Source organism: Homalodisca vitripennis, chromosome 6 (assembly GCF_021130785.1).
Source record: "Homalodisca vitripennis isolate AUS2020 chromosome 6, UT_GWSS_2.1, whole genome shotgun sequence".
Taxonomy (NCBI): Eukaryota; Metazoa; Arthropoda; class Insecta; order Hemiptera; family Cicadellidae; genus Homalodisca; species Homalodisca vitripennis.
In genome coordinates, this window is record NC_060212.1 from 5,044,903 (window position 1) to 5,105,850 (window position 60,948).

At 35.6% G+C, this 60,948-nt stretch overlaps 1 protein-coding gene across 1 annotated transcript; it reads right to left on the reverse strand.

Moving 5' to 3' along the window:
- Window positions 1-44,782: 44,782 nt before the first annotated feature.
- On the reverse strand, window positions 44,783-55,646 carry LOC124364087. Its single transcript, XM_046819271.1, has 2 exons — window positions 54,179-55,646; window positions 44,783-45,438 (listed from the first exon to the last, which is right to left on the reverse strand). The coding sequence occupies exon 1, from the start codon at window positions 55,638-55,640 to the stop codon at window positions 54,204-54,206; it is 1,437 nt and encodes a 478-aa protein (XP_046675227.1). The 5' UTR covers window positions 55,641-55,646; the 3' UTR covers window positions 44,783-45,438; window positions 54,179-54,203.
- Between the last annotated feature and the right edge of the window lie 5,302 nt (window positions 55,647-60,948).

Genomic DNA, 60,948 nt, shown 5'->3' on the forward strand with positions numbered 1-60,948 from the left:
ACGGCTAATCATATGTTTTTCCTGTATTCGAGATGTAAAATCGATGTATCTCCAAAAATTGATGCGGGCTATTAGACCCATGCATACATTGTAGTATAGTAGTACTGTGTCTAAAATGTGTATAAAAACTTTTATCAAAATCGGCTAGTACGTTTTTGAGGTACAACCATAATTTTTTTCCCAGTATATGACATGTAAAATCGATATATCTCCGAAAATAAGCGCGGCTTGAGAATGAGTGTAGAATTAATATAATACAGTACCTATACAATGTATTGAATGTGTATAGCATGTTTTATCGACATCTGCACTAACTTTTTTAAGGTACGGTCATTTATAGATTCGTTTTTTTCTTTATTTGACCTGAGAAATTAAAAACATTTTGATCGTGAAAACCGGTATTTTTAATTTTAGAATGCCAGTTAATTAAATTTTATTGATTTTTTTCGTAATAGCTTTTTGTTTTCAAATAATAAAATTAATTTAGTTTTATTAATTAATCTGGTTCAGGAACTAGGTCTGCGAGTGTGAGAATAAAACCACCTAGATGGGATTTTCCCTAACAAATTGATTATAAAATTTAACATTTAGTTAAGTGGCAGGTATCCATAGGTTATACATACCGTACTTGAAGATGTCAACTCCGACTTTATAGATACATTTGTAGATGACAATAGACAACAGCACCGTCGAGAAAGAACACTTAGTTGCTATGCCTCAGTAAGTTTACACTGAAACGTTGCAAAGATAACCAAACCGAAGTGTATGTGCAAATCCTTCAAACAGTAAGAACGTATTACTCAAATAAACCCACCCACTACAATAATCTCAATTGCATCAATAACGTGATTAAAAGGCTGTACCGTGTGTGTGGGGCGGAGCCTGTTCGGAGGATGACTCACTCTAAAGCTTCAGTGTTGCCAACTATGCCGCCGGAAATTATGAAGTGAAAAAATATATATCGTGGAAGTGCATTTAATGATAACTATATGCCAATATTTTGCTCTTTACACTATGCGCATAATTTGTTAATGTTATTTGCAATAAATTTTACTTATCACAATTGAGTTTCTGAAATATATATTACGTTATTTGTTAAATATTGATTATTATTAAAGTAAATGATGAATTATAGCATTATAATAACAAATAAAAATATAGTGTTTGTTGGCATTATTTTGATTACGGAACGATTATATCCCAAACAGTTATTAGTGAATTAGGTGATTTGTTACCTCTGTTTAATGGACCCATAATATTCATAGGAGATGTGAATATCAATTTGTTAAAAGATTACCAAGAAGTAATAGGTTATAATAGTTTATTGATTAACAACGGTTTCCTATCCTTTGTAATATACCTACTAGAAGTAATGTAAACTCGCAAAATTGTATAGACCAAACTTTTATTAAAAATAGGGGTTTAGATGTATTCGGATCTGTCCATTTTAAAATTGGTTTAATAATAATAATAAACTTTATTGCGTTCACAATTTAAGCAAATTGTATACAATCGTCAATATACATTTAGTAAAATGAATTAAAGTTTATAAATAAATTTAAATGCAAGTCATTTCAGTCATTAAAAAGTTTTCAGCTATGCTGATTACATTTTAGAACAGAACTAAAATACTTGACCAAATTATTTTAATTAACTTCAAATTTAATCCCAGCGGCTTATCATAAACTCTCTAACAGAGTAGAACACCCTCGACACCAATAGGTTTCCCAATCGAGGTTTGCATATTTTAGGATCATTTAAATTAAAGAACCGTTGTCTATTAGGACTTGTAATACTAGGTAATAAAAGTAGAGAAAGTGTACAAAATATATAGAAAGCTGTAAATTAAAAATAGAGATATGATCATCCATATCTTTTTCCAGTATTTCACATGTAAACTCGTTGTATCTCCGTAAACAGACGCCGCCCATGAATGGGGCTTACATTGTAGTATAGTAGATTGTGTCTCAAATATGTATATAAAGTTCTTTAAAGATGGGCTCGTACGTTTTTGAGGTACGACCATTCCATATGTTTTTTCCAGTATTCGATATGTAAAATCAATGTATCTCCAAAAATAGACACGGCCTATTGATGAGGCTTACATTGTAGTATAGTAGACTGTGTCTCAAATGTGTATAAAAACTGTTGTCAAAATCGTCTAGTACGTTTTTGAGGTACAGCCATCTATAGATTTCGTTGTTCAGTATTTGGCATGTAAAATCGATAAATTTCCGAAAACAAGCGCAGCCTAAGAATGAAGGTACTAGTATAATACTGTATTCTATATATTGAATGTTTTATCGAAATCTGCACCTACGTTTTTGAAGTACGGTCATTTATAGATTTGTTTTTTCTTTATTTGGTCTAAAAATTGAATATACTTTGTTCATGAAAACCGGTACTCGTAGTTTTAGAATACCAGTTAAGTAAATTATATATATATATTTTTTTGTATTTGTTGAATTTAAATAAACTATTAAAGAGTCGTCATAGCTGCAAATTTAACATGATCAACTGTTAAAGAATCTGAAGGGTTATACACGATGAAAGAAAAAGTTTGCTCTGACTATGTATATTAAGATTTTATGTGTAATTCTGAACAACAATTGAGAAAAAACTCTACGTCACTTAGTAACTTAACAGCTGACCTACATTGGTTGTCAGCTACGTGTATGTACTCCGTAATTAATTTTAATCTACATGTTTCACAGTAATGTACGCACTACAAGACTTGGCGTAACTATTATACATGCATGTGCGAATTGACGACAGAACTCTTATTTGGCAGAACTACAATACGTGAGTTATAGGCTTCTATTATCTCGGCTGGGTCACCAGTGATTTAATAATTGCAATCACGATTCCCTAGAAGAGGGCCACGTCACGCTTTAATAAGTTGGCGCATGAGCACTAAGATTAATTGCTGCCATACCTGCACATCAAGATTTACCGCCAGTCAATCAGGCTGATACGCACCGGATTCAAGTGATAAGAACGCACCACTTGATTATGCTCTGCGCCTTCAACTTTTGCAATGCAATACACTTACTGATCTGTTTTGAAGAACGTATAATATTATTCCAGGCATTATTGTTCGCTACCATTTTTTTTCTTTAAATCCTGCACTTTATTTTTTTACCAATGCAAGTCCAGTGCGGTAAATACTAAAGTGCAGGACTCATAAAATACCACAATGGTATTGGTAGTTGAACAAACTGGAACGGGTAAGCCGTGCTTAGTGGTGGGAAATTATAAATACCGTGAGTCTCACACACTTACGAATGGGGATGTTGCATGGAGGTGTCTCGGGCGACTTTGCACCGCAACTGTGAGGACTGACTCTGAAAAATCGACAATTTTACTCCACAAAGACAACCACTCGGGCAAGCACCCCCAAACGTTCTCCGAAATGTTACTCCTCTGACATCTCCGCTACAAAAAAATACCTCAGTGGTCTGCGGATGTTCTTTCTCGTCGATGGCACTTTCACTTCTCGTTTCACAAGTTGTGAAAAAGTTAAAACAGAGGAACGCTCGATTCAGACGGATAATGAGTGTTTAAAGTCAAAAGACGAGTTCCTGAATAGGATTACTGAATTAACCAGCCGCCAGTCAGCTCTTATAGACAAAATTCAGGACCTTCAACTGGACCTGAATTGTCGTTTAATGTCCCCTCTTTTGAATGTAAAACAATGCGAAAAAGAAAAACAACGCGTTAAGTACTACGAGGACTCTAATTTTCACTTTTAGATGAAACTTGCTGCTTCCAAAAGTAAATATGAAGACCTACTCAAGCATCATGACGACAGTTTGATCGACAAATTTCTGGTAATAGCGGCCGACATTCGAATTATAAACAGGTACGATGTACTTAGGGAACAAAGAAATTCATGACACTCACTCGAAGGATGGTCAGAATAGGTTTGAGGAGCGTCTGAAACCTAAAAGGAAACGAAACCGTAAGAAAAAAGAAGCATCTAAAAACTCATCCGTCTCATTTAAGCAAAATATAATTCAAAGAGACATATTTGACCCGGCTGTTGACACTACAATGAACACCACCGACGGGGTTTGCGAAGTGACAATGTGTAGTCAACTTAAGAAACTTTACGTGTTTGGAGACAGTCACGCTAGAAACATCTCTGGTATATTGCAAAGAAAGTTGTCGCATAGTGTTTTTGTTTGTGCCAGTTCCGATGCTTCCTCTGACTACATACTGAAGAACGCTAAAAGTATGGCAGAATCATTGACAAAGAACGATACAGCAGTTCTAATTGTTGGCACTAATGATGTGTCAAACTGTACCCCCAGGCATGACCGACCAGCTGTTACTCTGCCAGGACATCTATTGAGATTTATAGGAGCCAACCAATACACCAACTGGGTCGTCGTCTCCTTACCACACCGTTTTGACCTCCCTCCGAGATGCTACACCAACAAACTGGTGAACCAGGTTAATCACCGACTTAAGAGCCTAACTAAGGAGAGGATCAAAGTTATCGACTCTCGTCGGCTGGAACGAAAGCATTTTACATGACATGGCCTTCATCTCTCAGTTAGAATGCCAACAGCCAACAACAAGCGTCGTGCTTCCAGACACTGGGAATTCGCCTGTGAGATCGGGAGTTACGGATATCATGCCTTCAGTTGACACTTTCGACCGCACTCCAGCCCCAGTTGAGCCAACCACTGGGACAGCGTCGCCGCCTCTGGATTCCTTGTCAGAGTTTCCTCCCCTGCAGCCCAGTAGGAGATCATTGTCTTTGACAGGGAGCCTTGGTGACGCTGACTCGGAGTATGGTTCTGCCAAGAGGACCAGACGGCCGTCGGACAACTGGACACAGAGACTGAAATTTACTTTTTAACGAGTATATACGCAGTTAGCTGGCGCTGAATCAACATTTATTTATTTGTCTGAATGTTGATTTTAAGTGCATCAAGCTAAGGAAAATATAATCTGAGGAGAAAAATTAAAATTTATTTTTAAACCTTTTATACCCTTCTAAACTAGCGTGGCTGTCATCAATTTTGTTCTTATGGAAAGTAAATCAATCTGTAAAAAAAACACAAAAAACAGGTTGTGTGCATATTCAATGCAAATTGCTCCCGAAAGCATGTTTATAAGCCAAAACAAATAGTCATTCTTTCGCACTAAACGTAGTCCATACATAAGCAACTTAATATGTTTTGCATAATAGAATCTTAAAACGGAAATAAAATATATAATCTGTCAATCAGGGTAATTGTATATTTAAATACTGCTTGAATCCATTTAAAACTGTTAACGTTAAATAATTACTCCATTTGCATTATGGAATAAACATTAGTCTAATGAAATGTCCATTATTCCTTGTCAACGTAATTGAATAAAATTTATTTTAGGTAAAGTCGTTTTAAATAAATTGGTTTATTACGTGTTAATGAATTGAAACTAATGCGATAATTTTGTTAATAATGGCAAATAAAATTATCTTCTGTCAATATTTGTATACCTGTACTGTAACTCTTTTTATAATGTACGTCTTTATCATGATTTAAAGTAGAAAAATACTTAGAAAACCTCAATATAAAAAAGAGCGTATCCTAATTAAAAGAACGATAAACTAGTATCACAATTTTGTAATTCATTGTTTTCGAATCTAATTCATGAAACCAACCAATCTGGCGTTTCCAATTCACACAATTTCAATGAGTTATTCCGAAATGTAATTAATGAAGTGTATATTACGTTTACTAAAACTGTTTTTATAAAGTCAGTAAAAATGTATCAACGTCATTGAAAAAATCTATTCTCAGCAGTAATAAAATCACATCATCATATTGTTTTATACTTAGCGACGCAAACCTATACAATGTATAAGTTTTGAAAAATATAAATGAAGCATAGCCGAATAAACTTGACATCTGATATGAAATCAATCGCAATGTCTAATGTTTAATAAAAGAGCAATTTAGGGAACAACTAACAATATTTTGCTTGTTATACTGTAACTGTAGTGGAATCCTCATTTATTAATTCCATCCTAATATTAAGCTTTAACAAATTATGTAATACTTGTAACAGTTATATTAAAATAATAACATAATTTATATTTAAACTCTTAATTTAGTATTGTAACTCATTATATTGCCATGGAGGTTATCAGATATTTATTACCACATCAGTGTTCATACAAAATCGTAATATTGCATTTAGACTTAAAGAACATACATATGCAATTATTTTATTCCACTTAAGACTAGAAAATTTACAAAGTTGGTAGTAAACGTTGTTAGGAACACAACTTAAACCGTAGTTCATTTACAACGTTAAAATTCTCAGATTGGAGAGCTGAATCGTGTAGTCATACCTCTGTGTGACTGGTGTTGTTCTGAGACAAATAATATATAACTAACATTATTTGTTTGATATTGTTTGTTAGAACCGTCTTAGACCTTAAAATGACTGTTATAATAGTCTACGAGCTGAGTGCCAATTTGGGTTGTATAAGCACATGACAATGTTTTTCTTACAATTGACAAAAAATGCTTTTTGAAGAAAGAAACTGAACGTCAGCCACACTAGTTTTGTTGGAGGTCCAAATGGTAAAAAACATGAAACAATAATTTTTTCTCAGTTTATATTGTTCTAGGTTGGTAGGCCTACTCCTAAAGCCCAACCACCAGGCACACAAATAACCGGTACGTCTATTACTTATGTGTCTGGCTGTCGGACAACTAGACACAGAGACTGAAATTCACTTTTTAACGAGTATATACGCAGTTAGCTGGCGCTGAATCAACATTTATTTACATGTCTGAATGTTGAGTTTAAGGGTATCAAGCTAAGAAAAAATTAATCTGAGGGGAAAAAATTCTTCACGCTTTTTTCACACTTTATAAAGATAAAGTAGATATTAAGTGTATAGAGCTAAAAAAATTAAGATCTGGGGAAAAAGTTTAAATTTCATATTTTACACCCTTTTAATACCCTTCTAAACTAGCACTGCTGACATAAATTTGTTTAGGGAAAGCGTATTAATCTATTTAAAAAAACGAAAAACAGGGTATGTGCTTATTGAATGCAAATTACTAACTGCTGCATGTCAATAAGTCATAAGATATTTTAATTCTTTTGCACTAAACATAGTCGATCCATAAGCAACTTAATATATTTTGCATAACAGAATCTTAAAACGGAAATAAAATATATAATCTGTCAATCGGCGTAATTATATATTTAAATACGGTTTGGATCCATTTAAAACTGTTAACGTTAAATAATTGCTACATTTGCATTAGCGAATAAACAACGTTAGTGAAATGAAATGATCATTATTCCTTGTCAACATAATTGAATAACATTTATTTAAGGTAAATTAGTTTTAAATAAATTGGTTTATTACGTGTTAATGAATTAAAATTAATGCGATCATTTTGTTAATAATGGCAAATAAAATTCTCTTCTGTCAATATTTGTATACCTGTACTGTAACTCTATTTATAATGCACGTCTATCATGATTTAAACTAGAAAAATACTTAGAAAATCTCAATATAAAAAAGGGCGTATCAAAATTAAAAGTACAAGAAATTTGTTTCTATATTTTGGAAAAAAACTACCTTCTGCGATATATATTTATGATATTTTTTGGGTTTTTATTCAATTGATTTACAATGGATTAAAAATATTATTTGTCATAGCTTTTGTTTCCTCAACATATAATTGTAATATTGTTAAAAATTACTTTAAATAGTATGTTTTATATTTATACATTTCTTTGTGAATTTTTTAGATTATTAAATTTATTAACAACTGTAACAAAGTGAGAAAATAAGACATTCTACAATATCTCAAGTCAGTTTAAATGTTGTATTCAATAGTATAGATAGTTATAATCGATAAAATTTTGTTGGTGGGCGCTTATTATACTGATGCCCGAAGTTATGGTTAGCGATGCCACATTCGCCACAAGTCCTCGATTTGTGTGTCGCGCCGGCCATATGTCTAGTTCACACACATCGTATCGTGGACTGGCGGCGGCGTGGCGCCCTAGTTGTACATTGTGAATAACAGTCACAGCCTGATCTAGCGAATGGGCATCAACTGTCTTAAAGCGAAGAAAACAAGACATCTTCTACAATATCTCTGTCAGTTCAAATGTTGTATTCAATAGTATAGATATTTATAATCGATTAAATTGTGTTGTTGGGCGCTTATTATACTGATGAACAAAGTTATGGTTACGTTAACTCTGCTTGTTTATTAAACGTATGTTTATTTTTAATACTATGAGTTGGTCTGTCCAACGTTTGATTTTATGTGTATGCATTATTTTAAACAATTTTATTACCACATTAGAAAGGACATTCGCATTAGCTAATAATCTATTGCTATTGTCTTTGTAAACAAAAAAATAAAAGATTTTAGAATATTAAAATGACAAATAATGAATTTTAGAACATTCAAAGTGGAACTAATTTTTTTCAAGAGAGCAGGAAATTATGGTTATGTGAATTTACAATATTTGCATTTTTTCAAGTTGCATTATCCTGTAACACAGCAATGGCTGGAGACATCCGGGATGAAACCATTTATAATTTTATTTTTTACTGATAGGTACTACCTCGAGGGATATTTATCATATATCGCATCCAGCACTGATAGCTGGAGACACCTATGTCACGGTTATATGAAATTTTATTCATAGAAGGTGTAAATTAAGAAAAACATTTTTGTATGAGTCTAATTCCCCAATTTCAACATATCTTTATTCCACGCATCCAAAGATGGTGTAAAGGATGTCAGCAGGAGGTTTTCTTACAATCATCACAAGCCCAAGTGATGCCCGTAGAACAATGAAATATTTACTCCGTGCTAGAAAAGTAGTTCCATATTTTAAGTTCTATAACTTTGTTATTTGCCATTTCCACCCATAGAAAGCTATTATTGTTTTGTTCAGGAGGACGAATAGGAATAGGTTATTAACAGAAAACCCGTATTTGCAGGGCCAGCAGTTAACTTAACTATTATAGATAACTATAAAATGTATTGAAAATAAAAGAATTTACATACAAACAATTTAATTGAAATCAGATAAATGATTAAATAAACAGATGATGTCTAAAGCGGGAGAGGGGTAAGGTAAAATATGCCATCCTTTATTTAAAATACCTAGGCAAACACCAGGAAAATTCGTAAACATCTCAGGTAAATTATTACATATACACCCACAAATAATACTGCCTAAAATTACAAATATAAAAATTTTGGTTTGATTAAGACGAAATAAAATTGGCCATAGATTCCATAAAAAGAATGAGTACCCGGACTTAGTTCCTTGCGGTAACCTAACCTAGTTCATCAACTTAAACTACACAAAATATATATTATTTTAATAACAAAAATAGGCACACCCTAAGAATGAGGTTTATATTGTAGTATAGTAGACAAAACAATAAGTGCGTATAGAAAGTTATATCAATGTCGGCTTGTACGTTTTTGAGGTAAAGCCATCCATATATTAGATTTTACAACACGTATACTGTAAAACCGGTGTGGCTCCTAAAATAGAAGGAACCTAAGAATGTGGGTTTTATCAAAATCGGCTAGTACGTTTTTGCGGTATGGCCATTCATATCTTTTTCCAGTATTTGATATGTAAAATACATGTATCTAAAAAATCAGACACGGCCTATGAATGAGGCTTACATTGTAGTATAGTAGACTGTGTCTTAAATGTGTACAAAAGCTTTTATCAAAATCGTATCGTACGTTTTTTAGGTACAGCCATCGGGTAGGGTACGATAAGCAGACCCGGTTTTTATATCGAAATTAGCAAACGATATTACTTAATCACAACCACCGATATAATCAATCGGTACTGATTTATTATTTTCAACAAATAACTTAAATAATCTATATCAACAGCTGTAAACACTTTCAAATAATACAGGTAATGTTTCATTTTTACATATAAGTAACATTTGATTATTAAAAATGGCAGTCAATTTTAGAAAACTACACAACATTGCTTTGAAAGATGATAACACGTTTTATGTGATTCAACATGTTGGACGGGTAGGGTACGATAAGCGGACCCCGTTTTTTATATTGAAGAATGTAATCATCAATACCTAATATTCGCATCCCAAATCCTAGACTATCAATTGCTATAAAGTATCTATAGTTCTCAATAACAATCATATGTTTTAAATTAAAATATGAATCTAATATTTACAGTGATCTAACAAATTATTATAACTAAAATTAGGAAAACTGAAGACGACCATATTTGTTCCTCCTACAGTTATAGTTGTTTCTTTCCCACGAATTTCACATAATGGGTTTTTCCGCACGAGTCCAACATGTTGAAGTCATGAAAAACATGTCTTATCATCTTCCAAAGCAATGTCGCGTAGTTTTCTAAAATTGACTGTCATTTTTAATAATCAAATGTTAATTATATGGTATTGAAATATTACATTAAGAGTATTATTTGAAACTGTTTATAGCTATTGATAGAGATTATTAATTAATCGTTAAAAATAATTAATTAGTATCGATTGATTATATCGATGGTTATGATTAAGTAATATTGTTTGCCAATTTTGATATAAAAAACCAGGTCCCAGGTCTCACAGAACAACTGTAACTGTGAGAGGAGGATATATGGTCTTCAGTTTTCCTAATTTTCTTATAATAATTTTTTTCATCACTGTAAATATAAAATCCATATTTTAATTTTTAACATATGATTGTTATTGAGGACTATAGAAACTTTTATGGTACTTTGAGATTATACCGACCACACCAGTATGAAGAACACAAAAATATAAATTCATAGAAACAAACATGATAAAACGAAAAAACAACTCTGTAATTACAAAATTACAAGCATTTCCAAGTATTGTGATCGGTATTGTTGTCGCTGTAATCTTATCTTTCTCGAAAATCCCGATTACGGCAGGCCGCGCGGCATCACATGATTTGCAAGGTACATAATTGCCTTTCCATTACAATTCAATTTATATTTATGATCAGCCCCTCTAGAATTTGATATTTTACTGATAGGTACTATCTCGAGGGATGTTTTTCTTTCGTTGACAAAAGGTGCTGCCGAAGCCCGCGCTGATGGCCGGAGGCACTCGCATTCTGGGTGGCGGAATGTGATCAAGAATAAAAACAAGTTTTGAGTGTTTTTTCAATAAAGAGTTTAGTTTTAGTTTGGTAATGTTTGTTTTTGTTGAATTTTTGTGTTTGGAGAAATGTAGAGGTAAAACACGGAAGTACAACAAAGCGACGCGACTCTGCAATCACGTTATCTACTAGACCGCTCGACTTTGACCTCTGTCTGAGGATGGGGAGTGGTTTGTGATAAGACAATTCCTGTTTTATATTGACGAAATATTGTTTTACGCTAATCTAGTAATCAGTAGAGGGTCATTCCATGTCAATTCAACCAGGTCATTTCACCAAACACCTCAGATTTTTATGAAACTTGGTACATTTGTTCTATATATAGAAATTAATAACACCACCAAATTTTAAATTTTTATCTCACATACTTTTTTAGTTATGGCACTTTAAAGTTTGGTCGTTTCTCAGTTTCCGAGCATTGGATAGTGCCCAGTAAAACGTGTATTAGGATAGAAAAAAAAATTCTCATTCACTTATTTGGCACCCAATCTTGGTGAAATTTTTAAGGTAGGTTTATATAAGTATAAGGAAGTTAAAAAAATATATAACATAACCCTAAGCTAAGCATAAAATATTATATAAAAAATATTTTTTGAACTTTTTACAATTTAAAAAACGGGAACATGGCTCAGCGTAAAATTAAATATCTCAAAAAGGGAATGAGATAATCAAGAATTTTTTTCCCCCCTAAATTATCTATATGAAATGGGCTTTAATTTAATAAAATAAAAGTTTTGTGTATTTTCTTCCTTCTATTTATTGATACCATTGAAAGTGACATTATATTACTTACGAGCAATGTGAAGTTCGCCTGGTTTCAATAAATGGGTATAGCTTGTTAAACAAGGATAAATTACATTTTTATGTTTGGAAATCATAATTAACCCTTTCACTGTACTTATTTTAAGGCTTTGAAAGTTAATGAACCATTAGCTTTTCAATTAATTTTATGCACTCTGGTGAGAATTGATATGTTCTTCCAGTCGAGGTGTGTGGAGGCTCAACCACTGCAAGGATGTGTGGAATCGGCACATCACATATATCATCTCGTTTTGGCCAGTAAAATGAGGGATGGTCCTGCTGGATGAAGAAATTTTACTGTAGCGTCTCCATCTTCCTTGGCAACATTTGTTATTATCCCAAAGAACCAAAGATTGTCGTATTTACAAGCAATGTAGCGTGAGGGGTACAAATCTTCTTCTCTTACATTTAAGGCCAACCCTCTCCTTAAATTGTACGTTAGGCTAGGATGTTCATCAGTACTAATTCGCCTTGCTTCTAATGTTCCTGAAGAGTCCAAGGGTCTAAAGTTGTGAAAACTTCTGGTACCTGGAAGAGTATTAAGGTTTTCAAAACGTGTTTCAAGCTGTCGGCGAACATCATCTGCTGATTCTTTTGAAATGAAATGGAAATTTATTTTGGATATGTTTGATTTACAAAACTCGTAAAAGGTAGCTGCTGTTAGTATTTGATCTTGAAGAGGCCTTTGAAGACTTGCTTTTCTCGCCAACCTTTTAACAGTTCCCCCAATACCGTCACATTCAGTTTTGCCGTGGCTTGTGGCAAAGAAAGACCATTGGCCTTTAATTTTGAAGTCTTTTTCATGAAGTGAAAGGTTCATGAAGTTGTATTTGTTCTTGTACTGTCCGGCGCAACCGTCACTGTAATAGTGAACATCCGTGACATTGGGATAATTTTCCTTGACATACTCTAACAGGGTTTCTTGTATTTTATAAACCATACAAACATCATGATTTAAGTCATCGGAGATTACACAATGTGATGAGACTATTTTTTCCTCGTCAACACACATGTTAATAATTACTGGATGAACAGTACAGGAGTCTGAGGTCCAATGATAACCCTGCACCTCATCTTGAATCACAAATGAGAAATTCTCACTAAAGTCCATTGATATAATGGCTTCGTTTGGCGCACAGTTATCCTTTAAGCTTTTAAAATAGCTGGACTGGCTTTTTGCAATATAAGAATGAGGGATCAGTTTTTCTATTTTTGTTGCCAACTCGTCAACAAATTCATCAATAGTTGAAGTTTGTGTTATCATCTGTGTCCTGTCTGTAGCTACCCACTGTTTGAATTCTATTCTATCATCTTCTTCATAGTTTTCAAACTTTGCTTGTAAGAATGTTGTCAGATTGTCTTTTGAGGGACATGTTTCACATCGCCTTAACATGCAGTTTTGAGTTGGATTTTCACATAAAAGAAGATTTTGTAGATCTTTGTGACTCTCTTCCAGTTGTGCTGCATGTATTAAGAGCAACACATTTTGATGAATAGTACACACACAAACAGAGTGTGTTCCACTAGCACCAGCCAGAACACACCATTTGGGACGAAGAGTACAAAACTTGGAGAACCCTATTTTTATGTCAGGATGTTCCCTTTTGAAGTTTGCAAATATTTCATTGAGGTTACTTAAAATTAATCTTTTCTTCTCATATTTTTTCTTTCCCAGGCTTACTACATCTTTCATACCTGGCAAAACTCTTGATTGCTCGTCGCTTTGATAAAAATTTGTGACCAACTCCACAACTTCAGGACTGAGTTTCTTTCCTCTTCTTGGTTCAGGTTCAGCCAAAAGTCCTTTTTCTTTGTACAATTTTTGTGCCTGTCTAGCAGAATAATCAGACACTTCAAAGGCATCTTTGATTTTTGTTCTCGACCAATTCAGTGATGCTGGAATCGTTAATAGTTGTATTTTCTTTTTTGATGAAAGTTTATTTACTTCACTTTTTATATTCTCAACAAGCAGGTCCATTTCATCTGCTTTTTGTTCAGCTGTTTTTTGCAATTTAGGTATTTTTGGTGGCAACTGAACATCTAAAACTGTTTCAATTTTCTTTTTTACATTTTGATGCAGTTTTTCTAATTTATTTTGTGCATAACCAATTTTGGAGTTTTCATTCAACGCATGTAATTTAAGAGGTGAACAACCAATATCCGTTAAAGAGGAATTTAGAGAATCAATAGCCTCTTCTTTTTGTAACTGAGTTTCAGTTTCAGTCGGCAGTGTAAAAAGATCATCATCATGTGATTCTTCTTCACAGTCATTTGGAGTAGAGAATATATTTTTAGAGCAATTGGTGCACAACTTTTCCCCTGGTTTTACCTTTAAACCTTTTGTGATACAGGCCTGACTTTGCTGAATACTTACAACTCTTAAGCCATTTTTAATGGGTTTCTTATGTTTTTTAAAAGGATCACAACAGACTTTTTGGAGGAATTCGTACTTGGTCAAAAATAAACTCTTATGATGCAAACAAATGTTAATTATTTCCTTATCATCTAATTCACTTCTTATTTTAATCAAGTTGAGATTTTCTTCAGACAAATCACTAACATTTTCTAGCCCTTTTTTTGTAACATAAGTTAATTTGTGGCATTCTGTCAGTTTTAATAGCCCTATACTACACTTATTGTCCATTTCTAATTGATTTAAAAGCAGGTTAAATTTCTCTTCTTTACAAATGCATCATAAAACAACGAAAATTTCAAAAATTAAGTTCAAAAATTTGATCTATACAAGTATATGGAATATCATTAATCTTTGTATTAATATTAGGTTTTTTAAAGATTGGCACCTTAGTTAAAACTCAATTCAACACTCAGACACACACACTAACACAATATCATAAATCCAAAGAAAGGTAAACACCACTTTATAACCACCACAGCTTATAACACTGTTACCTCTTGGGACACTAGTAACAGACTGGCTCATAACTGTCAGATACACTGCCTAGAAAAGCAGCCTGTCATGACATGAAAACCTCGTGTTGCAACTTGCCCAGATTAGGAGGTAGAATATCTGCCTGTTTATTTCTGTAGTCTAATCTATTTAAACATGAATGTTGACATTGAACTTAGGTACAGTACTGTGTTAAACTAAGCTTCTATATAAATATTATAATAATTATAATGTTTATATAGAACATTATAATTATTAAAATGTTAAATTAAAATTATTAAAAATTTTATTTAATTTTCATTAACAATCTGTAGCCATTGAGACTGGTACAACCTCGCTTTGATTGTAATTAATATATTGTAACTTGCAATGGCCTTAGTTAATAGAAGGAAGAAAATACACAAAACTTTTATTTTATTAAATTAAAGCCCACTTCATATAGATAATTTAGGGGGGAAAAAATTCTTGATTATCTCATTCCCTTTTTGAGATATTTAATTTTACGCTGAGCCATGTTCCCGTTTTTTAAATTGTAAAAAGTTCAAAAAATATTTTTTTTATAATATTTTATGCTTAGCTTAGGGTTATGTTATATATTTTTTTAACTTCCTTATACTTATATAAACCTACCTTGAAAATTTCACCAAGATTGGGTGCCAAATAAGTGAATGAGAATTTTTTTTTCTATCCTAATACACGTTTTACTGGGCACTATCCAAGGCTCGGAAATTGAGAAACGACCAAACTTTAAAGTGCCATAACTAAAAAAGTATGTGAGATAAAAATTTAAAATTTGGTGGTGTTATTAATCTCTATATATAGAACAAATGTACCAAGTTTCATAAAAATCTGAGGTGTTTGGTGAAAAAATTATTTTTTTCTGGTTGAATTGATGTGGAATGACCCTAGAAGCAAAATGTCAAATAACGATTCATGTCTGGGTGTGGTCGGTATAATCCCAAAGTACCCTTTTATATCGATTGATAGTCTAGGACTTGAGATGCGAATATTAGGTATCGATGATTACATTCTTCGATATAAAAAACCGGGTCCGCTTATTGTACCCTAATCTAGTAATCAGTAGAAGCAAAATGTCAAATAACGATTCATGTCTGGGTGTGGTCGGTATAATCCCAAAGTACCCTTTTATATCGATTGATAGTCTAGGATTTGAGATCCGAATATTAGGTATCGATGATTACATTCTTCGATATAAAAAACCGGGTCCGCTTATTGTACCCTACTCCAGCCATCAATTTTCCCCCCAGTATATGACATGTAAAATTGATGTACCAAAAATAGGTGCGGCCTAAGAATGAGGTTGGTAATATAATACAGTATACAGTGTATTGAATGTGTATAGAATATTTTATCGAATTCTGCAGTTACTTTTTTGAGGTAGGCCTACAGTCATTTACAGAATTGTTTTTTTCTTCATTAGGCCTGTGAAATTAAGTACAGTTTGTTCATGATAAGCGGATTTTTAGTTTTAGAATGCCTGTTAAGTAGATTCTATTGATTGTTTTTGTATTTGTTCATTTTGTTTAATTTAATTTAGTTTTGTTAACTGAACTGGTTCAGGAACTAGGTTAATGATAGTTAAGGAACTTGGTCAGGAGTAGTTCATGAACCAGGTTAGGATTCGTGTCAGAACATTAGCTCTTGTATCTATGGGATCTATGGCCGGTTTCAAACTGCTGGTGTGAGTGAGGTTATGTGAGAGTGTGACAATAAAACTACCTAAGTGGGGGTTTCCCTCATCAATTGATATACAATTTGACATTTAATAAAGTGGTACTATCTATAGTTATACATACCGCAAGATTTCAACTCCCGACTTTATAGATGACAACACAGACAACAGCACCGATGAGAAAGATCACTTATTTGTTATACTTCAGTAAGTCTACACTCAAATGTCACAAAGATAACTAAACCGAAGTGCAATGTGAGTGACTAGAGATTCTTCAAACACTAAGAACGTATTACTAAAACAAACCCACCTACTAATACTGCCTATTACCACCGTGAAGTTAGCGTCACTTTATCGTCCGTCTGTATTCCGTGCAACAATTTTGCAGTCAACAATCTGAAGGCGCTAACAAACATTCAAAATCTGAAATAATAGTATAAAACTAATTATTAAAAAACGATCTTTCACAAAATCTACACAGTTAATCGTATTTATTACTTACCACAAAGAATTCCCGTTAATAACCACCGTGAAGTTAGCGTCACTTTATCGTCCGTCTGTATTCCGTGCAACAATTTTGCAGTCAACAATCTGAAGGCGCTAACAAACATTCAAAATCTGAAATAATAGTATAAAACTAATTATTAAAAAACGATCTTTCACAAAATCTACACAGTTAATCGTATTTATTACTTACCACAAAGAATTCCCGTTAATATACTTTAATTATACTTTAATATACCAACGTAAAAAAGGTGGTGTCGGCCGTCATTGCCCCTATCGTCTAAATTAAATGCACCAATAGACGGGCGTTCTCGTATAAAAGTAACTCCTGAGACTTAACGAAACAAGTGCCCGCAATGAAACTTTGTACACAGATGCTCTATAAGCTGAACTTTAATATACCAACGTCAAATAGGTGGTGTCGGCCGTCAGAGGTCCTATCGTCAAAATTAAATGCACGGTTAGACGGGCGTTCTCGTATAAAAGTCACTCCTGAGACTAAACCAAACAAGTGCCCGCAATGAAACTTTGTACACAGATGCTCTATAAGCTGAACTTTAATATACCAACGTCAAATAGGTGGTGTCGGCCGTCAGAGGTCCTATCGTTAAAATTAAATGCACGGTTAGACGGGCGTTCTCGTATAAAAGTCACTCCTGAGACTTAACCAAACAAGTGCCCGCAATGAAACTTTGTACAAAGATGCTCTGTAAGCTGAACTTTAATATACCAACGTCAAAAAGGTGGTGTCGGCCGTCAGAGGTCCTATCGTCTAAATTAAATGCACGGTTAGACGGGCGTTCTCGTATAAAAGTCACTCCTGAGACTTAACCAAACAAGTGCCCGCAATGAAACTTTGTACACAGATGCTCTGTAAGCTGAACTTTAATATACCAACGTCAAAAAGGTGGTGTCGGCCGTCAGAGGTCCTATCGTCTAAATTAAATGCACCGTTAGACGGGGCGTTCTCGAATAAAAGTCGCTCCTGAGACTAAACCAAACAAGTGCCCGCAATGAAACTTTGTACACAGATGCTCTGTAAGCTGAACTTTAACATACCAACGTCAAATAGGTGGTGTCGGCCGTCAGAGGTCCTATCGTCAAAATTAAATGCACGGTTAGACGGGCGTTCTCGTATAAAAGTCACTCCTGAGACTTAACCAAACAAGTGCCCGCAATGAAACTTTGTACACAGATGCTCTGTAAGCTGAACTTTAATATACCAACGTCAAAAAGGTGGTGTCGGCCGTCAGAGGTCCTATCGTCTAAATTAAATGCACGGTTAGACGGGCGTTCTCGTATAAAAGTCACTCCTGAGACTTAACCAAACAAGTGCCCGCAATGAAACTTTGTCCACATATGCTCTGTAAGCTGAACTTTAATATACCAACGTCAAATAGGTGGTGTCGGCCGTCAGAGGTCCTATCGTCTAAATTAAATGCACGGTTAGACGGGCGTTCTCGTATAAAAGTCACTCCTGAGACTTAACCAAACAAGTGCCCGCAATGAAACTTTGTACAAAGATGCTCTGTAAGCTGAACTTTAATATACCAACGTCAAAAAGGTGGTGTCGGCCGTCAGAGGTCCTATCGTCTAAATTAAATGCACCGTTAGACGGGGCGTTCTCGTATAAAAGTCACTCCTGAGACTAAACCAAACAAGTGCCCGCAATGAAACTTTGTACACAGATGCTCTATAAGCTGAACTTTAATATACCAACGTAAAAAAGGTGGTGTCGGCCGTCAGAGGTCCTATCGTCTAAATTAAATGCACCGTTAGACGGGGCGTTCTCGTATAAAAGTCACTCCTGAGACTAAACCAAACAAGTGCCCGCAATGAAACTTTGTACACAGATGCTCTGTAAGCTGAACTTTAATATACCAACGTCAAATAGGTGGTGTCGGCCGTCAGAGGTCCTATCGTCTAAATTAAATGCACCGTTAGACGGGGCGTTCTCGTATAAAAGTCACTCCTGAGACTTAAACCAAACAAGTGCCCGCAATGAAACTTTGTACACAGATGCTCTGTAAGCTGAACTTTAATATACCAACGTCAAAAAGGTGGTGTCGGCCGTCAGAGGTCCTATCGTCTAAATTAAATGCACCGTTAGACGGGCGTTCTCGTATAAAAGTCACTCCTGAGACTTAACCAAACAAGTGCCCGCAATGAAACTTTGTACACAGATGCTCTGTAAGCTGAACTTTAATATACCAACGTCAAAAAGGTGGTGTCGGCCGTCAGAGGTCCTATCGTCTAAATTAAATGCACCGTTAGACGGGGCGTTCTCGTATAAAAGTCACTCCTGAGACTAAACCAAACAAGTGCCCGCAATGAAACTTTGTACACAGATGCTCTGTAAGCTGAACTTTAATATACCAACGTCAAAATAGGTGGTGTCGGCCGTCAGAGGTCCTATCGTCTAAATTAAATGCACGGTTAGACGGGCGTTCTCGTATAAAAGTCACTCCTGAGACTTAACCAAACAAGTGCCCGCAATGAAACTTTGTACACAGATGCTCTGTAAGCTGAACTTTAATATACCAACGTCAAAAAGGTGGTGTCGGCCGTCAGAGGTCCTATCGTCTAAATTAAATGCACGGTTAGACGGGCGTTCTCGTATAAAAGTCACTCCTGAGACTTAACCAAACAAGTGCCCGCAATGAAACTTTGTACAAAGATGCTCTGTAAGCTGAACTTTAATATACCAACGTCAAAAAGGTGGTGTCGGCCGTCAGAGGTCCTATCGTCTAAATTAAATGCACGGTTAGACGGGCGTTCTCGTATAAAAGTCACTCCTGAGACTTAACCAAACAAGTGCCCGCAATGAAACTTTGTACACAGATGCTCTGTAAGCTGAACTTTAATATACCAACGTCAAAAAGGTGGTGTCGGCCGTCAGAGGTCCTATCGTCTAAATTAAATGCACCGTTAGACGGGGCGTTCTCGAATAAAAGTCACTCCTGAGACTAAACCAAACAAGTGCCCGCAATGAAACTTTGTACACAGATGCTCTATAAGCTGAACTTTAATATACCAACGTAAAAAAGGTGGTGTCGGCCGCCAGAGGTCCTATCGTCGAAATTAAATGCACCGTTAGACGGGGCGTTCTCGTATAAAAGTCGCTCCTGAGACTAAACCGAACAAGTGCCCGCAATGAAACTTTGTACACAGATGCTCTGTAAGCTGAACTTTAATATACCAACGTCAAATAGGTGGTGTCGGCCGTCAGAGGTCCTATGGTCTAAATTAAATGCACCATAGGACGGGCGTTCTCGTATAAAAGTCACTCCTGAGACTAAACCAAACAAGTGCCCGCAATGAAACTTTGTACACAGATGCTCTGTAAGCTGAAATTAAATATACCAACGTCGGTGGTGTTGGCCGTCAGAGGTAATATCGTCTAAATTAAATGCACCGTTAGACGGGGCGTTCTCGTATAAAAGTCACTCCTGAGACTAAACCAACCAAGTGCCCGCATATGAAACTTTGTACACAGATGCTCTGTAAGCTGAACTTTAATATACCAACGTCAAAAAGGTGGTGTCGGCCGTCAGAGGTCCTATCGTATAAATTAAATGCACCGTTGGAAGGGCGTTCTCGTATAAAAGTCACTCCTGAGACTTAACCAAACAAGTGCCCGCAATGAAAATTTGTACACAGGTGCTCTGTAAGCTTAAATTTAATATACCAACGTCAAAAAGGTGGTGTCGGCCGTCAGAGGTCCTATCGTCTAAATTAAATGCACCTTTGGACGGGCGTTCTCGTATAAAAGTCACTCCTGAGACTAAACCAAACAAGTGCCCGCAATGAACATTTGTACACAGGTGCTCTGTAAGCTGAACTTTCTATATACCAAGGTGGTGTCGGCCGTCAGAGGTCCTATCGTCTAAATTAAATGCACCATAGGACAGGCGTTCTCGTATAAAAGTCACTCCTGAGACTAAACCAAACAAGTGCCCGCAATGAAACTTTGTACACAGATGCTCTGTAAGCTGATCTTTAATATACCAACGTCAAAAAGGTGGTGTCGGCCGTCAGAGGTCCTATCGTCTAAATTAAATGCACCGTTAGACGGGCGTTCTCGTATAAAAGTCACTCCTGAGACTTAACCTAACAAGTGCCCGCAATGATCTCTTCAATTCGTTGGCTTCTGTCTATCAATATACTATGCATAACGATATTGGCAGCTACTCAATTCACCACCAAAGCGTTAAGCACTTTTCTTTGCGTTGGGCGGGCCTAATATTTTTGCTATACCGTGGTTGATGCTAATTCTATATACAGGTTAATAAAATTGCTTTCTTTCCTTGGCTTCTGTCTATCAATATACTGTGCATAACGATATTGGCAGCTACTCAATTCACCACCAAAGCGTTAAGCACTTTTCTTTGCGTTGGGCGGGCCTAATATTTTTGCTATACCGTGGTTGATGCTAATTCTATATACAGGTTAATAAAATTGCTTTCTTTCCCTGGCTTCTGTCTATCAATATACTATGCATAACGATATTGGCAGCTACTCAATTCACCACCAAAGCGTTAAGCACTTTTCTTTGCGTTGGGCGGGCCTAATATTTTTGCTATACCGTGGTTGATGCTAATTCTATATACAGGTTAATAAAATTGATTTCTTTCCTTGGCTTCTGTCTATCAATATACTGTGCATAACGATATTGGCAGCTACTCAATCCACCACCAAACCGTTAAGGACTTTTCTTTGCGTTGGGCGGGACCTAATATTTTTCTTTAAAAACAGGTGTTGTTGTTAATTGTTTCATTACCATGGGTTCCTGTTGTATTTCGATTTAAATTGTTGGCAAAGTTTGCAAATAAATATGAAATCATTTACCTCAACCTCATGTTGGGTTTTGCTTAAATACTTAAGACATGGTTTGAAGTGAGCCCATCGTTTGCAGCTGTCGCACATTATCCATATTTTGCATCGAGTCTCTCCCTTTCCACATTGTATGCATATATCTGCCATATTATCTGAGCATTGCAGAATTTCTCTTTTTAAGTATTCTCTATAATCAGTAGGATTTATTTTCGTCGGCATTTTTTGGTCTTTCAGAAAACATTCTATATAATTTATAACATATATTCCACAATTAAAGCTATCACTTTGGACTGCCCCCTCGCCTTTTACATATGTCCATCTGTGTACTTTCATGCCATCATTCTTGTACTGAGTTTTTTGAAGACCACTGAGAAATGTCCTAAATTTTTTAAATCCAACTTCTCCGTTGTCCGGATATCTTGGCAGTGGGTTGTAGAAAAAGCATGTGTGGTTCTGTATGTCTCCAACCAGCACGCAATAGTGATTTTTGTTTGATACAATATACGGCATTATAATTTTGTCATACTCATTTAAGTTTCGGAAATAATACCAAACAGGCGATGCTGCAGTAACGGAATTATGTTTAAAAAGTGTTCCGCAAGTTTCTGTATTGACGAATTTAACGTTGTCTGTTTTGCACAGTTTTTTAATTAGAGCAACAATAGCGCAGTCGATCACATTCTGGTGTAATTCTCTTGATCCATTCAATGTGAAATATGCGTCTCCGAACAGATATAGTTTTTTTGTAGGCACTAATTTAAAAAAAAGGCTACTACATACGTATCTGTTTCTAATTCATTTTCCTCGTACAAATAAAAATCTGAATTCATAAATAGGCCATTTGGAATCGCACAGACGTGAGGATACCGTTTGCTCATACTCACCCTAAATTTCCTGTTATTATCTTCACCTACACTTCCTATTTCTTTTCTTGTACTGTGTTCGTTTTCTGAAGGTAGTCCTCTATCAATAGTTATGTACTTCTCTTCATTTTCTGGCGGCTCGTCTACTGTAGGTTTATCGGCGTTCTCAAATCCTGCACTACAAGTTTGTTTTGTAAATAATTTCGAATTTCTTAAGGGTTTGTTTGTAGTCAAGTGATATGTAGAAGTCGACCTGCGCTTCTTTTGCCATGTATCTGTGATACTTGGATCATCAACATCTTCAATATCCTCAGAATGAAATTCATTACTTATCTGGCATGGCTGTTCAAAAGCGGTTTTTTTTTTAATTATTTAATTTGTACATTAAAATTTATTTTTCTGTCTAACTCGTTGTTTTTTTTTCTTTGTTATAATCTGAAATATATATACTTATATTTTTCAATGAAGACTGTACATTGCTTTTTAGAAGTTTTATCAAACGCCCTATTTTTAAATTCGTTTTACTCTTTAAAAATCTGTGTATAACCTTTTGGAAGTAGTTCTCAACGTTCGCGTTTGATAATCTATTAAATTCTTCACTTCCATGCATAAACAACATTAAGCCACTCCAAAAAGGTAACAGTGGCATTAAGTGGTTATGAACATAATCGAAGAATCCTGGACAGTAATAAATGTTTAATTCTTCGGTTGCTGGTTCATTTTTCCTGATGGTGTGTAGCTTGTCCGTAACAATTTGTAGAATTAAACAATATCTGGTAATAAAGGGACTATCTAGCTTTGTTTTTCCACTCACATATTCATTATCTATGTTGTTAAGGTTTGAATTTTGAGGAATGTCTGATTTTGATATAACTAGGTCTTTATTTTCAAGTATCTGGTTCACTTTATCAATCTCATGTTTTGTAATAGAGTAATTCTTTTCACTGAGTGATATAGTTGCAAGCATTGTGTAGATCTCATCAGTCTCACTCACTGAATTGCATATTACCAGCAGACCCATCACTTTCAGTATCATTTCCTTCACTCTCTTATTTAAAATATTTTCTTTTGAGAGCCTGTCACTAACCATTTTCATGAAATGTGCACAGCATGCGTGTATTGTTATTTTAGCTCTATACTGCTGCGGGTCACTCCTGTCCGTTACGATGTTGTAGCACATACGGAGATATTGCAACAAATCCATCGAGTTCCAAGATATAACAATTCCTATCATCATAGCCCAACTCCAATCACAAACAATACGTTTAATAAGTGGCCAATGTTGTTTACTTGATTTCAAGCAGAAATACTTATAAGTTGTAAATAAAGCTAGGGCGCTTATGTCATGTACCTCAGACAACATTTCTATGACAGGTAAAATTTCACCATTAACATTAACAACCAATGCATAATACAAAATAGGTTTTTGTATTATGCATTGTATTAATACTGTTTATGTTATGTATTAAAACGTACAGTGTGACGTCGTGGATATGTCAACCATCTATGACTCAAGAGGTGCTCGAGTATCTGATCACAAGATGACATATGTCGATATAAAAACAAAAAAATCAAGAAGGCCTCCTAGATTTGTTACTTATCGTGACTTCTCCCGATTTGACATTGACAAGATGATACATTGTACGTCCAGTATTAGGTGGGAAGATGCTATGTCTATGAACAATGTAGATGACATTCTAAATTTTATTAATTCTGCTATTATTCAAGTTTTTAATGAAAATGCACCTCTAGTACATAAGAGAGTGACCAGAAAGAAATCTCCATGGAGAAATAAACAAATCATTCAACTAACCATAGAAAAAGATTATTATAAGAAGAAAATGCTATCTACAGGAAATGAAACTTGTAAAAAAACATATTGTAAGGTTAGAAATATGCTCAATAATGAAATAAGACGATCAAAACAAAATTATTTTAGAACTGAAATGGAGAAATGTAAAAGCTCTAGAGACTTTTGGACTAAAATAAGGACAAGTGGTGTCACTGATCCATTCGATCCAGCCATACCCAACTTTGTAAAAGATTTGGAAGAAATCAATAAGTATTTCGTTAGATGATTGTGTACAGTTCTATGAAAGAAACAAATCAGAGAGTGTCACTTGTGATTTCTATTTCAGGAGTGTTACAAGGAGAGAAGTGCAGGAGGCTTTGAATAGCATCACATCAGAGGCAGTTGGAGCTGATGGCATATCAATAAAAATGATTAAAATGATAAGTCCGTATTGTATTGATGCCATAACACATTTAGCTAACCAGTCATTGGCCACTTCCACTTTTCCGGATGCATGGAAGGAGGCAATTGTACTGCCTCTTCCCAAAGTCAAAGCACCTTCATCTGTATCCGAGCTGCGTCCAATTTCGGTATTGCCTGCCCTGTCAAAGATAATGGAGAAGCTGGTTGTTTCACAAATGGTACAATTTCTGGAGTCGGAGAATATCCTTCCAGCCTTACAGTCTGGGTTCAGGAAGGACCATAGTACTGCAACTGCGCTATTGCTCGTTTGTGACGAGTTGCTTCACGCAAGGGCGGATAAGAAAGCATCTCTTCTTGCAATGCTGGACTTTTCACATGCATTCGACTCAATAGACCACAGGATGTTGTTGGCTGTCATGCATTTTTATGGTTTTCGACCAGAGGTTGTTTCTTGGTTTGATTCCTATTTGGTGAATAGGAGACAAAAGGTTAAAATTGGGATGGATTTCTCCTCATCTTTAAGTAGAGTTGCTGGTGTTCCACAGGGAAGTTGCCTTGGGCCCATTTTATTCACCCTGTTTTCCGCCACTATGGGTTCAGACTTGCAACATAGTCGCTTGTATTCATACGCCGATGATGCTCAACTGTGTGTTTCATATGAAGCCGGAAGAGCTGACTCAGCAGTTTCTATTTTGAATGCTGACTTAAGCATTGTCCATGATTGGTCTGAGAGGCATGGTATTAAACTGAACAAGGAAAAGTGTAGTGTGTTGTCGATTCCTTCCAATGTGGGTTCGGAGACAGTGGGTGAGGTGTTGCTTGGCAGTGTCAGACTGAAGGAGTGTGAATCCTCAAAGCTCTTGGGCCTCATGCTTGATAGTGGCCTCACACTATCTGGTCATGTAAGTGCTGTTTGTCGGCGAACACTTGGTCGACTGAGAATCCTATACAAGCATAGGCACATGTTTCCTAGAGAGACCAGGCTTCGCCTTGTCCGGGCTCTTGTGCTCTCTGTGATCGATTATTGCCTCCCTGTCTATGGCAACATTGTGTCTAAAGGAGATTTAGAAAAATTACAGAGGGTCCAAAATATGTGTGTAAGGTATGTAAGTGGTTTAAGAAGGTTTGACCATGTTTCGGAGGCTCGACGATCGCTGGGTTTGTTGACTGTAGCTGATACTTGTACCCTGCGCTCCTCATGCCTGGTTTACAGAATCCTGACCACTGGCAGGCCGGGATATCTGAGAGAAAAACTAAAAAGCAGGTCTTAAGTCCGATCTCGCAGTACTAGACAGGATCAAGTGTTGGAGATGCCTCGCGTTCGCCGTGAATTTGAAAGAAAACGATTTGCGTACTTTTACTCTCAAATTATATAATGAACTGTCCTCCAGCGTAACAGGCCAGGGTGTATCTGAAACGACATACAAAGAAAATATATACAAGTATTTAATGTACATACAAGGTGATATAGCCATATATAACTGTATGTCTAATATTATGTTTGATTTATTAATAACTATAAAATAAGCTTTTAATTTTTTAAGAACTATAATAAGACATGAGTCGTTTTGTAAACCAGCAATTATTGTTGAAAACCGCTCCAAAATAAAGTCCTTATTTATTTATTTATTTAATACTGTAGGGTTTTCAGCAAAGTGTGAGGTCCAACTTTCTCCGGGGTTCAAAGGGCGCCGCCCGTGTGCCGCCCTTGTGCCAGCAATTTTGAATAGAATTTATGATTCTATTGGCAAATCCCAATATTCACTTTGCCTAGTAGAAGCAAGAACATAGCTACCTACCATACAAAAGCAGGAATGCAAAATCAGAGCTAGGCATTTTCCTCTCAATGTCTTCCAGGACGTTACTTAAACTACAAGTTTAAAAAAGATCTATACTGTGATTTTATAAAAAGAGCGCTATTCAAATAATTAACAAATACACTTTGTACATTAAAATTCAGGATCTATGTACAAAGTTTCATTGCGGGCACTTGTTTGGTTTAGTCTCAGAAGGATCTTCTATTTCGGGGGCAGCTCTTTTACTCTACGAATCGTTGTCTCAACGACCCTATTTTTATATTTGCAATATTAGTGTTGGGTCTTTTACACTACTAATCGTTTAGAATCGTATAGAAATTAAAACACGTTTAAATTGGCATTAAAAAATAAACCTTTCCTCTGCTCTTTGATGCCCCAGTGGGAAACTGCCCTCAGTGTAGTTAAGATATCTGGAGTTGTTATATACTCTCCAGTAAATTACAGTAAGAACGTACGCGTGTTACGTTTTGTATACATAAACAGATTTGTAGTTTTCCATTCGGTTTTTAAGGAGTTTCTAAATATACGTTCGTTAATTTCATGTATAAGTTGTAAAAAGATGTTTGTTAGCATTGCATGATTTTTACAGTTCAAATTAATCAACGTTTAAATATCAATGGAATGGAACAAATATTTTAACTACAACAGAATTAACAGTGAGGTAGTCTCAGGTAAAGGCTCGGGTGAGGTGGTTCCTTCCTCGAAATGGTGTCATTACCAGACAATAGGTTTATGGCAACCGGTCTCGAGTTTGCGTGTCCCTTCTGAATATGTCTAATGAAATAACGTGTAAGGGTTATAAAACTATTCTCAGAAATTCCGTGAGGGGTATTGGGTAAAGAGGGTATTGTGGAAGTCTACACAATAGCTTTTCTTCCATATTATAACATCTGCTCATACCTACCAGGTGTCAGCAATAACATAAATTTCTCAAGGCTCAACCACATCTGAATCTGAAAAATTATAAAAAAATCAGGGAAACCCTAATGTCCTAAATTACACGACACTTAAATACAATACAACCATGCGATATAATAACTCTAAATAAGATTCAAATACACTGAATAAATTCAATGATTACAAAAAATCCACAACAATAGTTAAAAACTTTACAATAGTAAAATAATTGGTGACACATTTGAAAATAAATTGTTGCAGATAAAAACAGAATAAAATAATGAATGAAATTTAAAATAAATTGTTTTTTGAAATATATGTGAGGTTAAAAAGAATATATTGTTAATTAGCCTACAAATTTTACTTCTTATTTTCATGGATATAAGAGGACAACGTCATTTAAAAAAGTGCGCAAAAGAGAAGCAGTAATATTAATGTTATAACTTCTGATATACTTCCGCATGCTAGAATTTCAAGCTATCACTTTTTATAATGCTTTTAATTTTTCATGTTTTAAAAAGAATGAAACTTTGGAGTACCAAATTCCATACAACGTTTGAACATTTTACGATATATACTAAACTAGTTTAGATAACCTTGATAATTAAAAATCTAATACTTTTATACGAGAACGCCCGTCCAACGGTGCATTTAATTTAGACAATAGGACCTCTGACGGCCGACACCACCTTTTTGACATTGGTATATTAAAGATCAGCTTACAGAGCATCTGTGTACAAAGTTACATTGCGGGCACTTGTTTAGTTAAGTCTCAGGAGTAACTTTTATACGAGAACGCCCGTCCAACGGTGCATTTAATTTAGATGATAGGACCTCTGACGGCCGACACCACCTTTTTGACGTTGGTATATTAAAGTTCAGCTTACAGAGCGTCTGTGTACAAAGTTTCATTGCGGGCACTTGTTTGGTTTAGTCTCAGGAGTGACTTTTATACGAGAACGCCCCGTCTAACGGTGCATTTAATTTAGACGATAGGACCTCTGACGGCCGACACCACCTTTTTGACGTTAGTATATTAAAGTTCAGCTTACATAGCATCTGTGTACAAAGTTTCATTGCGGGCACTTGTTTGGTTAAGTCTCAGGAGTGACTTTTATACGAGAACGCCCGGCCAACGCTGCATTTAATTTAGATGATAGGACCTCTGACGGCCGACACCACCTTTTTGACGTTAGTATATTAAAGTTCAGCTTACATAGCATCTGTGTACAAAGTTTCATTGCGGGCACTTGTTTGGTTAAGTCTCAGGAGTGACTTTTATACGAGAACGCCCGGCCAACGCTGCATTTAATTTAGATGATAGGACCTCTGACGGCCGACACCACCTTTTTGACGTTAGTATATTAAAGTTCAGCTTACATAGCATCTGTGTACAAAGTTTCATTGCGGGCACTTGTTTGGTTAAGTCTCAGGAGTGACTTTTATACGAGAACGCCCGTCTAACCGTGCATTTAATTTAGACGATAGGACCTCTGACGGCCGACACCACCTTTTCGAAATTGGTATATTAAAGATCAGCTTACAGAGCATCTGTGTACAAAGTTTCATTGCGGGCACTTGTTTGGTTTAGTCTCAGGAGTGACTTTTATACGAGAACGCCCCGTCCAACGCTGCATTTAATTTAGACGATAGGACCTCTGACGGCCGACACCACCTTTTTGAAATTGGTATATTAAAGATCAGCTTACAGAGCATCTGTGTACAAAGTTTCATTGCGGGCACTTGTTTGGTTTAGTCTCAGGAGTGACTTTTATACGAGAACGCCCCGTCTAACGGTGCATTTAATTTAGACGATAGGACCTCTGACGGCCGACACCACTTTTTTGACGTTAGTATATTAAAGTTCAGCTTACAGAGCATCTGTGTACACAGTTTCATTGCGGGCACTTGTTTGGTTTAGTCTCAGGAATGACTTTTATACGAGAACGCCCCGTCTAACGGTGCATTTAATTTAGACGATAGGACCTCTGACGGCCGACACCACCTTTTTGACGTTGGTATATTAAATTTCAGCTTACATAGCATCTGTGTACAAAATTTCATTGCGGGCACTTGTTTGGTAAAGTCTCAGGAGTGACTTTTATACGAGAACGCCCCGTCTAACGGTGCATTTAATTTATACGATAGGACCTCTGACGGCCGACACCATCTTTTTGACGTTGGTATATTAAAGTTCAGCTTACAGAGCATCTGTGTACAAAGTTTCATTGCGGGCACTTGTTTGGTTTAATCTCAGGAGTGACTTTTATACGAGAACGCCCCGTCTAACGGTGCATTTAATTTAGACGATAGGACCTCTGACGGCCGACACCACCTATTTGACGTTGGTATATTAAAGTTCAGCTTACAGAGCATCTGTGAACAAAGTTTCATTGCGGGCACTTGTTTGGTTAAGTCTCAGGAGTGACATTTATACGAGAATGCCCCGTCTAACGGTGCATTTAATTTAGACGATAAGACCTCTGACGGCCGACACCACCTATTTGACGTTGGTATATTAAAGTTCAGCTTACATAGCATCTGTGTACAAAGTTTCATTGCGGGCACTTGTTTGGTTTAGTCTCAGGAGTGACTTTTATACGAGAACGCCCCGTCTAACGGTGCATTTAATTTAGACGATAGGACCTCTGACGGCCGACACCACCTTTTTGACGTTGGTATATTAAAGTTCAGCTTATAGAGCATCTGTGTACAAAGTTTCATTGCGGGCACTTGTTTGGTTTAGTCTCAGGAGTGACTTTTATACGAGAACGCCCCGTCTAACGGTGCATTTAATGTAGACGATAGGACCTCTGACGGCCGACACCACCTTTTTGACGTTGGTATATTAAAGTTCAGCTTACAGAGCATCTGTGTACAAAGTTTCATTGCGGGCACTTGTTTGGTTTAGTCTCAGGAGTGACTTTTATACGAGAACGCCCCGTCCAACGGTGCATTTAATTTAGACGATAGGACCTCTGACGGCCGGCACCACCTTTTTGACGTTGGTATATTAAAGTTCAGCTTACAGAGCATCTGTGTACAAAGTTTCATTGCGGGCACTTGTTTGGTTCAGTCTCAGGAGTGACTTTTATTCGAGAACGCCCCATCTAACGGTGCATTTAATTTAGACGATAGGACCTCTGACGGCCGACACCACCTATTTGACGTTGGTATATTAAAGTTCAGCTTACAGAGCATCTGTGAACAAAGTTTCATTGCGGGCACTTGTTTGGTTAAGTCTCAGGAGTGACTTTTATACGAGAACGCCCGGCCAACGCTGCATTTAATTTAGATGATAGGACCTCTGACGGCCGACACCACCTTTTTGACGTTAGTATATTAAAGTTCAGCTTACATAGCATCTGTGTACAAAGTTTCATTGCGGGCACTTGTTTGGTTAAGTCTCAGGAGTGACTTTTATACGAGAACGCCCGTCTAACCGTGCATTTAATTTAGACGATAGGACCTCTGACGGCCGACACCACCTTTTCGAAATTGGTATATTAAAGATCAGCTTACAGAGCATCTGTGTACAAAGTTTCATTGCGGGCACTTGTTTGGTTAAGTCTCAGGAGTGACTTTTATACGAGAACGCCCGTCCAACGGTGCATTTAATTTAGATGATAGGACCTCTGACGGCCGACACCACCTTTTTGACGTTAGTATATTAAAGTTCAGCTTACATAGCATCTGTGTACAAAGTTTCATTGCGGGCACTTGTTTGGTTAAGTCTCAGGAGTGACTTTTATACGAGAACGCCCGGCCAACGCTGCATTTAATTTAGACGATAGGACCTCTGACGGCCGACACCACCTTTTTGACGTTGGTATATTAAAGTTCAGCTTACATAGCATCTGTGTACAAAGTTTCATTGCGGGCACTTGTTTGGTTAAGTCTCAGGAGTGACTTTTATACGAGAACGCCCGTCTAACCGTGCATTTAATTTAGACGATAGGACCTCTGACGGCCGACACCACCTTTTCGAAATTGGTATATTAAAGATCAGCTTACAGAGCATCTGTGTACAAAGTTTCATTGCGGGCACTTGTTTGGTTTAGTCTCAGGAGTGACTTTTATACGAGAACGCCCCGTCCAACGCTGCATTTAATTTAGACGATAGGACCTCTGACGGCCGACACCACCTTTTTGAAATTGGTATATTAAAGATCAGCTTACAGAGCATCTGTGTACAAAGTTTCATTGCGGGCACTTGTTTGGTTTAGTCTCAGGAGTGACTTTTATACGAGAACGCCCCGTCTAACGGTGCATTTAATTTAGACGATAGGACCTCTGACGGCCGACACCACTTTTTTGACGTTAGTATATTAAAGTTCAGCTTACAGAGCATCTGTGTACACAGTTTCATTGCGGGCACTTGTTTGGTTTAGTCTCAGGAATGACTTTTATACGAGAACGCCCCGTCTAACGGTGCATTTAATTTAGACGATAAGACCTCTGACGGCCGACACCACCTTTTTGACGTTGGTATATTAAATTTCAGCTTACATAGCATCTGTGTACAAAATTTCATTGCGGGCACTTGTTTGGTAAAGTCTCAGGAGTGACTTTTATACGAGAACGCCCCGTCTAACGGTGCATTTAATTTATACGATAGGACCTCTGACGGCCGACACCATCTTTTTGACGTTGGTATATTAAAGTTCAGCTTACAGAGCATCTGTGTACAAAGTTTCATTGCGGGCACTTGTTTGGTTTAATCTCAGGAGTGACTTTTATACGAGAACGCCCCGTCTAACGGTGCATTTAATTTAGACGATAGGACCTCTGACGGCCGACACCACCTATTTGACGTTGGTATATTAAAGTTCAGCTTACAGAGCATCTGTGAACAAAGTTTCATTGCGGGCACTTGTTTGGTTAAGTCTCAGGAGTGACATTTATACGAGAATGCCCCGTCTAACGGTGCATTTAATTTAGACGATAAGACCTCTGACGGCCGACACACCACCTTTTTGACGTTGGTATATTAAAGTTCAGCTTATAGAGCATCTGTGTACAAAGTTTCATTGCGGGCACTTGTTTGGTTTAGTCTCAGGAGTGACTTTTATACGAGAACGCCCCGTCTAACGGTGCATTTAATGTAGACGATAGGACCTCTGACGGCCGACACCACCTTTTTGACGTTGGTATATTAAAGTTCAGCTTACAGAGCATCTGTGTACAAAGTTTCATTGCGGGCACTTGTTTGGTTTAGTCTCAGGAGTGACTTTTATACGAGAACGCCCCGTCCAACGGTGCATTTAATTTAGACGATAGGACCTCTGACGGCCGGCACCACCTTTTTGACGTTGGTATATTAAAGTTCAGCTTACAGAGCATCTGTGTACAAAGTTTCATTGCGGGCACTTGTTTGGTTCAGTCTCAGGAGTGACTTTTATTCGAGAACGCCCGTGTAAAGGTGCATTTAATTTAGACGATAGGACCTCTGACGGCCGACACCACCGTTTTGACGTTGGTATATTAAATTTCAGCTTACAGAGCATCTGTGTACAAAATTTCATTGCGGGCACTTGTTTGGTAAAGTCTCAGGAGTGACTTTTATACGAGAACGCCCCGTCTAATGGTGCATTTAATTTATACGATAGGACCTCTGACGGCCGACACCATCTTTTTGACGTTGGTATATTAAAGTTCAGCTTACAGAGCATCTGTGTACAAAGTTTCATTGCGGGCACTTGTTTGGTTTAATCTCAGGAGTGACTTTTATACGAGAACGCCCCATCTAACGGTGCATTTAATTTAGACGATAGGACCTCTGACGGCCGACACCACCTATTTGACGTTGGTATATTAAAGTTCAGCTTACAGAGCATCTGTGAACAAAGTTTCATTGCGGGCACTTGTTTGGTTAAGTCTCAGGAGTGACATTTATACGAGAACGCCCCATCTAACGGTGCATTTAATTTAGACGATAAGACCTCTGACGGCCGACACCACCTATTTGACGTTGGTATATTAAAGTTCAGCTTACATAGCATCTGTGTACAAAGTTTCATTGCGGGCACTTGTTTGGTTTAGTCTCAGGAGTGACTTTTATACGAGAACGCCCCGTCCAACGGTGCATTTAATTTAGACGATAGGACCTCTGACGGCCGACACCACCTTTTTGACGTTGGTATATTAAAGTTCAGCTTACAGAGCATCTGTGTACAAAGTTTCATTGCGGGCACTTGTTTGGTTTAGTCTCAGGAGTGACTTTTATACGAGAACGCCCCGTCCAACGGTGCATTTAATTTAGACGATAGGACCTCTGACGGCCGACACCACCTTTTTGACGTTGGTATATTAAAGTTCAGCTTACAGAGCATCTGTGTACAAAGTTTCATTGCGGGCACTTGTTTGGTTCAGTCTCAGGAGTGACTTTTATTCGAGAACGCCCGTGTAAAGGTGCATTTAATTTAGACGATAGGACCTCTGACGGCCGACACCACCGTTTTGACGTTGGTATATTAAATTTCAGCTTACAGAGCATCTGTGTACTAAATTTCATTGCGGGCACTTGTTTGGTAAAGTCTCAGGAGTGACTTTTATACGAGAACGCCCCGTCTAATGGTGCATTTAATTTATACGATAGGACCTCTGACGGCCGACACCATCTTTTTGACGTTGGTATATTAAAGTTCAGCTTACAGAGCATCTGTGTACAAAGTTTCATTGCGGGCACTTGTTTGGTTTAATCTCAGGAGTGACTTTTATACGAGAACGCCCCGTCTAACGGTGCATTTAATTTAGACGATAGGACCTCTGACGGCCGACACCACCTATTTGACGTTGGTATATTAAAGTTCAGCTTACAGAGCATCTGTGAACAAAGTTTCATTGCGGGCACTTGTTTGGTTAAGTCTCAGGAGTGACATTTATACGAGAACGCCCCATCTAACGGTGCATTTAATTTAGACGATAAGACCTCTGACGGCCGACACCACCTATTTGACGTTGGTATATTAAAGTTCAGCTTACATAGCATCTGTGTACAAAGTTTCATTGCGGGCACTTGTTTGGTTTAGTCTCAGGAGTGACTTTTATACGAGAACGCCCCGTCCAACGGTGCATTTAATTTAGACGATAGGACCTCTGACGGCCGACACCACCTTTTTGACGTTGGTATATTAAAGTTCAGCTTACAGAGCATCTGTGTACAAAGTTTCATTGCGGGCACTTGTTTGGTTCAGTCTCAGGAGTGACTTTTATTCGAGAACGCCCGTGTAAAGGTGCATTTAATTTAGACGATAGGACCTCTGACGGCCGACACCACATTTTTGACGTTAGTATATTAAAGTTCAGCTTACAGAGCATCTGTGTTCAAAGTTTCATTGCGGGCATTTGTTTGGTTTAGTCTCAGGAGTGACTTTTATTCGAGAACGCCCGTCTAACGGAGCATTTAATTTAGACGATAGGACCTCTGACGGCCGACACCACATTTTTGACGTTAGTATATTAAAGTTCAGCTTACAGAGCATCTGTGTACAAAGTTTCATTGCGGGCACTTGTTTGGTTAAGTCTAAGGAGTGACTTTTATACGAGAACGCCCGTCTAACGGTGCATTTAATTTAGACGATAGGACCTCTGACGGCCGACACCACCTTTTTGACGTTGGTATATTAAAGTTCAGCTTACAGAGCATCTGTGTACAAAGTTTCATTGCGGGCACTTGTTTGGTTCAGTCTCAGGAGTGACTTTTATTCGAGAACGCCCGTGTAAAGGTGCATTTAATTTAGACGATAGGACCTCTGACGGCCGACACCACATTTTTGACGTTGGTATATTAAATTTCAGCTTACAGAGCACCTGTGTACAAATTTTCATTGCGGGCACTTGTTTGGTTAAGTCTCAGGAGTGACTTTTATACGAGAACGCCCGTCCAACGGTGCATTTAATTTAGACGATAGGACCTCTGACGGCCGACACCACATTTTTGACGTTGGTATATTAAAGTTCAGCTTCCAGAGCATCTGTGTACGAAGTTTAATTGCGGGCATTTGTTTGTTTTAACCTCAGGAGTGGGTTTTATTAGAGGACGTCCATTTTACGATACATTCCTACGGTTTACTTAGGTATTATATTTGGGATTTTTATTCATGACACATTTAATGGGAAACCTTTGTGGAAAGTAATAAATAGAAAAAACTGTGTTGATTTTGTGAAAGATCGTTTTTATAATTAGTATTATACAATTTATCTCAGTTTTTGAATTTTTGTTAACGCCTTCAGATTGATGACTGCAACATTGATGCACTAGACGGTCTGGACGATAAAGTGACGCTAACTTCACGGTGGTGAGTCTGTACGGAGGATGACTCACTGCAAAGCTTCAGAGTGGCCAACTATGCCGCCAAATTATGGAGTGAAAAATAAATATGTAGAAGTGCATTGAATAATAGCTGTATGACTATATTTTGTTCTTTACGCTATGGGCATAATTTGTGAATGTTATTTGTAATAAATTTTACTTAGCACTATTAAGTTCCTGAGATATATATTGTGTTATAGTTAAGTATTGATAATAATTAAAGTAAATAATGAATTATATCATTATAACAACAAATAAAAATATAATGTTTATTGATATTATTTTGATAACGGTACGATTATATCCCAAGCAGTTATTAGTGAGTTGGCTGATTTTTTACTTGTGATTAATGGATCCATAATATTCATTGGAGATGTGAATATCAATTTGTTAAAAGATAACCAAGAATTAATAGGTTATAATAATTTAATGATTTACAACGGTTTCTTATCCTTTCTAAATATACGTACTAGAAGTGTTGTAAACTCGCAAACTTGCATGGACCATATTTTTATTAGAAATAGGGTTTTATATGTATTCGGAATTGTCCGATTTGATATTGGTTTAAAGGATTATTGTCTATTAGGACTTGTAATACTAGGTAAAGAAAATAGAGAAAGTAGTGAATTAAGTACAAAATATATTGAAAGTTGTGAATTAAAAATTGATTATAATTTAGTTAAGGAGAAAGTAGCTTTAGTAAAATGGTCTGGTTGTTTATCAACTGATGATGTTAATATAAGTTATAATGACTTTCATACAATTTGATCAGATATAATAAGCTCATGTAGTTGTATGAAGAGGGAAAATTGAAGAAAGCTAAACGGATTAGTCCATGGATAACGAAAGATCTCTTACGTAAGATTAAAACTAGGAAAAAACTTACAGTAAGACCTTATGAAGATGTTTTAAAGAATTATTACTATATATATATATATTTATTTATTTATTTATATATATATATATTTATATATATATATATATATATATATATTTATATATATATATATTTATATATATATATATATATATTTATATATATATATATATTTTATATATATATATATTTATATATATATATACAGGGTGTCAATTAAGTCTGGAACCTCTTTTTTAATTTTTGAACCATAATAGAAAGAAATACCAAAGTTCACACGTGCTTACTGGTGATAGTAACGTACATATCTGCCCAATTACCGACCAGATAATCCTTTTGGGGGACGGTCCACAAGGAGTCAGACAAAATTCTTAAATAGCAGCATAGGTCAAGTTTGGTATCACATTAAAGGTCTTACTTAGCAGAGTACAATGCCGCAAACCGGACTTCAAAAGGTGGATTCATTCAGTAGTTATAGCTATTTGAATTTTTAAACAATTTAACAATGTAAATTATTAAGTATTACAAGTAAACACCAATTTTTAAGTACCTGTGATCAAAGTAAGTGTTCAAAATGTTCCCCTCCCATCATCTGACAATGTAGTAATCGAAGCCAGGAATCAATAATTATTACCAATAACACAACTACTGTTAGAATGTGAAAGTGGCAGATTGAGTCATACACAGCATCCACAGAAACTTAACGTTTGGGCAGGTAATTATAGGAAATCAAATTATGGGCCCATTATTTATCAATGGTAATTTAAATGGTGACTCGTATCTAGCAATGCTCCAAAATGAGATAATTCCTGCACTACAAGCTGCTCTTGGTCGACAATTTCAAACAATTTATTTCCAACAAGATGGCGCGCCACCACACTTTGCTCTCCTTGTTAGAGAATACTTGGATACAATATTCCTTCACAGATGGATTGGAAGACGTGGTGCAGTAGATTGGCCTGCTCGTTCCCTTGATTTATCAGTAGGGGACATTTTGAACACTTACTTTGATCACAGGTACTTAAAAATTGGTGTTTACTTGTAATACTTAATGATTTACATTGTTAAATTGTTTTAAAATTCAAATAGCTATAACTACTGAATGAATTCACCTTTTGAAGTCCGGTTTGTGGCATTGTACTCTGCTAAGTAAGACCTTTCATTTGATACCAAACTTGACCTATGCTGCTATTTAAGAATTTTGTCTGACTCCTTGTGGACCGTCCCCCAAAGCGATTATCTGGTCGGTAATTGGGCAGATATGTGCGTTACTATCACCAATAAGCACGTGTGAACTTTGGTATTTTTTATATTGTGGTTTAAAAATTAAAAAAGAGGTTCCAGACTTAATTGACACCCTGTATATATTTTATATATATATATATATATATATATATATATATATATTGTAAAAAACTGAAAAATCTAATATTTACTGAAAAACAACTATTAGGCAAGTAGACTAATTCATTGTGGCAACGACATTTCTAATCAATGGAAGGTTATAAACGAAATTGCAGGAAGAAGGAGGAACCAATACGTAAATAAAATTATTGTGGATATTGGGTTTACGGTTGTCGATGCGAGGACGGTCGTAGAGCTTATCAATATAATTATCTTATCAGTAGCCTTACAGCTGTTACTGGCACCACAGCCTGGCACATCCTACAGGCATTCCTTCTTCTTATTGCCAGTTACGGACGAGGAGATAATTACAATGGTCGACCAAATAATAAATCATCACGTTTTGAAATATTTTCAATGTTATTATTTATTGTGTTGTTATTCCTCATCTAATTGCGCCTGTTTCAAAAATTTCAACACGGTTTGTTTACTTCATTAAAAACTAAGAAATCATCACGTTTCGACAAATTTGCTATGTTAATTGTTGTAGTATTATTCCTCATCCGATTGCAACTATTTCTCAAATTCCAACAAGGTTTACTTCATTAAAAACAAAAAAAAAAGTGATTTAACAAAACATTACACTTTCGTGCATTATTCTGAATTTGAAACTTTATGTATTATGTACCAAGTAGATTGGTATTCTCGAAAATTGAAATAACGTATTTTCTAGACAATTATTAGTACTACTTTCTGTTGTGAGGGTATTTCAGGTTGTATCTTAAAGTCAAACTAAAGTAAATATATTTCAGCATGGTACAACTTTGGTTATCACATTTATTTGGATTAATTATTAATTAGAACAAATCCTGTTGATAGAATCATAATTTACTATCTAAATGTTAGAGGTTTCCGTATCGAAACACATGAATTATTTAAGTTTGTGTTAAGCGAGCAGTATGACATTATTGGTCATACGTGAAACGTGGTTGACAGAAAGCATATGTGATAGGGAACTGTTTGGTGATCGCTATGTTGCATTTAGACAAGACAGAATTCCGCTTATAACTGGAAAGAGTGATGGGGAGGGGTATCGCTAGCAGTTCACTGCCGAGTACAAAAGTATGCGAGCTGTCTGACAGTTGGCGATCAGCTGATTCCCCGCGATCATGAATCTATTTGGCTGCCTCGCTCAAACGTATCTTTCTGTCTGTGTAAACATTGTTTATTGTACACGTAACAGTAATCGTACTTTCTGTGATGACTATTATCTTTCTTTTCGGGATTTTAAAAGTATGTCTCTGTTTGATAGTTTAGTAATACTAGGTGGTATTAATCTACCCGAAATTAATGGATTGAACTGCGATGTTGTTTGAAAACACTGTGTTGAAAACATTATATGACTTTATGGCAATGCACGATCTTGAATCTCACAATGACGATATTAACTGAAACAGTATTACTTTTGATTTAATAATTAATTTAAGAAATCACTGTCTGTTGATCACTGTAGCTGTCCTTTATTGACCATAGACGAGCACTATCCACCGTTGTTTGTAGGTTCCTTGAAAAACCTTCCTTGTTAATAATTTAACTAACAATAAATTAATATTTAATACCTATTACTATTTTGAGAAAGCTGATTTTTGCAGCTTGTTAATAAATTTAAATAACGTAAGTGGAATGAAGTTTATAGTGTAAATAACGTAAATGGAACAGTAGATTTGGTCTATAAAACAATTCTTAACGTTTTTAATCAAGTTTTGCCAAAATGGAATTAATCTTTAAAAGTTAATATCAGTTTTTGTTTACAAAAGATTATTTCTATAAAGATAAAGAACAAATGTGCTAAAAAAGAATTTTTAAAATTTCATGACAGTTAGTTCAAGGATCTCATAGAGGTGTTAAACTGAAAATACATTTGGCTTATCGAGAATATATACGATACATTGAGTTTTGCATAATGTAGACTATACATTTGTCTGGAGTTTTATTAAGTCTAGACGCTCTTCTTCTAATTTCGAGTTGTGCTCTTTTGAAATAAAATTCAAAGACAAAGTGGTTCAAGTTAATCACATTTTCGATTTGTTTTCAGACTTTTTTCTACAGTTTTCTCGGTTAACTCTGGAAGTAAACCTGTGACATCGTGTACTGAAAACTTATATGGTGGAAACATTTAAAGGATTTTGTTTACAGTTCTAGCGGCGTGTTAAAAATGAAACCGAAGAAATCTTCTGAACCTGACTGTATTCCTAAATATGTAGTAAATGGTTGCACTGAGGTATTGTGTGTGCCTTAGTGCCATTTGTCTTTACCAACCTGTATTTTTTCCGGAGAAATTGATGGGAGCTAAGGTTGTTCCTTCTTTATACCAGGAAACATTTCGATATGGATCATTACCATCCGATTTCATTATTAGATACATTGGCTAAAATATTTGAACCCCTTCTTTATGATTATATTTTTTAATTGTAAAATCTTACCTTCTCCTTAGCAGCATGGCTTTCTTTCTTGTAAATCAACAGTCTCCAATCTAATGGAATTTTCTTTTGATATAGCATCTGAATTGCATATTGCTGGTATGGTTGATTTAGTGTATAAATATGTTTCTAAGGAGTTTTATAAAGTTGACCACGGTGTTTTGGGAAGTGAATCATCTTTTTTATCATTTATTAATTTCATTAAAACTTATTTTAAACTTCGCAGTCGGTTTGTTATTACGTTTAACGTTATGTCAAAAAGCTACATTAGCACTTCAGGTGCTCCTCAAGGATTCTATTTAGGATCATTGTTATTCTAATATTTATTATTGATCTTCATAATTATGAAACACGGTCTAAATGCCTTTTGTATGCAGATGATTTCAAACTATATAGAGAAATTTGAGACGATAACGACGTTGCTGATCTGCAATCAACGCTAAATCATCTTAGACTTTGGTAAATAGATAAAACCTTATTTTTAAAAGGAAAGAAGTGTTTTGCTATGTCATATACCAGGGAAACATGTTTAACTCTACCAGAATACTCTACCATGGCTCACATTAAAGGTCTTGGCGTAACTCAAAAACGAGCAACTCTGCTTTTACGCTCGACAGTCACCTAAGTGTTCCCATAAATGGATGCCATAGGATGTTGGATTTTGTCATTAGAAACAAAATGGTTTTTCTATTCAATGCATTATATCAATAAACTATAATTGCATTCATGACAAGTAGGGTGGAATATTGTGCAATAATTTGGAGGCCTTCTTTATTAAATTAGCATCGCTTCTATGACACTAATTCAAAACGATATTTTTAAGATATTTGTATTTTAAAACATTTAAAAGAAAAAACTGTCAACAGCTATCTCAAGATAAATTCTTTATCTACAAACAAGATCCATTGTTTTATTCATTCATAACATTCTACATAACTTAGCTTTTTTTAGTTGGAAAGATGTTTCTGTATGTTCCAAGAAGTAATCTTAGAAATTTCTTGGCTTTGTACACCACGTTGTCAGACAGAGTAGTTTTACAAATTTTAATTTTTAAAGGTATTGGATTTTTTTAAATGTATAACAACCCGATAGCCGAGTGGTCTGACATTAAACTTTGGATCTGAGTTAGAGACAGCACAGATTCAAATCCTGTTTGTGACCCTTGCACTTTTTATCAGTATCATCGACCTTGTACTGTATCGATTGTCCCCTTAATTTTGTTTGATAAGATCCTCGCACAGGCCAGTGACCCATGAGGGGGGTCGCTTAAAGGGGGATCGGCCTCTCTTTTACATAAAAAAATACAATGAATTGGATATATTGAATAATAATTTTAATTCATTCGTAAATAAGCTAACTTAAGGTTTTAACCGATGATAAAGTTTAATATAGTTATATATTATACTATTTGTATGTTTTCTAGTTCTGTAATATAAACAGTTAATTTGTACACAGCTTAATAGTGATTTAGTAATTAAACCTTGTCATTCACTCATACATTATATTGGTTATTTTTATTATCAACTTGTGCTGCCAACATAACTGTTTTGGTATAATATTCCTGTAGCTATTGTATAAAAACTAACAAATAAACTACTGGTAATGCTTTCATATAAACAATTCCTATTAAGCCTACTAATTTAATGAAATTCATCATCAATATGTTAAGCAGAATCACTTTTAGGTCCCTATCACTATCAATATATAAGTCTGCTCAAAATTAATTAACTAAATATCCCAGAATCCATTTATGATAAAAATGGTTTAATGCAAAATATACCTACAATAAACAAACTGTGGACAGTCGTTTAACAGTAGCAATATAACTTAAATATTTAGATCAGACACTTTGGAAACTCTAAAAAACTACTTTTCCCTACCAGTGATTTTCGAATCAGAACGCCTGGTAAAAGAAAATGTTTTAAAGCAGGCTTATAGGTTATGTTGCACTGCTAGCCAATATACTGTCTTAAAACATTACAAATCACTTGACACTGTTTTTATAAACATGAAATTCTATTATTGTATTGTATTCTATTATTATTGTCGCATAAAAACAGTATACTTCAGTAAGTTTACACTCAAATGTCACAAAGATAACTAAACCGAAGTGCAATATGAAGTGACTTTGGAGATTCTTCGAACACTCAGAACGATTACTCAAACAAACTCACCTACTACAATACTGCCTATTGCATCTACAACGTGAAAAAAAGACCTGTCGTTTTTTCTTTATTTGGCCTAAAAATTGAATATACTTTGTTCATGAAAACCGGTACTTTTAGTTTTAGAATGCCAGTTAAGTTAATTTTATAGATTTTTTTAGTATTTGTTGAATTTAAATAAACTATTAAAGAGTCGTCATAGCTGCAAATTTAACATGATCAACTGTTATATAATCTGAAGATTTATACACGATGTAAGAAAACGTTTGCACTGACTATGTATATTAAGATTTTATGTGTAATTCCGAACAAAAAGTGAGAGAAAACTCCACATCGCTTAGCAACTATACACAAATTTTCTATAAGACTTGGTAAAAGCGTCTATGTCAGAAGGTATTAGACTATATCAGAACAGAATGCTTTAGATTTCAAAGTGGAAGCAAGTTAATATTTGTTTTATGAAATATTAAATAAATTTGTTTTCATACAATATTTTACTAGACAAAAAAGTTTTTAAGATAATTTTCTCTTCAAGGAAATCTCATTTGTAAAAATCGGTTAAGAAATAGAATTTATTAGGTAGGTCTCTCATTAAACATGCAAACCAAATAGCCCATAATTTACCAGTATTTGAGCAGCTGTTATTTAAATCAGCTGTCACCGTAATTAAATTGGAACACCGAACCTAACTACTTGACCTTTAATGTCTAATAAATTTAAAGATAACCAAATTAACACATTTTTTGCGTACATTCCATCTAATACAGGGAAGAAACTTGTTGAGTACATTATTCATTCTAGTATTAGCTAACCTACTTAACTCACTCTTGTAGTAAAATTAAATTGATTTACCTTGTATGGTTTAACTGTCTTACTATGTTTAGATACTAACACAAAATGCTTTTCCTATTCTAACATTTACAATAGCTTTTAAAATTGCGTGCGTTGCCACGAATAACAACTAGTTTGTAAGAAACACGATTCCGCCTTATAACATGGTTATAAGGGATTAATGTTATTATTTATTTACCGTATGTAAAAAACACACAAACTAATATGTTAAAAAGTCAAATTTTAGAAATATTGACTAAACATATTATTTGATAAGTGATAGTCATTGTAGGATATTCTAATCTCCTCATCCATTTTAGATTTAAGTTGGAAGAAGTTGGAGATAAGTACCTGTGGAATAACTTGAATTTCTCTCTAGCATTCCATGGTATTTTATTGAATAGCTCCAAAGATTACAGGACAATTTGAATTATTCAGACCACTGGAGGAATTCTAATGACTCAGTTATTAGCGTTTCAGTTGGTGCGCTCATGTTGTAATAAATTATGGGGCACTAAGTAGTTTAGAAACAAAAGTACGTATATTTTAGGTACGTGTTTCAGTGCTCGTGGTCAACAGCTTCAGACGTGGGGCGAAATTGCTAATAATTATAATGTTAGGCTTTGCACGTGTATAGGCGCTACTTGTAACATATCTCCGACACCAAAATTAATTTTGCTTTGTTACCTTGGCCAAGAATACATCAAACAGTGTGTATTTAAAATGTATTTCGTTCTTAGTATATCTAGTACCGTAGTTGCGTTTGTCTTGTCTCTACAGTAAAGAAAGTATATGTCTGTTTCGGGCTTACTTCTGTCAAAAAACAACGAATGTGGTATTTATATGTTTTTAAATCTGTCGTAAAATGGCGACAAGGAACTTTATCTTTGACATCTTCATAACAGTACTAATCAAGTATTGCATACTTAGTAATATTATTTACTAAAGTTAAAAAAAGTTGTTAATTAAATTTAAATTAGTTTCATATTTAAGTAAAACTCAAACAATTATCATAGATAGATTTGGTAGTAAACACGACTGATACAAAGACAAAACAGTAAAGTAAAAAGATTCATTATCAAAGAATACAACACACCACTATTTATAGATAAAATTAAGAAGTACATGAAGTAAAATAACAGACACATATGTACATTTTATGTTACATTTCTAATAAAAGATAAAATAAAAAGAATGCTTCGATGATAAATAACTGTGAACGAATTAATATGGCACAGGATGACAACATCCAGTAATTTATTGTTTTTATAAAGAACAAAAAACAGTAGTATTAAGTATATTCATGTATAAAAAGACTATCCACTATAATTGTTATAATCTAAAATCACTATCATAAGTTGGAATAGTCATAACTGGTTCTAAAGAGTCTCCATTCCAGATGATTCCCATTGGCGTAGATAACAGATCATGCGAAAACAATTAGTTCTTTCCTTGATCTACCTCTCAGATCACCCCTAGAGATCATTTGAACATCCCTTTCCACCTACTTTCTCCAGGGCATACGTAAGCCATAAATTAGAAATACATACTAGTTGTAATATTAAAATGTAATGGATGGTGTGTTCACCAGCATTTCACAATCATATGTAAAGATACGTAGTTGGGTATTTCTGAGGGTAAGCATAATGTTACAATGCTTACATTTAAATATGCGCTAACTATCGAAAGTTAAAGTGTATGGCTATAGTAGGCCTATGGGGCCGTTCAAGTATTACGTAAGCAGATTTATTGCAATTATTTACCCCCCCATCCCCCTTGTCAGCAAAAGTAAGCAAAGCTCTTACCCCCTCCCCCTTTAATTATATAACGTTATAATTATAATTTGAAAAATAAGAAAATAGATTTAGGATAGAGATTATATTTTACTTAAACGGTATTCAACGTAGAGTAAAGGACAAAAATATTATATCTTACTAACATAACAAACTTTATTTTAAATTTTTGGTACATATATTAAATTCAAATTAACAGTCTTCAGTCCATGAAACCCGAATCCATGATTCTAAGTTTTCGATGACATTGGATTGCTTCGATTGCTGCTCAGTGTTGTGAGTCTGCTCGCTTTCATCCGATTTTGGAATGTCTACGTCATTCTCATCGAGCCATTCAACATCATGGTGCTCTAAATTTTGAATAATGCACATCAGTTCATTAGCACGACGAGCAGTGACTCTTTCCTATCAGTGTGCGTGTTTACTTTCTTATGGATCTTTTCGATGTGACGATTTAGTGACTTGACGGAAGCATGATAAAGACCACACGTTTTGCATGTTCGACTTGATAGCCTCAATTGTACCGTCGGACAAAAATAATCGTATGGCATTTGCAGGAAATCTTTGAGTGAAGCACTTAAGCGTAGAGCTAAATTGACTGGAAGATTAAGAAATTGCCCTCCTTCATCTAAAACCAAGTCATCAACTGTTTGTTTTACTTTTACAGGTGGTGGAAGAAACACGTTGTCTAGTAATCTAAATAGGCCACTTCTTGAACGACAGCATTCTGTATTTCTACATTTTACAATTTGGAGCAAGTATTGGCTTTCACGCACATGTTCTGAATACCATTTAATGTCTGGAAAATCAGGAAGATCTTGTTCACCTGCCCCAACATATTTTGCATTAACATTATAGCCATCAATTGCCATTGAACTCCATACTTCAGCTAATACATTTCCTGCAAATTCGAAATTAGATCTTTCTAAATGTTCATCAATTGTAACGCCACGTTCATCCAAATGAGACCCAAAATGGTCATGAGGCAATATTAAACCAGCCAGTTCCCGACTAGGAGGAGCCATTCTGCGCTCTACTCTGTTATACGCACTTCTTCCGGGAGCATTGGTAGCTAAAAACAATGCATCGAGATCATGTCACTTAAAGTGTTGTATAGCAAACCCTATGACTTTTTGATAACGCGGATTTTCATCTGGCCCTCCATCAACCGTCATGATTACCACTGGTTTTACTAGTCCATGGTCAGTTTTAGCTAATGGTCGAAACTCTTCAAGTTCGAGAAGCGTCTCGAAATCCTGACCATGAGTATTAGCAGTAGATGAACTATGCTTTCCACTTAGAATAGCGATGTATGTTGGTCCAGAATATCCAACGGCTTGCGGTTGTCCTAGCATATTGGAAGTGATTTTGATACCAGCATAAACAGGTGGTATTAATTTATGACGCTCAGCGATTACCCAATCGTGATCAGGCAATTTGATTCTATATTCCATGTGCATTAGAAGAGGTGCTTGCTTATTTGCCGCAGTTACGCCAATAGGGACTCGAGCTTTATCATCTTGAGATATTAAAAATATTTGATCTGGTCCTAGTATGGATGCTATGTTCTCTAAATAATGGATTGATGTTTCAGCGAACTTGCTATCTAAGTGGCTCTTGTGGTGATCAGTTTGAGCCCGAATGAGCTTAACAGGGACTGCCAATACATGTCTTCGTCCCTCTGCAGAATTAGATTTTCTGGGAATCAAACGAAAATATGTCCCACTGCGACTAATGTCAAATCCCATTTTACGTAATTCTTGTGTGAGTTCATCAAGAGTTTTTACGCTGCGAATTGATGCCGTTCGTCTTCTATCATCTGCTGCACTCCCAAATAAAGCTATATCCGCGGTTGTTTTCAATAGTAAAGGTTGATTGCTTTCAAGATTAGGACGTCCCACTGAATCCCTCAGAGATAGTCTTTTTTCATTTCTGGATTTTTATGACAAATATCTGCTAACTTTCTTTTCATACCATCCCTGTGTTTCTTCTGGGCAACTGCGTTTTGAACCTTCCCGTTTAAAGACTGTTTTGCTGTTTTTATTTCCTCGCGCAACTTAATGATCTGTTTATCAACTTCAGCACGGCTTAGTATCTCTGGCAGAATACAAAGCATTCAGATTTTTTCGAGTAGAGCAATCTTATTTTTCATAGCTTCCTTAGAAGGTTTTGGTCTGTGTTTATCTGTATTTTTATTAATTTCGCATTGCTGTTGTGATTCATTACCGGTTTTTATTTTATCTTCTTCCTGTTTTTTAATATTTGAAGCTGGCTGTGTAATTTGTGTTTTTTCTGCAGGTTTACAGGTTGCCTAAAAATAAAAACTTTCTATGGGTTCTGCTAAAGATTCTCTTATAAATACAAGCTACATAAATACAACGTATGGCAATCAGGCCCGGCGACAGGGGGGGGCAAGGGGGGCAAATGCATAGGGGCCCGGGGCCACAGGGGGCCCGGGCCGACTAAAATATGTATTTTTATTTTTTTTTATCATTGCCCATTACCATCGGCCCAGGGCCTGTGCGGTGAAAATATTCAGGAAATAACATGCAATGTTAATTTAAACTACTTTCTTTGCTCCGATTTAAACCAATAAAATTGTAAACACTGAGGTGGCGCGAACCGTTGTGATTGTGGCTGTCAGACGTCGGGCCCGGGGTCCGCATCGCCCAGACGCGAAGGCAGTGACTCTTCTCCACCCCCTCCCCTCCCGGCCCCTCCCCTCCTTGCTCACTACAAGTTGCAACCTGAGCGTCGGATGACAGTGATACCGACACGATAATAAACTAATGTTTCTTTCAATCTTGCATTTCTATGCTGGTTGCTGGTGGTAATGGTTTTATTAAGTTATCGTGATTGGTTGTTTTGTACACTTCTAGTTTTAGTTTGTTGTCGTGCTTAATTAGGTTTGTTGTTGTTGTTGTTGTTGTAAGGAGATTGAGATTGATTTAACCGTGAATTAAAGAAACATACAGGTGAGTTAGTAAATATTTTTATCATTTAATTTTAGAAAATAAGTTCCAAATTTCCGAAAAAATTAAAAAACTGAATAAATTTTACCATGGATCCCACATTTGATTGCGGGCCCTGTTACCAGGATCAGGCTCAGGGCCCGCTCCTTCTGTTCACTTGTCATGCTGTAGGGCATAATTAAAACATGAGATTTTTAATTTTAATGTAACGCAGATTTTTATTTTAACTGATGATTATAATATAAACATAATAAAATAAAAATTGTAAAATATATAAAATTAGGGACAGAGCCGGGCCCCCAGGGGCCCAGGCCTGGGACCAGGGGTCCACCAGCCCAACCCATGTGGAGCCATGATTTTTACCCCTCATTATAAATTTGAATTATACAGTAATCAGTTTCATAAAATAAATTAGGCTACAGTTAACTCCCGATTATCCAAGGGCTGGTTAACCTTTAAGACGATCAACAAGGTTCCATAACAGCAAAAAATACAAATAAACTTAATTATTACTGGGCTGCAAAATTTGAGACGTTGTAATCGTCTTATAAACGTACCTATGTAATAAGACGTGAAATTATAAATGTTACTGACGTTACTGTGTATCTAAATCTAAACTAAAACATATGAGGAGTAGGATGGTTAAAAATTAAAAAAACAACACATAAATTCGGTTTGCTACTGCTACTGAACGTCGTTTTAAGTTTCAATTAATCAAGTTTATCCTATTAAATCAGAGAGAACGACGGCTCATCGCTCACTCTTTTGTGGTTGTTCACATGCTTGTATGCAGTATGCACGTTAGCACGTAGAAAATATTATTCAATGACGACATAGTTTGGTATTGTTTCGTGGTTGGCTCGTTGGCTGATATATTGGTTGTTATGACAACCAACTTGAGGCGACGCATCGCATCACTAGTTGCGCAGTTTACGAGAGGGAATGGGGAGTGAGGACAGGATAAACAGAGAGAGAAACAGGAAGTAAACCCCCAATATGTTGGCAAGACAGGTAAACAATAGAGATCGCTGGGTGAACGTCTTAAAAAACTTGACCTTGGAAATCTGAGTGAGAGCGCAGCAAGCGATACAGTATCCGAAAATAGCTCAATGACTCATCACATCCCCTCACGTGTCCTGTGATTGCACCTGTCGGTTTTTGATTAGTTTAGCCCAGTTTGAGATACATTACTACTTTAAACGCAGCGTTTGATAATTTACATTCCGTATTTATTTTAGCAACTGCTCGGTTTAGGCCTAGTAATCAATACTAATTTTTAATTGTCTAATAGTGTTTATGATCAATTTGATACATTTTTAAATTTGTATTTTGATATTTAGGTTCTAAAATTCTATTTCAAATATTATTTTATGATCTGCCCACATCAATTTATTATTCTTGACTAATCCAAGATATTTATTTTTAGGTCCATTCACAGTATTTTATCATCATTTCGCATAAAAAACACCGTTATATCTCAAAATGGACACTTACAAACATAAATCTGGTGCTCAAAAACGTAAAGAAAGGCAAAAGAAAATTGAAAGTTCAAATAAAGGATCCAGGACATTATTTGACGTTGGAATCAAAGTAGACGTAGCTACAACTAGTTCTAACAGCGGCCCTAACGACCCTGGCGCCGCCAGGGAGAAACTTTGCGAAGTTTCTCACAGTTTTCATGAACACCCTAATACTGAAGACAGCGAAGATCTTGAAAGCTGTAGGCCTAATGCTGATGAAGGAGAAACAATGGTAGATAGCTTTACCTCAGAACCTGATCCTAAAGATGATATTGTTTTGGAAGATCACAATCGTGACATTCTAAATGCTAATGTAGATTCGGGGTTAGGAACTATAATTACCAGTTCAGATTTGGGACTTCTGAAAAACAAGGTGGTGACTGACAGTGTGATTGAGACTTTAGTGAAAATGGGTCCATCTTTGATGCCGTCAGATCTGCCAAGTGATGGAAAAAGAGCGTTTCCAAAAACGGTTCTTTTTTCAAAAAGGCCGAACGGAGAGAGCGTCAGAAGAGATTGGCTTGTATGGAGTGAGACTGCTGAGTCCTTATTTTGTTTTCCATGTAGACTTTTCAATAATAATAGTGGGGGTGAAAAACACGATTCAAATAAGTCAGTTTTGTTAAGTAACGATGGATGGAAAAAGGAATATGGATGGCGGAAGCTTTACAACAAGCTACCTTTGCATGAAACCAGCGCTTCCCACAAAAATTGCTACATCCAATGGAGAGAGTTAGAAAGGAGGCTAAGTGATGGATCAGACATACATTCTCAACTCGACTCAGAACTGGCTTCAAGAACCAAATATTGGAGGGATATATTTCAAAGATTGCTCTCCGTGGTCATGTTCCTTGGAGAGCGAGGATTAGCTCTCAGAGGGACCTCTGAAAAAATTGGGGATCCCAACAATGGAAACTTTCTGGGTCTGATAGAGCTGTTAGCGGAATATGACCCTTTACTAAGAGAACATATTGCAAAAGTAAAAAAGGCCCAAGAAGAGGGAAAACGTGTTCAAGCTCATTATCTGTCTAAAGACTCTCAAAATGAATTCATTCAAGTTTGTGGGGAAAGAGTTCGACAGAAGGTATTGGAAGAAAGGAAGAAATCAAAATATTATGCTATTATTGCTGACTCTACCCCCGATGCCTCACATACTGAGCAAACAACGTTGATCTTGAGATATCTCTTAGATTGTGAATCAGAATTTAAAATTTGCGAACGATTTTTAAATTTTGTTGACTGTAACAAAAAAACTGGAATGGATGTGGCTAAGTTGATTATTAGCGAGCTCAACAAACACTCAATTCCGTTGAAGGAATGCAGAGGCCAGGGGTACGACAATGGATCCAATATGGCTGGAATATACAAAGGTGCCCAAGCCATCATAATGGAGACCAACAATTTGGCTTTTTATAATAACTGTGCCGCACATAGCCTCAACCTGTGTGGGGTTAATGCTGCTGAATGCTGCGAGGAAGCTACAACATTTTTTGGCATGCTGCAAAAGACGTATAACTTCTTTTCTAGAAGCCCTCAAAGATGGGAGTACTTAGAAAACAGAATAGGCTCTTCTCTGCACAGTATTTCTCAAACGAGATGGTCAGCCCGAGTAGATAGTGTGCGCCCTTTCGTAAAGCATTTGCCTCTCATCATCAATGCCCTCAATGATTGTAAAGAACTGAATCTATCTGCAGAATGCAAGACAGATCTGAAAGGGCTATTGAAATATCTACAATCGTTCGAATGTATCATGATGTCGACAATATGGCTAAAGGTGCTTGTTGCAATAGACAACAAAAATAAAGTATTACAAGCCCGATCAACAACTCTAGACGTTGAAACAAAAAATCTGAATGATTTAATAGAGGAACTAAAAGTACTGAGAGACAGATGGAGCAATCTCTACACTGAGGCCAAGCTAGTGGCAGGCAACATGGCTGAGAGTGTAGATTGCGAAACTGATTTTAAGGAAAAAAGATTAAAGAAAAGAAAGATTTTTCATGACGAAACAAGGGACGGCACGGAACATCAATTAAAAAACGAAGAGGAACGTTTTAGGATTGATGTCTTCTTCAAGATCTTAGACTCAGTCTTAGGGGGACTGTCTCAGAGATTCGAGTTTGCTGGAAAAATCAGCAACCTTTTCCAATGTCTTTGGAAATATATTGAGGAAGACGACAGTTTTATTGAGCAGCAATGTTTGAGTCTGTGTCAAACATACAAAGAGGATATTGAGATGGAAATTTTAAATGAATTTAAACATTTGAAATCGATTCATCGCACTAACTTGGGGGAACAAACTCTTCAACCATTAAGTCTAATAAACGCTCTAAGGAAGAACAAACTAGATAGTTTATTTCCAAATATCACTACAGCGATCCGGTTGTTCTGTTGCATACCTGTATCTGTCAGCCAAGGGGAGAGGAGCTTCAGTTTGATGAAAAGAATTAAAAGTGCAAATCGTTCTACGATGACGCAAGACCGCATGAATGACCTGAGTATTCTAGCCATGGAGTCAGATTTGGCACGTAGTTTGAAATATGACGACATTATAGAAGACTTTGCTGGGAAGAAGGCCCGACGAGTTGTGTTTTAGTCATGTTTAATGTTAGTGAGTAACATAGCCCAATGTTTCTTTATTAATTTTCAATTTATGTTTTGTACAATGTTCATTAGGTTTTGTTCATTTAATTTTTTTTAGTTTTGTTCGTTAAGTGATTGTTCAATGATATTTAGTTTTTGTTTCATTAGGTTTTCCAGGAACCTATCATTAAGTTTTGTTTTCTACTAAAAAGGAGAGCGACACGAGTTGAACTTTAATTTTAATGATTTTATTCTTTGTTAATTATGTTTTGTCCATTTAGTTCATTAAGTGTATATTTTTTAAGGATGGTGTTTTTGATTTTAATTAAGTTCAGTGAGTTTTGTTTTGTATTGATTTAATAGTAAAAAAATAATCACTACATAATTATAAACCTCAATTCTTTCCATTTGTTTAGCAACATTTATTTATATAACTTAAATTGAAGTAAATACAGGAAAAATCACGGATTTGGCATAATTTTGAAGAAGTGAATCATTTAACAAATAAGTAAATCAAGTAATGGAGTAGTAAGTTTTGGAATAAAATAATGCTTGCTATGTTAATATAACCAATATGGGAATTTTGTTCTAACGTTGGGGGGGGGGGTGAATTTTAATGTAATTAGGTTGGTTGCCTGTTGAATCTTTGGGGGGGGGGCCCCCGGTCTTCATGATTGCATAGGGGCCCGAGAATCCTGTCGCCGGGCCTGATGGCAATATATATGGTAAATACAAAACCCTATGGCTTTAAATCTAATATCTTTAAACGAGCAATTCGTTCCGGTCACAAAATACAGGGTGTTATACTCTATTCAAGTAGGTATTTAAAAGAATGTAAACAATCTTGATATGTCTTTTTATTGAAATATGCAATTATAAAATCAGATATTTGTAAAGGTGCGTACAGACATCGCGAGGCTTGCGCCGCGAATGGTTCGTCTCACATACATCAACCTGAGGCATGCTACGGCACATGTATACGTGCGAACCATTCGCGGCGCACGCCTCGCGATGTCTGTACGCACCTTTATATACTTACAGAAAAGCAATTTTAATATTTGTTGAGTTTTTAAATGAATTACAACAGATTTTACACAGTTTACAATTTTAAACCACATATTTCAATAAAAAGACATATAAAGATTGTTTACATTCTGTTAAATACCTATTTGAATAGAGTATAGTTTTCTGTAGGTATATATATATATATATATATATATATATATATATATATGTATAAAACTAACATCCTGTATTTTTTGACCAATTGACGGAATCAATTATAAGAAATAAATCTATATAATGAATATTACCTCTATACTTTAAGATAGGCCATAATATTTTCTAATTAGCAAAGAGAAACTTTTTGGCGATTTATAATATTTCTAGTAGGTATTCATAGGTACCTAAAATGAGTTTCGTTTTCAAGCAAAGACAATGTGTGGGTTCCCATTCATGTAAAAAAGAAAATAACTACCGATGACGTAATCATCATCTAGACTCCCCTACCCCCCATGTCATCCAAAATAAGCAAAGCAAAGACCCCCCGCCCCCCCATAGTGCTTACGTAATACTTGAACGGCCCCTATATTTAAAATTATTGCTACAAATTACCAAAAGGTAATAACTTTAAGCAAGTACTGGTTATTGCTAAAACATTTAAAAACAAACTTGGTATGAGATTTATTAGTTTTGTAGTTTTCCAACATATACATTTCTTCTGTAATCCATGTTACATCATCTGATTCAAAACTCGACCCACCCTCCGAAAAGTTCAGTATATTGACTTTGCTAATTGCATAAAGAATCCTATCCAACAAGTATTCCTCGAATTGATACTTCGACGTGCTTTCATTTAAATCGGTAACTGGAAATGGCTCTACTTTTAAAGTGCGACAATCGAACTTTACATGCATTCTCCCTTCTTCATAAATCAATATGTTTCTTCCAAACGCTAGAATGTCAGAAGAAGTAGTTGATACCTTCACAATTAATTCTGACGTCATATAATTGTATAAGTGAACAGGACCACATGTATCAGCAACAGCAACGAATTGGTCCAATAAAATACATTTAACATCTTGGTAAGGGAAGTCATGACGCACTTGGAAAGGGAGGAACTGTAATCTATTCAGGCTGTAGACACGGAATACGTTGGCAACTACGTTTTCCGCTTCATAGCTCTGGACTAAGACAAAATCTTTTGAATCATTCTCGGATTTGATAATGTTGTAAATACTTTCAATAGCTGGAACAAGTTCGTCATACACGGGAAACTTCACTCGATTTAATTCTGTACCAACATTGAGATCCCATATGTGAAGATCGCTGTTGTTTGTTGTAATATAAACAAAATATGTTCCTGTAAAATAATAAGATTTAATACATTCTTGTACATTATCGTTAGTCAAAATCTTGTCTTTGTCACCAGATAGATACGTCTCAGTCCCACCAACAAAGAAAAAATACCTCATGGGCCACTCGAGGTCACAGGACAACTCACAGTTGTAAACTTCCACGTGATGTATCTTCACAATCACTGAGCATTTATCGCTGACAAGTATAATATCACCTCCATTGAACGACATACTAAATGGGTTTCCTAATCTTACTGGAACGCTTTTGACGTTCCAGAGTGAAACATTCACTTTGTGATTGGAATCTTCTTGTGTGTTAATGACCAAGTCATTAGAAACGAAATTATACATATCATTAAGATATAAATCCTTGACCGGTATGTCATCTTTGATACAGTTCCACCACCTCCAGGTTTTCCGCAGGTGGGTCTCACGCATGTAACACATCCGCCAGCGACAGACAGGACTCAGCGTGCCGTCCTCCGACTCCGGAGACTCAAACCTCGGCTCCACTCTACACTCCGCAGTCTCCAGGTACTCTGCCGTGTCCTCGTTGCAGAGTGGCCTCCACAGACTGTCCTGGTTGAAGGCATCCCTCCAGCCCACACTAACGGCAGAACACGCTACCAGCTCGTCGGGTGTCAGGTCCTGTATGATTTTACCCAGTACTTCCAGTGGGAGTGTGTTCATTGCGGTTTCTCCTGAAAATCATAAATTCTCTATGTACTTAATGCAATAGTACATTGCGTGTCTAATTTGGAAGATCCATTTTCAAGAGGACTATTTTTGTTATTAGAAGGTATAGTCCTCCTTTAAATATCCCCGTGGGACAGAATTAATTTAGTAGACAAACGTTATAGTATTATGTGTTGGTTGATAGGGAAATGTATGTGTGGGTGTAGGAAATTGTACAATGGATAGTATTTGTTTAAAATCAAATCATATTATTTATTTTTCTCAAGAGACATAATGTACATAGCAATATTATGAAAAACAATATTATGCATATCAAGTCAACAATTATCACTTTACAAAATATACTTTTTCCCAGGCTGACCTATATACTAACTTAACTTTTAAACTTATTATAATATTTTTACTAAAAATAAAATACAACTTTGAGAAAAATATAGGGCCCCTAAGATTATAATTAATCTGATTAGGGGTTCCTTCATTAAAATTAAACCAGAAATAAACCTAAAGTTTTCAGAGCTCAGATCGAAACAGGTAATTTGAAATAGAAGTAGAAATTAAAAATCATCTAACATCACAATCAATACGTGTGGTTACTGCCTATTGTTAAATTTCAGATAATAACAAAATTACTATTAAGAAACAAAATAAAATCAGATAATACTACTTTTAGTCAAAAACTAATCAACCAACTTTAAACGCAGTTTTGAAATATAAATTGAACAATAATTAAATATACTTAACTTGCTATTTGTAAAAATGCCTCCGTGTTATGCCGAATCATTAACCATTCCCTCAATAACCTCAAAAAATTTATACAACTTGCCTCACTTTTTATGTTGCTTGGAAATTTTTTTTAAATAATCTTGGTGCTATAAAATTTAACGTTTTAGCATAAAATGTTGAATTACGTTTCGGAACTTGACATTAATTTGCATTTCTTAATCTTAATGTGTAAATATTCTCCTGAACTAAGAGTCTGCCACCAATAAAAAACATTTTTATTACTTTATATAGAAATAGAGATCTTAGTGGTAAAATATTTAGCTGTTGAAAACATGGAAAAGACGAATACAATTTTCCCTTCTTTAAAATCAATCTCACAAATAATTTTTGCAATGTAACAAGTGGTTTTAAGCTCGTAAAATAAGTTCCTCCCCAGCACATTATCCCATACTATAACCTGCTATTAATCAAAGCGAAATATAATGATCTTAAAACAGCTAATGGACAAATATCTTTAAAAAAATAAAACAAACGCACACTGGTAATTACTTTGTTTTTAAACCTGTCTATATGAGTTTTCCAGTTTAATTCACAATCCAAAATGATTCCCACGTATTTCGTTTTTGAAATTTGGTTAATTTTTGAACACTGAGTGCGGGTTTTTTAATTTTGCAAACAATCAATACATTTGAAATATTATTGTAGTTTAACATTCTTTCGTAATGAAAAATCAACATACATGGTTTTTTCTATATTTAATACTAACTTATTGTTTAAAAACCACCAATTTTATGAATTTAAATCCTCATTCATCCTATTATAATTAATTAAGTCCCACGACCCCCCAACATAGCAAAGAGCAGGTCGTCAGCAAATGCTGTTAATTTACCCTTAAACGTGCCATTGCATAAGTCATTAATAAATATTACGAGTATAAACAGGACCGCTCCAAGAAATGATCCCTGTGGGACTCCACAGCATATTTCTCCCATTTGACTTATCTTACCATTTACTTTAACACACTGCTGCCTCTTATTGAAGTAACTTTTAAACCAATTCTGAGCTACACCTCTAAAACCACAATTATATAATTTATTTAGTAGTAAATCATGATCTACCTTATCGAAAGGTTTTTTTAATATCCAACAAAGTCCCCTCACATTATCTCCTGTATTTATACCTTCATTTATTGATTCCATTAACTTATAGAAAGCGAGCTCTGTACTCAAACCCAACTTAAATCCAAACTGAATTTCAGAAAAAATATTGTTTTGTTTAAGAAAGTTAACATTTTTTCTTTCATGACCTTCTCATATATCTTTGAAAATATTGAAATTAATGAGTCAGGCCTAAAATTGGAACAATTGCTTGCTGAGCCACTCTTGTGTATTGGTATTACTACTGTATTTTTTAATTTTTCTGGAAAAACTCCTGTTTTAAAACTTTAATCTATTAAAAAAGTCAGAAGGTCCAAAATTGTGGGGTATATTTTCTTTAGCATCACTCTATTAATGCCATCAGACCTGGCGATTTGCCGTTTTTTAGAGAATAGATTGATTTTTTTACATCCCGGCTCAAAACTGCCCCCAGGAATATAGAATTACCTTCATGACACTCAGTAAAGGTATTACTGTAAACCAAGTTTGTGATTGTAGTATCAATAGAATAATTACCCACCACATCTTTTACTACAGCTAAAAAGTATTTATTAAATTCTTCAGCTACCGCCTCTGAGTCATTTATTATATTACCATTAATATTTAAAGAAACATGTTTTGTCGTTTTTCTTTGGCCGGCTATTTCGTTAACAGTATTCCATATTTTTCTCAGATTACTGTTATTTGTACAAAACTTATCAGAACTGTATAATAATTAATTTTCGCTAGCTTTATATCTTTCTTTAGTTTATTTCTAAAACGTAGGTAATACTGCTTAAACTTATCATCACTAGATCTATACTTAACTTTATTAAATAACTCATTTCTTTTTTTAATACGTCTACATACGTTATTTGCTATCCAAGGCTTAAGGTTTTTGTCAACATTACTGTCACTCCCAACTTCGAACGTACAGGCAGAAATAAAAGTAAAAAGTTGCGCTTCAAAGACATCATAAGCAATTGACGCATCACCTTGTGTTTTTACTATAGACCAGTCTACAGTCTCAAGTAAGCTTATCAGTCTATCATAACAGACCCGAGCGAAGGTGACGCGGGGAGGGGCGGAGGCAGCGCAGTCAGGTGACCGGTCCCCCCCCATACCTCCCATCAGACCCCACAACCGCAGGCCCGTCATGTAGTGATCTGTTATTTGTGTCTGCAATACATAAGCTTTACACTCAAATTTACGTTTACTGGCTAATCTAACAAACACGTGATCAATGCAAGTCTGAGAAATATGTGTTACTCGTGTTGGTTCGTTTACTAATGATTCTAGACCTAAACTTGCCAGCTTTATTCTGTAGTTATCTAAAATCATAAATATCCCCACTTAGTACATCCATGTTGTGATCACCAAGAATTAATACATGTATTGCAGGTTTATTAACACTTTCCCCATTTAAATAACCAAATAATTCGCCAAAAAACTGATTTATTGTCGATTGCAATATTCTATAAATAGCTAAAAACTCATTACTTAAAAAACTAAACTTAATTCTTATTATATCTGCTAACCTAAACTGAGGAATTTCCTGTTCTACTATATTCACACAATTATCCCTAATAAATACCTCTACTCCTGCTGACCGATGATTTTCATTTGTATTAACTATCAAAAATAGATGCAGACATAATGAGGATTATAATTTATTTTATATAATTAGTGTATGTGTGATTTATCTGTTTATCTTGCAAGTATGAATCTGAATGAATTTTGTTGGAAAGAGGGTTTTAGGATCATGTTATAATATTTAGAAATGTATAGTTGTTGTTCTATCACTGCTAGTTCTTTTATTTCTATGAATTATGTAAATGCCTCAAAACAGGCTTTGCCTTGGAGTGGCATGAATGTTAATGTGTCAAGGTCAGCCAGTACTGATATACTTTGTAATCGCGTGCTATGCAGAAGATTATTTTGCTATGTATGTGCTTGCAGTTATATTTGTTGTATATTATTTGTATTGAATATGTTATAATGTGTGCATATTTATGAGAATAATAAAGTTTATTCTATTTTATATTCTATGTATTATAGTCATTCGATTATTGCTGCCGTTTTTTGACCGACCAAAAGATCAGTAACCTATTACGAAATGTTGTAACAGTTACGTATATGGTTATTGGTACTATTCCACTCCATAATTACGTAGAATGTGCTCATATCTGTGAGAATACAGATTTCTCCTATAAAATATTCTCTGAGGAATTTGTGGAATTTTAATAAGTCTTTTTGTAATGTTTGACAACAACAATTAATTATATACTATATGAAATCTTCTACCATATGTGGCTCTGCTAAATTTGTGGAACTCAGTTTATCTATTACTAAGCCGTGTCAATCCATACCATTAACGACTTTCTTGTTGCTATCTGTGGAAATTTAACAATAGCTGTCCTTAAACATTCATTCCAGAAGAGAGACATTGATGGGAAGAGCTCATTTATAGGCCGACCTTGGATCATACACGACCTTGGAAGTCAAGCTTAGGGTTTGTTATAATCTACCATTCCTATCAATATTTCATTGCAAAAGTTGACTGATAACTCAAAGGAATTTCAATAAATTAAAAAATAGGCCTAATACAAAAAAAACATGCTATATCATTCGATAGGATAGATTATTTTAAAGCGTTCATCATTACCAAAATTATATATATGAAGAATTATATATACGTCTTCACTCGTCTACTAACCACCTACGACTGACGTATTGTGACCTGTATTCCGTAGTTCAGTTTTAATGATTGGTGTTTTGATAGTTTTTTATTAAGTGCATGTTTATAGAGTTAGTGAATTTGACAAGCAACATGTAGGTTGTGATTCCTGACGTAGGCGTGCGACAACGCTTTGGTAAGATTTGTTTATTTTAACCTAGTTTGTAATTATGTATTAGGTTAGTTCTTTACCTGAAGAAGAGATCAGATTGCAGATCTCGAAACGTAGTGTTACTGATTTCTTGTTTCACTGAACGATGGCAAATGTCCGGGAAAATACTGTTTCCTTCACTTTTAATGTGTTTCAAGAACATTCTATCGTAAAAATTTTAATGGATTATTTGGTTTACATTTTTAGTCACAGTTATAGCAGTATAGCCACTTACTTACAATTTATTTAATTTTATTGGATTACGACTTAAATACATTCTTAAAGAATCATAATTTTCTCAAATTAGACAAATTATTATTATACAATGTAGCGCCTCTTCACTTTTATATACCTACAAGCACACTCGAGTTAAACCTTAACGATAGTGCCGAATCGAGTTATTTATAATGTTTGCCCACTTAACATGGTTGAACTTCAACTGACCAACATAAGTGGGTGTTAAGGGTGTTAATGTGTTTGCTGGTACACTGAAAAATGTTTTGGTTGAAGACTTTGAAAGGGGAATTTAGTACACCACTTCCATGTGAGGCAAGG

What these genes read in the sequence shown, in the direction of transcription:
- LOC124364087 (XM_046819271.1), bottom strand. Translation starts at nt 55,640, where the DNA reads ATGAACACACTCCCACTGGAAGTACTGGGTAAAATCATACAGGACCTG.